The sequence below is a fragment of the Ovis canadensis genome, chromosome 10 (genome assembly GCF_042477335.2).
Source record: "Ovis canadensis isolate MfBH-ARS-UI-01 breed Bighorn chromosome 10, ARS-UI_OviCan_v2, whole genome shotgun sequence".
Classification (NCBI taxonomy): Eukaryota; Metazoa; Chordata; class Mammalia; order Artiodactyla; family Bovidae; genus Ovis; species Ovis canadensis.
Window position 1 is genome coordinate 20,753,477 of NC_091254.1, and position 72,089 is coordinate 20,825,565.

The following is a 72,089-nucleotide window of genomic DNA, read 5'->3' on the forward strand; positions in this document are numbered from 1 at the left end:
ACTCCTGGAATCAATTTCATTTTAAAGTGATGATAGATCAAAACTACTTCTCATTGTAATGAAATCATTGTGTAGCAAACAGCATTTGAAAAGCTAGGCTACTAAGATCTTTTATCTACTTTTTCCCCATCCAAACACAAAGAAATTCTCATAAAAAGTGCATAACTGCAGTTTTTGCTTCTCTGATAATGAAGCTTACTATTTCAAAACTACATAGGATCATAGATAGTAAGTGATTCCTTCAATATTGCTCTTTGTTGGTTTCCAAAAGCAATATAACATATATCTAATGGCTCAGAATTGGGTCTGATTCCCCAATCAGACCTTTCTCTGCTTGCTCTGGAACACTGGAGTGCTGATGACTACAGGCAAATTGTCAAGCCCTCCAAGTCAGTTAAGTATTGGGGCAAATAAAGAGGGGCATCGTAAAACCCGGAGGGCTGGAGAGAGAATGGAAAAGCTTAGATTTTTCATTCTTTCTCTCTCCCTTTTCCTCTCTATCTCTCTCTTCCCACTTCTTCTGTTTCTCTATTGGGCACATATCCAGTAGTAAATTGAATTTTCTGCCAGTGCCCTTTTTTCTCTGGTCTCAAATAACACTGCTTCCTCCAGCCCTAAGAATTTTTTTTTGTTTCTTTCCATTGACATTTCCTAGGCTAATTCATCACATACAGTTTGAATTTTCAGGTCCTTGATCAATTATGTAACTGATTCCCTGCATGAAATTCCTGAGGCTTAAATGCTTAAGTGTATTTCCAATTTCTTGGTTGTTCCCTGACTGATACATGCAGTACTTAAAAATAAGCTCTTATAAGGAAGATCTTTATTATAGTTCATATAGCATTCAGTCAATACATACTTTTTTTCATAAAACCTCAAAATCTCAGAGTTGCAATGAGTCTTAAAACTCAGACATTATGACAGTAAACCTAAATATAGTTCTTAACAAAGTTTCTCCAGTTTTTCTCAGATATAGACAGGCATTTCACCTATTACCTTAAAAAAATTTTAAAAAAAACCTTTCTTCATGTGAAATTGAAATCTGACCTATTTGGCTTGTATACATTACTCTATGTGGTTAACAGCCTACATATTTCATTGTATAAACCTATTTTCCTTATATGAAAAACTGAGAAAACATTGCTTGAGAGTTTTTGCTGAAAAACTTAAAGGAGATGAGGAGTGTTAAAATACCTGATGACTCTGAGAAATATTGATTCTCTCCCCCCTTTCTTTCTCTAATTCACATTCTCCACCTTTTAACATCATAGATTATTGGATATTTGAAGGATATCCCTCAAGTTTCTATTATCAAGTTTTAGCACTATTCAAACATTCCCCATAGAATATACAGTCTTTTTCTTTCAGATCACTGTTCATTAATTTCTCATATAGCAATACCTGTTTGTTACAATAACTCTCAAATGGCAACACCTGGAATTCAAGTAATTTTCTGTATAGCCAGAACAGTCTCCATGGACATGTTGCAGTACATGGGCTGTAAAGAATTGGACATGACTGAGCAACTGAACTGAACTGAACTGAACATAGCCATAACAGAGAAAAGTAAAGTGTGCTTATCAATTCACTCATTTCTAGGAATAAAGACAATGTACAGTAGCATGCAGGACAATGTAAAGAAAAAAATATTTTGTCCTTAACACTAAGATATCACTGATTATTAAGCATATGTGATTTCAGGTGTGCTAAAATGTAAAATGTCAGTTTTCATTCCAATCCCAAAGAAAGGCAATGCAAAGAATGCTCAAACTACCACAAGATTGCACTCATCTCACATGCTAGTAAAGTGATGCTCAACATTCATCAAGCCAGGCTTCAGTAATTCATGAACTATCAACTTCCAGATGTTCAAGCTGGTTTTAGTAAAGGCAGAGGAACCAGAGATCAAATTGTCAGCATCCACTGGGTCATTGAAGAAGCAAGAGAGTTTCAAAAAAAACATCTATTTCTGCTTTATTGACTATGACAAAGCCTTTGACTGCATGGATCACAATAAACTGTGAAAAATTCTGAAAGAGATGGGAATACCAGACCACCTGACCTGTCTCTTGAGAAACCTATGACACCACCCTTATGGCAGAAAGTGAAGAGGAACTAGAAAGTCTCTTGATGAAAGCGAAAGAGGAGAGTGAAAAAGTTAGCTTAAAGCTCAACATTCCTAAAACGAAGATCATGGCATCCGGTCCCATCACTTCATGACAAATAGATGGGAAAACAGTGGAAAGAGTGCCAGACTTTATTTTTCGGAGGCTCCAAAATCACTGCAAATGGAGATTCAGCCATGAAAATAAAAGACACTTACTCCTTGGAAGGAAACTTATGACCAACCTAGATAGCATATTAAAAAGCAGAGACATTACTTTGCCAACAAAGATCTGTCTAGTCAAGGCTACGATTTTTCCAGTGGTCATGTATGGATGTGAGTTGGACTGTGAAGAAAGCTGAGCACCGAAGAACTGATGCTTTTGAACTACGGTGTTGGAGAAGACTCTTGAGAGTCCCTTGGACTGCAAGGAGATCCAACCAGTCCATCCTAAAGGAGATCAGTCCTGGGTGTTCATTGGAAGTACTGATGCTAAAGCTGAAACTCCAATACTTTGGCCACCTCATGCAAAGAGTTGACTCACTGGAAAGGCCTTGATGATGGGAGGGATTTGGGACTGGAGGAGAAGGGGATGACAGAGGATGAGATGGCTGGATGGCGTCACCAACTCAATGGGCATGAGTTTGAGTAGACTCGGGGAATTGGTAATGAACAGGGAGGCCTGGCGTGCTGTGATTCATGGAGTCGCAAAGAGTTGGACACGACTGAGAGACTGAACTGACTGACTGACTGAAAACATAACAACAGCAACAAAAAAGACCAATATTGTTGTAGGATATCGTCAAATTTAAGATTCACCCTGGTGGGGGGGCGAAAAAAAGATTTACTCTGATTTCATAGATGGCAAAATATGAAAACAGGGCTAATTCTGTCTTGGCACAGGTTGTTTCATGGTTTATATCTGAAGTCTTAGTATCAGTGTTAGTCGCTCAGTCGTTTTCGACTCTTTGCACCCCATGGACTGTATCCCACCAGACTCTTCTGTTTATAGGATCCTTTAGGCAAGAATAGTGGAGTGGGTTGTCATTCCTCTTGAGCTGCAGGAAGACCATCTGAAGCCTTATACGCTAGTAATGCTATGATCTCTGTCTGGTGTCTGCAGGGGCCAGATTAGATATTTATGTATTTATTAGGTTGTGCTGCGTGGCTTATGGAATCATAATTCCTCAACTAGGACCTGAATCTATGCCCTCGGCAGTGAAATCTAGGAGTCCTAACTACCTGATGGGCAGGGATTCCTCAGATTAGCAATTTAAATTGAGTGACATGGATTACCACTAAGCTTTCTTTCTTTCTGATGGTAGAAGTGTCTTGTGTGCAAAACATTTTAAAGACAGTCGTATACTGGTGGATGAAATATGTCACTTGCCATATCATTAAACAAAGGGTGTGCTGATCATCAAGCTGTCAGCATCAACAGCCATCCTTGGCAGTGCACCCTCAGAGGATTCAGGATAGAGAAAAACAGCATACTGGCCCTCAGTGATTAAGGCACATATCAAAGAAATGATTTTAATGTGTTCAGCTTCTTGTATCTTTACATACATAGAAAAGTGCTACATTCATTATTTTGAGATGTCTGGTTTTCTGTAATTAGCGGTAATTTGTTAACAGTTGACACTGATTTTTTTTGTTTGTTTGTTTGAACTCTTATATCCTAGCTCCTCCTTACTTCTTCAGAACAGTCCTCAGAGATACTCCCAGGCTTAAGTTCTCAGCAAATACACTGAGTAAAATATAATTCTCAACTTTTGAGTCATGTGTTTCTTTTCAGTAGACACTTTGAATATAGGTCTCACCTTTATTGTAGGTATATATCAATGATCCTAAATAATATAAAGACAGAAAACTCCTCCTCACTAAGGCAGACCTCTGCCTCACCACTCCCTCCCATTAGAATTCCACTGCTGCCTAGAATACTGTTTCATTTCTATTTTCTTAATTTGTTACTTTTGTGAACTGCCAGGACACAAGAACTTGGAGATAAGATATCTATTTGTTGACACTTCTTGAGAGAATGATCCCAACTTGCTGCAAAGATCTAATACAGTATTCTTCATACACACACACATTTGGAATTCTCATGGTATCCATTATAATAGGATTTGCCCTATATTAGAACATATTCTGTGAATGTATTCTCTACTATAAATGGTGAACACCTATTTATGACTTTGAAATTGCTTTTTCTCTCATGCCCATCTCTTACTCTCCCTCTTTGGGAGCTAAATATCTGCAACAAGGGCCTTCCTGATGGCTCAATGGTAAATAATCCACTTGCAATGCAAGAGATGTGGGTTTAATCCTTGAGTCCGGAAGACCCCCTGGAGGAGGCAATGGTAACACACTCCAGTATTCTTGCCTGGAAAATCCCATGGGCAGAAGAGCCTTGTTGGCTATAATTCATGGGATCACAAATGTCAGACGTGACTGAGCACACATACACTGCACTGTTCACTGCTATCTGCAACAACTTCAAAGGACACATTTGAAGATATTGTGCCACTGCATAGTACATACAATAGATTTATAACATATATTTTGAAATATTTTAGAGTAGAGAAAATAGAAAATTTCCTTGAGGACATAAATATACTTACTGAATCTAGAATGAAAATGTATAATTTTCTACAAAATGCACAATTTCTATAGTTGGTGAATTTAAGAAATAGTTGAGTATATATTTTGGGTTTAGACTTAAGATTAATCTATTATAAAGTGAAGTAAAGTAAAGTAGCTCAGTCGTGTCCAACTATTTGTGACCCCATGGACTACCAGGCTCCTCCCTCCTTGGGATTCTCCAGGCAAGAGTACTGGAGTGGGTTGCCATTTAAGAAAAATCTCTAGCTATTCTATGAATAACTTAAATAACTCATTTAAAATATTTACAATTTTAGAGCATTATAATAACTAAAAAGCAAATTTAAATTATCATTATTACACAAAAGATAGTGATACAAGGGATTCTATGAATGCACACAAAGCCACATTCTACTTTGGTTAAAGGAAACTAGTATCCTTGGTAAGAAAAGAAACATCATCCTATTTATTTATTTAGACTCCATCTCTAGTGTTAAAACATTAGGCAATTATTTTAGGTTAAATAATCCAAAATGATATATAAAAGTAACACAAGCAAATATATTACAGCTAAGTAAACAAACATTTTCTATATACAGTGCAATTTTTTCCTTGTGAAATTGCTTAGTTATGCAAAGATTTTATTTTATTTTATTTTTTTAATTTAGAGAGACTAGGAAGACACCATACTGGAAATAAGGTGATTTCACGGGATAATTTGGCCAGAAACCTTGTGAGATTATATGTAGTTGCTGGCTCATCCTCAACTCTTTGAGGAGAGCTCTCTCTCTATCTCTGTTTATGCATATGTTTAGAGGAATCATGCTTCTTTGAGTGTGGGAGTATGCTCTATCAATATATTACAAAGTACAAAAAAGACAGCACAGAGGTTCTAAAGAGACGTTAATCACAAGAAACATATAGAAAGCTAGAAAAGTAGTTTAGACCTCACATCAAAGAGCCCTTCTACCTGTGTGTGTATCAATTCACTTCAGTCATGTCTGTCTCTTTGCGGGCCTATGGGCTGTGGCCCAACAGGCTCCTCTGTCCGTGGGATTCTCTAGGTAATAATACCAGAAATGGGTTGCCATTTCCTTCTTCCTTCCACCCCAGGGATTGAACCCACATCCCCTACATTGTCCGGTGGGTTCTTTAGTACCACCTGGGAAACCCCAAAGAGACTTTGCAACAAATAAAACCATTCACATTCTAATAATTGTATTTTTATATTTCTCAGGAACCTCCATACTGTTTTCCATGGTGGCTCCACCAACTTGTAACCCCAAGAACATTGTGGAAGGGTTTTCTATTCTCCATATCATCAACAACTTTTATTATTTGTGGACTTTTTGATGACAGTCATTCTGACAGGTGTGAGGTAAGATCTCATTGTTGTTTTGATTTTCATTTCTCTGATGATTAGCAATGGTGAATATGTTTTTATTTGCCTGTTGACCATCTGTATATCTTATCTGAAAAAGTTTCAGGTCTTCTGCCCATTTTTTAATAGAAAACTGTGTATATATCTTTGTTGTTGGTATTGAGTTGCATGACCTGTTTACATATTTGAAATATTAACCTTTTATCCATCTTATAATTTATAAATATTTTCTCCCTTTCAGTTGTTTATATTTACATTTTGCCCATGGTATCCTTAGCTGTGCAAAACCTTTTAAGCTTAATTAAATCCAACGTGTTTCTTTTCTCTATTCCTTCTTTTGCTTAAGGAGACTAATACAAAAAGCTATTCTTATAATTTATATCAAAGAGTTTTCTGCCTATTTCTTTTTCCACTTTTATGATTTCAGGTTTCACATTTAGATCTTTAATGCATTATTAGTTTATTTTTGTAGGTGGTGTGAGAAAATATTCTAATGCCATTCTTCAACATGAAGCTGTCCAGAGATCTCACTAGAACTTATTTAAAAAATTGTATTTTCTACAGTGTATATTTTTGCCTCATTAGTTATAAAGCTGAACACTGAAGAATTGATGTTTTTGAACTGTGGTGATGGAGAAGAGTCTTGAGAGTCCCTTGGACTGCAAGGAGATCCAACCAGTCCATCCTAAATGAAAGCAGTCCTGGGTGTTCTTTGGAAGGACTGATGCTGAAGCTGAGACTCCAATAATTTGGTCACCTCATGCAAAGAGTTGACTCATTGGAAAAGACCTTGATGCTGGGAGGTATTGGGGGCAGGAGGAGAAGCGGATGATAGAGGATGAAATGGCTGGATGGCATTACCCACTCGATGGACATGAGTTTGGGTAAATTCTGGGAGTTGGTGATGGACAGGTAGGCCTGGTGTGCTACAATTCATGGGGTCGCAAAGAGTTGTACACAACTGAACAACTGAACTGAACTGAGTTATAGATTAATTGAAGACAAGTGTGTTTTATTTCCAAGCTGTTTTACATTAATTGATATGTCTGCTTTCCTGCCAGTGTTAATAGATATACATTTTAAGAAAGCAAAAACACTAATTTCATAGAAGCATTATTTACAGTAGCCAATATATAGAAGCAACCTAAGTGACCATCAATAGATGAATGGATACAGGAGGTGTGTTATATATATTCAATGGAATATTACTTAGCCATAAAAAGGAATGGAAACTGCTATTTACAATAATATGGGTGGACCTAGAGAGGATGAAATAGTGAAATAAGACCAAGAGGAAGACAAATACTCTCTACTACCACTTTTATGTGGAATCTAAAAAAAAAAACAAAAAACAGAAATGAATGTATATTACAAAAGGTAAACTGACTCACTGATATAGAGAACAAACTAGGATTGTCAGTTGGAAGAAAGAAAGGAAAAGGGATGAGGTAGGGATATAGGATTAACAAGTACAAACTATTATGTGTAAAATAAATAAACAATAAAGATATATTATATAGCACAGAGTGTAATAACCATGAATGGAGAATAATATATAAAAATATCAAATCACTATGCTGTACATGTGAAACTAGTATAATACTGCAAATCAATTATATTTCAATTTTGAAAAAATAAATCCACATTATACTAATTGCATATGGAGTTTTCTATAAGTGCTCACTGAGATAGACTTTAGGTTGCCAGATATTTGTTAGGGAATGTGGTTTATGAAGGGAAAGAGAAAGAAGTAAGTTAGACAAATCGAGAAGCTGAACTAATATTCCACGGAACAAAACTTCAGTTGTCCCAGTAAGAAATTTTGGAGGAAGTACTTTCCATCAGAATTATACCACATTGGGAATAAATTAATCTGCTTTTATACCCACTGTGTTCAGTCATAGGATATGGGTTCTATCTGGAAGGGTATGACAGGGCATTTGAGGCAAATCCTGAAGCAACATGCAGACAGAGGCTGTCTGCTTGATGGTGCTCCCTGGAAGAGAATGTTAAGTCTTTGCTTGAAGGAGGATCATGGCAGCTCATCTCTTTTTCTGCCATAATTTGGGACATTTTTGGAGCTTCACTCTTTTTCATTTGGGTTACTTTTTAGCAAGAAATTGGCAAAGACTGTATGTACCCTAGCATAGGCTAAGTGAAAAAAAAAAAAAAAAAGAGTATATGGTAACCATATTTGTTTTAGAAACCACAAGTAAGAGAAGATACCACTTTAATATAGTTTTCCTAATGTAAAGCAAAAATATAGGCATGGTTTATTTCCTTGCTGCCATTTATTTATATTTGTTTGTTTAGGAAATGATGCCTTACAGTTAAATTTTATTTTAGGAGCTGAGCTTCATTTCTTTTTGCTTGTTTGTTTTGTGTTGTTTTGTTTTTAGTTTATTAAAAAAGCAAGCATCTCTTAATTTCATGCTGCAGTCACCATCTTCAGTAATTTTGGACCCAAAGAAATAAAGTTTATCATTGTTTCCGTTTTTACCCATTTATTTGCCATGAAGTGATGGGACTAGATGCCATATTAGTTTATTGAATGTTGAGTTTTAAGCCAGCTTTTTCTCTCTTCTCTTTCATCTTCATCAAGAGGCACTTAAATACATAAGTAAACATGTATCATACTATAATTTTATATATATATATATATACATATATATATAGCAAAAGAGGTAGATGTATGTACCTAATGAACAATTTGCTAATTTCTTTTATGCTTTAGTTTTTTACTTAAAGTTAAATTGGGTTTTACAATTCTTTTCTATAAAATAGATGTAAAATATCCAATGTTTCTTTTTATTATTTCTTTTTTCTAATTTTAAATTTATTTATTTTTTAAATTGAAGGTTCATTGATTTACAGAATTTTGCTGTTTTCCATTAAACCTCAGCATGAGTCAGCCATAGGTATACATATGTCCCCTCCCTCTTGAACTTCTCTCCCATGTCCCTCCCCCATCCCACCCCTCTAGGTTGATACAGAGCCCCTGTTTGAGTCTCCTGAGACATACAGCAAATTCCCGTTGGTTATCTATGTTACATATGGTAATGTAAACTTCCATGTTACTCTCTAAATACATCTCAGCCTCTCCTCCCCTCTCCCTGTGTCCATAAGTTTATTCTCTATGTCTCTTCCACCATTGCTGCCCTGGAAAATAAATTCTTTAGTACCATCTTTCTAGATTGCATATATATGTGTTAGAATATAGTATTTATCTTTCTCTTTCTGACTTACTTCATTCTGTATAATAGGTTATAGGTTCATCTAACTCATTAGAATTGAGTCAAATGCATTCATTTTTATGACTGAAGAATATTCCATTGCTCATATTTGTCACAACTTCTTTATCCATTCATCTATTAATGGACATCTAGGTTGCTTCCATGTTCTTGCTATTGTAAATAGTGCTGCAAGAGCACTGGGGTACATGGTTTTTTTTTTTTTTTTTTCAATTTTGTTTTCCTTAGGGTATATGTCTAAGAGTGGGATCGGTGGGTCATATGGTGGCTTTATACCTAGTTTTTAAGGAATCTCCATACCATCTTCCATAGTGGCTGTATCAGTTTACATTCCCGACAACAATGCAAGAGTTATCCCTTTTCTCCACACCCTCTCCAACATTTATTATTTGTAGACTTTTCGATGATGATCATTCTGACCAGCATGAGGTAATATCTCATAGTTTTGAATTTGCATTTCTCTAATAATGAGTGATGTCAAGCATCTTTTCATGTTCTTGTTAGCCATCTGTATGTCTTATTCGGAGAAATGTCTGTTTAGATCTTTTTCCCACTTTTTGTTTGGGTTGTTTGTTTTTCTGGTATTGATCTGTATGAACTGCTTGTATATTTTGGAAATTAATCCTTTGTCATTTTTTTCATTTGATATTGTTTTCTCCCACTCTGAGGGTTGTATTTTAACCTTGCTTATAGTTTCCTTTGCTGCGGAAAATTTTTTAAGTTTAATCAGGTCCCACTGTTTATTTTTGTTTTTTATGTCCATTACTCTAGGAGATGGGTCATGGACCGCCTTGCTTTGATTTGTGGCATCAAGTGTTCTTCTGTTTTCTTCTAAGAGTGTTATAGTTACTGGTCTTACATTTAGGTCTCTAACCCATTTTGAGTTTATCTGGTGTTAGGTAGTGTTCTAATTCCATTCTTTTACATGAAGCTGTCCAATTTCCCCAGCACCATTTATCGAAGAGGGTGTCTTTGCCCCATTGTATATTCTTATCTCCTTTGTCAAAAATAAGGTACCCATATGTTGGAGATTACAAGTGAAATGACATAAAACAAGGCACACATAAAAGACAGACGACACGCAACTCCGGCCGGAGGAACAGAACTGGGCAAAAAACTAATTGCCGTTTATTATAAAAGCCAAAACTAATTGCCATTTATTATAAAAGCCCCCTAGGCAGAATTCCAGACTGCATGAATAAGCCTTTTCAGGTGCATACATGTTATCGTATAGCAAAGGGGAGTAAAATCCCTGTCTACTGCAGAGTCTGCCCATAGCCCTCATCTCCTTCTTATCTCAAGAAGGGAATGCTCCCTCATTTGCAAGGGACCATTAAACTCAAGGCTGTGTCCAGACTCTTTGGCAGAACGCCTCATTTGCTAGGATGCTCAGCCCGAGCAGAGAGACCCGTTTGCAGGCACATCTCTGCTACCCTATTAACCCTTCATCTCCCCCTTTTTTATTTGCTTTTATAAATTGTAGCATGGTCTGGATCTTCTGTGCTTCATGCTTTAGTTGTTTCCCTTTCCACCATCTCCGGAAGACTAGAAAAGCAGCACAACATAAAAGTAATATAAACACAGTGTTCCCAAAAGTAGTCCCAATTAGTGAGGATACATGCCCTAATGGATTTAAGTTATTCATTCCCTCTTGAAGACTTTTCAGCAAATCAGACCCCGTAATGTCAGGTAAAGTCCTGCTAAAAGTAGACAAAATTTGTCGTTCCAGGTCCATAATCTCCGTAGTGAGATTTTGATGCCCAGTCAAGGATCGTTTTACTTTGTCCCATCCTTCACTCATGTTAAATGGTACAGGTGTTATACAAAACTGAGAAGAATTCCAATCACATTTCAATACACTTCATGTAGATAAAACAGCCAATTGATCTCCAAGCCAGGAAATGGTGTGTTGGGCATCCAAATCTTGCTGTTGTTGCCATAACAAATGAGAGTCTTTATGCCAGTCCCAAATAAAATCAGCTGTTTGAATTCCTCGGTGTAACACAAGACCTGCCACTGCTGCTGTTGCAGATACTGATGCAACTGCTAGAATCAAAGCAATGACCACACCAAGCATATGTCGAATTCGGTGTAGCAAAGTCTGTACAGCGGGTACTAGATGAGAAACAGCAAAATAATCTGACAACAGCAGAGTCAGATTTATAGGTAACCATACTTCTGTCCGAGCCTTAACAATTACTAGTGAGAAATTGGAATTGTAGGCTCGTCTTTCAAATTCTTCCCACCAAGACTGATTTACACATTGAGTTAGATTACAATAGTCACATGACACAGACCCCACAGTATCATTCCAGGTCCAATTCCTATATAAAAATGCAAAAGGATATTTTACACATGCCATTGCAGAATAAGATTTATTAACATGTAAATTAACATGGAATGGACCCAAAGAGTCACCACTGTCCAAAGTATAGTTTCTTGACCAGATAGTGAGATTACCAGAAACCGCCCATAGTTTCCAAATATCTCCTTGAATGTGCGGATATCCTTGCAATTGTAATTGAGGAGGGACAAGTGCAAATTGCTGCCATTTAACTGTTTCATTACCATTGCCCATCAAAGTGCTATTTGCACAATGCCACCTAAAAGATTTATTTGACCATTTTTCTAAAAATTGCTCATGATCTGGACTCCAATCTACAATGATGGCCCCAGAATAATTCATAACTTTAAAGGGTCAATGATCTCGGCAACATTCCCACTCCAAAGATTCTAGAGAAGGAACAAAAAAGTTAACAGGACATAGCGACATGTGTTTGCCATTATGAATATCTATCAGTTCTGTCGAGGTGCTAAATCCCCTGGTAGAAACAAGCACTGTAAAAGTAGCAAAATGGTAATTATTATACTTTACCCCCCATGTATTATAAGAATGATGAGAATGTTCCTTGGTGGACAGACAAAAGGGGTGTCCCCCTATACATAAAGGAATACCTTCCACTGCAATGGTCAAATTACTAATATTATATTGTTTATGAAGAGATAGTTGTTCTATTCCCCCGCAAGCTGGCGGGGGAAAGAAGGCAGTCTCATTAGTACATACCTACACTTCTGGTTCCCCCTAGGAAACTGCTCTTACTAATGGGGGATTAGGTATATATGCCCAATATGTATGATTACTTGCTGATACACCAATTACCTGACATGTCACAACCGCCATCATGGCAAGCAAAAGATTGGTAGGATTCAGAGGTTGCCCTGCCTTCATTAATGACTTCTCTGCTTCCTGGGTCAACCTCTTCATTTGACCCCATGTAGGAGGTGTTGATTCCCTTGTATGGGAAGTAAGGCTTCTCTGCATAGTAAGCTGTTTGAATTTTTGAACAAGGGGGTCAGCCATTGCTGATTTTGATCAATCTTGCTGGGGTCCAAAACCTGTAATTATCAACAGAAATGAAAGCATACCCTCATCCCAAATATATTAATGATGCTGGGATCCAAACTTTCTCTTTATCTTTATACCAAATAGGCATATTCGAGATCTTCTTATCCTCTTCTTTCCCTTGAAAATGCAACTCTGCTGCTGATAGATTTCCCTTGCTCCAAACACTCAAAAAATTTAGGGTAAGTAAGGTTTTGTTCAGAATGTCTTTAGGTTTCATAAATCTCTCTTGTTCCCCCTTTTTTATTTTTTCAAGATAATCACACAAGGTACGATTAGCTCTTTCAATGATAGCTTGCCCTCGACTATTATAAGGAATACCAAAAGTATGAGTTATATGGTATTGAGATAAAAAGTGAGCTAATTTTGTGGATTGGTAAGCAGGTGCATTATCAGTTTTCAATTCAATTGGTAATCCCGTAACTGCAGAACAAGATAACAAATGAGTAGTAACAGCGTCAGCCTTTTCAGAATGTAATGCAATGGCCCATTGAAAATGTGTGCAAGTATCTATAGTATGATGCACACATTTTTGTTGTCCGAAGGAAGAAATGTAAATTATATCCATTTGCCATATCTAATTTGCTTGTAGTCCTCTTATGTTGACACCTGGTGGGGTAAATGGCAAAGCAAAGGGTGCACATATGGAATAAGAATGAGCAATATTTTGAGATTGTTTTCGAGTAATAGCATGAGATTTTTGTAACCCTTTGGAGTTGGTATGTTGTAAGAGATGTTCTTGTTTTGCTGCTTCTATAGGATAAAGTAAGGCATCAATTGTAGCATTTCCGGATGATAAGGGTCCAGGAAGGGCAGAATGTGCATGGATGTGAGTAAAGAAAATTAACTCTGAACACTGCAAGAGCAATTGTTGTACTTGGTAAAACAATTTATCAGTAGCTGTTTTAAGAGTCAATGGAAGGGAGATGTGGGGAAGCTGTAGGCAAGAGAGAACAGCATATCGAGAATCTGTAACAATGTTAATAGGAAGTTGGGGAAAATCTTGCAAAACTAAATAGATAGCTCACAATTCAGCGGGCTGTACAGAAGAAAATGAGTGGGGGAGAACCTTGGAATTTTCCAGGGTCCAATATCCAGCAGTATTTTTATTTGCATCTTTAAAAATAGTGGGTCCCTTAACTCGAACATCTAAAATTGGGGAATGAGATATCATAGTGTTAGTCTGGAGAAAATCAATCAATTTAGATGATGGATAATGATTAGAAAACGAACCAGGATATGAGGCAAGAGAAATTTGCCAGTTTTCATTAAATTGTAAACATCGAGATATTTGAGCAGTTGTTAACTGAGTAACAATCTGGTGTGGTTCACATCCTGATAATTGTAAAATACGATGGAGACCCTTCTGTATAAGGACGGCTAATTTATCCATATATACAGTCAATTTTTTGGAAAAACTGTTAGGTAAGAAAACCCATTCTATTAATCCTTTTTCTTGAGCAATTACACCAGATAGGGAATAAGGGATATGAAATATTATAAAAGAAATAGGTTGAGATGCATGTAAGTAAGTCAAAAAGCTGTCATTTAGTCGTTGCTCAACAAATTGAAGTTCCTGTAAAGCCAATGGGGTTAAGGTCCAGGGGCTATCCAGAGCTGTGTCTCCTTCTAAAGTAGAAAACAAATGTCGTAATTAATAAGTAGGAATCCTGAGTACTGGGTGTAGCCAATTAATATCTCCCAATAACTTTTGATAATCATTTAAGGTTTTGAGATGGTCTCTAATTTGCAACTTTTGGGGCCTAATTCTATGTTGTTGCAATATTGTCCCTAAATATGAAATAGGAAAGTCCTTTTGAATTTTTTCCAGGGCTATTTGCAAATTGTATAGTCTTAAAGCCTCCTGTACTTTTAAAAAGAATTCATCACCTTCAGCAATACTAGGAGCTGCCAATAGGAGATCATCCATATAATGATAAAAAATATAATTGGAGTATTCTTGATGGAGGGATTGTAAAGAGCAAGCTACGAATTCTTGGCATAAGGTAGGACTATTTATCATTCCTTGTGGTAAGACTGTCCATTGATAATGCTTAACAGACTGAGCATGATTAAGAACAGGAACTGTAAAAGCAAATTTATCTCTATCTTGCAATTGTAGGGGAATGGTGAAAAAACAGTCTTTAAGATCTAGCACCATTAAGGACCAATTCTGAGGAATAAGAGCTGGAGAGGGGAGTCCCAATTGCAAGGCTCCCATAGGTTCAATACATTTATTAACTTCTCGTAAATCAGTTAATATTCTCCATTTTCCAGATTTCTTTTTTATAAAAAAAAAAACAAAAACAGGAGAATTCCAGGGTGAGGTAGACGGCTCTATATGACCAAGTTGGAGTTGTTCTTGTACTAATTGTTCTAACGCCTCGAGCTTCATTTGTGGTAATGGCCACTGCTCAACCCATTTAGGAGTATTAGTTAACCATTTTAATGGGAGTGCTCGAAGAATTTGAGCAGTGGCTACTAATTTTCCAATGGAATGGTTACAGAAGCCCCCAAAGGAGAGAGAAGATCTCTTCCCCATATATTAATAGGTATATTTACAATATAAAAGGTAACAAACACTGATCTTCCATTATGGAGCTGACATTGTAAGGCATGGGTACTCTTCCAGACATCTGCAATGGAGCCCAATCCCGTCAGCATTAAAGGGCTTTTTCCTTTTTCCCAATCTTGGGGCCACTGTTGAGAAGAAATGACTGAAACATCCACCCCTGTGTCTGTTAGTCCCTCAAAATTGTTTCCCTGTATAATCAAGGAGAAAACAGGGCGGGAACCTTTGATAAACATTTCCCAAAATACATGTTGCCCAGTACTTCCAAATGCTCCTCTTTGTTCATTAGGAAGAGCCAAAAAGGGGTGATAAGGTAGGAGAAGTATTTGAGCAATACGTTCCCCAGTTAATAATGAAAGTGTGGTAGAAGTAGAGACCATAATTAAAATTTCCCCAACATAGTCAGTCTATTACCCCAGGAATTATGGTTAAGCCTCTCAAAGCCGTGCTGCTACAGCCTAATATAAAGCCAAAAGTGCCTTTAGGCAGTGGTCCAAATACATTTGTTTTTAATTTATAAATGTCTCCCCCTGGTGACAAAAGAACATTATCAGCTAGTGGCAAATCAGCAGCAGCACTCCCTGAAGTAGCAGACCATAAGTCTGAAATCATCATCTGAGGTCCTTTTAATGGGGCATCGACTCGTAACAGTTGTTGGGAGGGAATAGGGTTGGGGCAGACGGGATGGGAGGAGGGCATGGAGTAGAAGTCCCCGGTATTGTTCCTGGGCCCCAAGGACTTAGGCCCGCAGGATAGTTTTCTGGTATCGGGTTGCCCATTTTGTCTGTTTTAGATCTGCATTCATTAGTCCAATGAAACCCCTTCCCGCACCAACAGCAAAGTCCAGGAGGAGTCTTATTCTTCCCAACAAGAGATCTGTCTTTAGGAATTGCACCTTGATCAGCTTTTAATTTCTGACACTCTCTTTTCATATGACCAGGTTTTCCACAATAAAAGCAGTTACCTCCCTTTGGTGGTCTCATAACTTTGGCCAAGGCTGTAGCAAAGACATTAGCCTGATGCTCAGTCCCTCCTATTACCGAGCAGGCTCTGATATATTCAGCTATAGATGCACCCTGTCCCTTTAAAGATCCCAGTAGACGCTTGCATTCAGGATTTGCATTTTCAAATGCTAAAGTTTGTAATAATATCTCTGAAATCTCATCCCTCCCTACAGCCTGTTCCACAGCTACCCTTAATCTTGCTAGAAAATCAGTATATGGCTCATTGGGGCCTTGCATTGTTTTAACAAAGGAGGGCTGGGCATGGCCAGTAGGCACCACACGGCGCCATGTTCGTAAAAAGACCTGGTGGACTTGTTGTAAGTCCTGATCAGAGTATTGAGCTTGTTCTCTTAAAGCCTGATAATGGCCCTCTCCCATTAGCTTGTCCTTGAGAGGACCAGGGGGATTCTGTCCCTCATTAATCCGAGCCTACTTTCTAGCTTCTTCTTCCCAACAGCTACGAAGTTGCAACCTTTGAGAGCCCTCCAAGACAGCTTGGGCAATAGATTCCCAATCTAATGGAATGATTAATTTGCCTTTTCCCAAAGATTCCAGCATAGCCAAAACAAAGGGAGATTGAGGACCATACTGCACTACTGCAGCTTTAAGATCTTTAAAAAATTTATATTCCAAAGGAGCATATTGAACATTTATCACATTGCCATCCTGCTGTCTCTGGATGGGAAACAATTATGGAGGATTGATAAACCCACCAGGGGGAGCAGACAAGTCATCATCATGAAGCATAGACAAAGGAAAGGAGAACCGAAAATGTTCCCTGCCCACATTGGGCCGATTAACTGCAGTGAGGAAAAGGGAAGCACAAGGAAGAGCAGAGGGTGTAGATTTTTTCTCCTCCTTACGGGATTTCCATCATTCCTGGAATAGATGGGTAATTTCTTTAATCTCTTTGCCCTCCTCTGACAAAACAAAAGAAGCCTCCGAATCTGATTCTGAACTGTCAGATATTTCACTATTTACAGGAGGAGGCTCATTTGTATCCTTGCCTTCAGGCGATGCAGAAGCCCCACCAACGTCTGACACATCCTCATAAATTATTTCTCCCCTCCTTGAAGCATTAGATTTACCTTCATTATCAGTAGAGAGCAAGGTCAAAGCTTGTGTTATAGCACTACATAAAGTCCATAACTTCAAAGGGATCACATTACCCTTCTGATGTTGCTTTCTCAATTCCTTTTGAATTATTTTCCATTCCTTAAAGTTTAACTGTAACTTAGTTTGATATTGAAACCAATGACAATATTGCTCCACCAAGCGAAAGAGCTCACTCAACCGATGAGTCGACGCTTTAACGCCTATGGAGTGGAGAAGTCCTTGGACTAACTCTATGTATTGTGCCCATAATGATGATGAGGAATTCCCCATGATTTTTTTAAAAGCTCCCCTCTTGCTAGGGTGAGGAATTCCCCATGATTTTCCCGAAAGTTCCCCTGCTATGGATTTAAAATCCCCCCGGGGTTACTCACCCTTTCAGTTTCACTCGAGCCTCACGTTGGGCGCCAGATGTTGGAGATTACAAGTGAAAAGACATAAAACAACACACACGCACACAAAAGACAGACGACATGCAACTCCAGCTGGAGGAACAGAACTGGGCAAAAAACTAATTGCCATTTATTATAAAAGCCCCCTAGGCAGAATTCCAGACTGCATGAATAAACGTTTTCAGCACAGCACAGGTGCATACATGTTATTGTATAGCAAAGGGGAGTAAAGTCCCTGTCTACTGCAGAGTCTGCCCAAAGCCCTCATCTCCTTCTTATCTCAAGAAGGGAATGCTCCCTTGTTTGCAAGGGACCATTAAACTCAAGGCTGTGTCCAGACTCTTTGGCAGAATGCCTCGTTTGCAAGGACGCTCAGCCAGAGCAGAGAGACCTGTTTGCAGGCACATCTCTGCTACCCTATTAACCCTTCAACCATAGGTGAGTAGGTTTATTTCTGAGATTTTTATCTTGTTCCATTGGTGTATATTTCTGTTTCTGTGTCAATACTTCTAGCCTGAAGTCAAGAAAATTGATTCCTCCAGTTATAATCTTCTTTCTCAAGACTGCTTTGGCTATTCTGGATCTTTTGTGTTTTCATATGAATTGTGAAATTTTTTGTTCTAGTTCCTTGAAAAAAGCCATTGATGACTGGATAGAGATTGCATTAAATTTGTAGATTGCATTGGGTAGCATAGTCATTTTCAAAATATTGATTCTTCCAACCAGGAACATGGACTATCTCTCCATCTGTTTATATTATCTTTAATTTCTTTCACCAGTTTCTTATAATTTTCCATATATAGGTCTTTTGTCTCCTTAGGTAGGCTTATTCCTAGATATATTATTGTTTCTGTTGCAGTGGTGATGGGATTGGTTCCTTAATTTCTCTTTCTGATTATTCATTGTTACTATATATGAATATAAGTGATTTCTGTGTATTGATTTTGTACTCTGTAGCTTCAGTAAATTCACTGATTAGCTCTAGTAATTTTCTGATAGTATCTTTTTGGTTTCCTAAGTATAATATCGTGTCATCTGCAAACAGTGAGAGCTTCAGTTCTTTTCTGATCTGGATTACCTTTTTTATTTTTTTTTTCCTTCTCTATGCTATAGATAGGACTTCAAAAACTATGTTGAATAATATTGGTGAGAGAGGACACCCTTGTCTTGTTCCTGATCTTAAAGGGAGTTCTTTCAGTTTTTCACTATTGAGAATGCTTGCTGTGGGCTTATCATATATGGTCTTTACTACATTGAGGCAGGTTCCTTTTATGCCCATATTTTGAAAAATTTTAATCACCAATATTTGCTGAATTTTGTCAAAGGCTTTTTCTGCATCTATTGAGATTACATTATGGTTTTTATCTTTGAATTAGTTAATATGGTGTACCACATTGATTGACTTGCCTGTATTGAAGAGTCCTTGCATCCCTGAAATAAACCCGACTTTATCATGGTGTATGAGCTTTTTAACATGTTGTTGAATTCTGTTTGCTAAAATTTTGCTGAGGGTTTTTGCATCTATGTTCATCAGAGATATTGGCCTGTAGTTTTCCTTTTTGTGTGTGTGTGTGTGTTTTTTTTTTTTTTTTCTGGGTTTGGTATTAGGGTGATGCTGATCTGAGTGAGTTGGAAGTGTTCCTTTCTCTGAAAATTTTAAAAAGAATTTTAAAAGGATAGCTACTAGCTCTTCTCTAAATGTTTGATAGAATTCATCTGTGAAGCCATTTGGCCACCTGTGAAGCTGCGACATTGCCCTGGGCTTTTGTTTTCTGGGAGATTTTTGGTCACAGTTTCAATTTCAGTGCTTGTAGTTGGATTGTTCATAATTTATATTTCTTCCTGGCTCAGTCTTGGAAGACTGAACATTTTTAAGAATCTGATCATTTGTTCCAGATTATCCATTTTATTGCCATATGGTTAGTTACCCTTAATAGTCTTTTGCTGCTGCTGCTACTGCTGCTGCAAAAGTTGCCTCAGTCATGTCCAACTCAGTACGACCCCATAGACGGAAGCCCACCAAGCTCCCCTGTCCCTGGAATTCTACAGGCAAGAACACTGGAGTGGATTGCCATTTCCTCCTCCAATGCATGAAAGTGAAAAGTGAAAGTGAAGCCGCTCAGTCATGTCCGACCCTTAGTGACCCCATGAACTGCAGCCTACCAGGCTCCTCCATCCATGGGAGTTTCCAGGCAAGAGTACTGGAGTGGGTTGCCATTTCCTTCTCCAATAGTAGTCTTATAATCCTTTGTATTTCTGCATTGTCTGTTGTAACCTTTACATTTTCATTTCTAATTTTATTGATTTGATTCTTCTCTTTTGTTCTTGATGAGTCTGGCTAAAGGTTTGTCAGTTTTGTTTATCTTCTCAAAGAACCAGCTTTTAGTTTTATTAATCATTACTATTGTTTCTTTCATTTATTTTTCATTTATTTCTTTCTGATCTTTATAATTTCTTTCCTTCTGCTAATTTGTTGTTGTTGCCCTTCTTTTTTTTTTTACAGTTGTTTTACATGTAAAGCTAAGTTGTTTATTTGATTTTTTTTTCCATTTATTGAGGTAGGATTGTATTGCTATAAACTTCCTTCTTAGAACTGCTTTTGCTGTGTCACATAGGTTTTGAGTTGGCATGTTTTCATTGTCAATTGTTTCCAGGAATTTTTTTTTTGTTTCCCTTTTGATTTCTTCAGTAAGTTTTTCATTATTTGGAAACGTATTGTTTAGTCTCCATGTATTTGTGTTTTTACAGATTTTTTTTTCTTGTAATTGATATATAGTCTCAATAGCATTGTCTTCAGAAAAGATGTTTGATGTGATTTCAATTTTCTTAAATTTACTGAATTTTAATTTGTGATCCAAGATGTGGTCTATCCTGGAGAATGTTTCATGTGCACTTGAGAAAAAGGTGTATTCTTCTGCATTTGGACAAAATGTCCTCAAGGTATCATTGAGATCCATCTCATCTAATGTATCATTTAAGACTTGTGTTTCTTTATTGATTTTCTGTTTTGATGATTTGTCTGTTTGTGTAAGTGGGGTATTAAAATCTCCTATTATCATTGTGTTACTGTCAATTTCTCCTTTTATGTTTGTTAGTGTTTGTCTTATGTATTGAGGTGCTCCTATGATGATTGGATAGATATTAACAATTGTTATGTCTTCCTTTTGGATTGATCCTTTGATCTTTATGTAGTGTTCTTCCTTATCTCTTGTAATATTCTTTATTTTCAGGTCTATTTCGTCAGATACGAGGATTGCTCCTCAGCTTTTGAATGGATGCTTTTGCACTGTGGTGATGGAGAAGACTTTTGAGAGTCCTTTGGACAGCACAAAGATCAAACCAGTCAATGTTAAAGGAAATCAACTCTGAATATTCACTGGAAAGACTGACACTCAAGCCAAAGCTCCAATAATTTAGCCATCTGATTCGAAGAGCCAACTTATTGGAAAAGACTATGAAGGAGGGAAAGATTGAGGGTAGGAGGAGAAGGGGGCAACAGAGGATGAGATAGTTGGATAGCATCATTGACTCTCTGGACATGAGTCTGAGCAAACTCTGGGAAGTGTTGACAGACAGGGATGCCTGGCATACTCCATCCATTGGGTTGCAAAGAGTCAGACATGACTGAATGATTTAACAACAACATCAATACATGATCAGGTGAACTCAGGATCAACTACAAGTTCAGATAGGAACATTTTACTTTTAAAAAACAGATTTCTCCCCTTGATCATCTCCAAATACACTATATTTGGATTATTTTATTCAAAAAAGTATGAGAACTATTGTAATCTTCTGTGTCCTTTTTCATCAAGTTCTGATCAGCTGCCCAATGTATTTGGCATGTTGCTTTAGGGGTTTTCTTTTTAAGAAGATCTTGATTTAACTCATTTTATTCTTTCAAATAGATTTTTAAATTTATTTCGCTCAATAATGATGGATTATTGTATCTTAGATGAAAATGGATAGTGAATGAAAAAACCAATGAAAACACATTAAATATTTGTTTAATGAGAGAAAGAAGAGACACAAAAGAAAAGATAAACAGGAACATGAAAACAACAGCAATTAAGATTACTCAATTCTAAGAATAATGCTTATTTTGTTTAGAGAGCAAGGTAAATTTAGCCAATCCAATAAATAATACATGAAAACATGATAAATAATGCACACCTATTATAAGACTAGTGGTCTAAATGTTCCTTTCAGATAGAGCACATATTATAAGATACCTTATACTTCTAGATAGTTCTTACATATTCTTTAATAATATTTTTGGATTCAAATGAAATAAGTCTCCTGAGGATCACTGTCTTGTGTCTAAGATAAATTTCTTCTCCTTCAGTTGAAATGTGAAAACTGCCACTTAATACACTCTTTCCCAATCATATTTGTCTGTCCCTTTGACTTTCTTCTTGACCAGTGACTAATGGTCGCTACTCTGGGAATATGCCATAAAGGGAAACTTAGTATTTTGCAGTGAGCAATTTCCCTTAGTAAAACATTACTTGTCACCTTGGAAATACAGCTCACCAACTTCATCCTAGCTCCCAGAAATTTTTATTTTCTTTTTAACCTCATAGCAGTTCACATTTTTACTGTGATTTCTGATAGCATTTCCAGAAATTAATGTGGCTAAAGTTTTGAGTATGGGTTTGTTAATGGGTGTGTGTGTGTAAATTTTGACAACACACAATTCAAAGTTTAATGACTTATGAGGTAAGTTTTTAATTATATTTAACTATCCACCAATAATTTATAATTTATGAATGGATTGTGATTGTTCTCTGGCATTCTTTGTAATACCTGATTTTTCTACTTTATCTAGGAACAATTTTCTCAAAAAAAATTTTTTTTTTCTGCAAGTGACCACCTGTCTGGTGTCTATGTATGTGTAATGATATTTGATAAAAAATATTTTAGTTCTTACTATTAAACATACTGGAGCTTCTCAGGTAGTTCTGTGGTAAATAATTCACCTACCAATGCGAAAGATGCAAGAGACTCAGATTTGATCCCTTGGTCAGAAATAGCCCCTGGATAAATAAATGGCAATTCACCCCAGAATTCTTTCCTGAGAAATCCCATGGACAGAGGAGCCATGGGATCACAAAAGAATTAGACATCCCTTGCCAACTAAATGACAGCAATTAAAGATACTTAGACACAGAAAGACTTGTTTTTTTTTCTTTTTTTTTTAAATTATTATTTATGTTTTCCTCTATGTAAGAAAAGAAATTCTAAATTTCTGATCCAGATTTAACTACTGCTATATCATGAATAATACACTCATCTAGTTCCCCAGTATCCTCCATGTTCTTAAATGCATGGTCACTTTGCAGTCTTTATCTTCCTTGATCTTTCAGCAGCATTTTACATAGTTGAGAATTCCCTCCTTTCAATATGTTGTTTAAAATGGGTATCTTCTAGTTTTATTTCTATCTCGTGATACTTTCTTCTCACGACCTGTGACAAGTTCTTTTTCTTATAAATTTATTAATGTAAAAGCAGCTTTAGGGCTTCAACTCTTTAAAGCTTTATTCTCTGTCTTTACTCACTGCTTTGTAATGTGTTCCAGACTATGGCTTTAAATGGAATTTATATACCCATTTCTCTCCTCCGGCATCTGTGCAGTATTGTATAATGGTATACATGAAGGCAGAGATAAATCTGCCTATATTGTTATAATGTTATAAATTTATTAAGGCTGTAAAGTGCTAAATAAAATATACTCTAATGGCATAGTTTGATGTATATACCAAAAATGTGGATAACTAAAATTAAGTTTGGAAACTTTGTAGTGATTTATTGTAGCAAAACAGAGATTTGGGGTATGGCCCCTAGCTTATAGCACACCATCTGTTTTCCCATGACAAGCTCCTTCCCTTGCTACTCACTTGGTCATGTCTGACTCATTGCAACCCCATGGACCCCATTAACTTAGCCCTCCAGGCTCCTCTGTCCATAGAATTCTCCAAGCAAGAATACTGGAGATCTTCCCAGCCCAGGGATCAAACCTAAGGCTCCTTAACTGCAGACAGATTCTTTACAATCTGATTCACCAAGGAAGCCCAAAAAAGGCCTTACAAACACGTATTAAGATAACCCTGAGAAAAATACACACTCCATCTGTTTTTGTTTTTTTTTTGTTTGTTTTTTTTGCAAAGAATCATCACTTCGTTATACTCTGGAGATTGGGCTTAGGAAAAGACCTATGCAGGTCTTTGGGACAATTTCACAGAGTATTGTGGCATCCTAAATACTTGAACTGGAGTTAGAGTGAATGGCCTGTAAGGATTCCAGATGTCTATATGTCATTGACTACACAAACTACATACACTAAGCGTAGCTGAATAGTCAGGCAAGGAAACTTAGGACCTTCTAAATCTTGAAACCCAGGACAGAAGCCACTTTTGCATGCCCACACTTTTGGATTGCATATCTAACTAATTGGTTTATGTTTGTAGCTGGGTGCCCAACACTCAACTCAAACCCCAAAGTCTCCAAAGTCTCCTCTCATTTCTGGGATAGTAAGTCAGAGTCCTAAAAATGGCCTGCAAAACACTAAATAGCTTGGTTCCCATAAACCTCTCTGGCTTATATGGCTTTTCTTTCTCCTAACTTATTCACTTCTGTGCAGACAGATATTGACACTTCTAAATGAATGCATCAGGCATGTTCTTGTTATAGTATTATTGTTCTACATGCTAATTATGCCTCAGTAGTTTAGTATTCCTTTAAAAATATGATAAACACACAAAATAAGAAAAAAAAACTCAAAATACTAAAAATCTGAAAGTAATGAGCAGAATCATATATTTTTTAAAAATGACCCAAAATTTTGTTTATTATATAGGAATTTTAATTCTGATTAGTGTATTTGAGGAACTTGTGGACAAAGTGATAAAATTCAAGAAAATTTCAGCTATTTTAGTAAGAAAAAGGGGATATTTTCAAAAAGCAAGAGTTAGAATTAAAAGAAAAACATATTATTGAATATTTTAAATAATTTGATGCAATATAAGAATGGGTACAGCTGAGAAAAACAATTATTGAACTGAAAGGCCCGTAAGAATTGTTCAAACCAAAATGCAGCCTTGAAAAGAGAGTGAAAAAACCCTGAGGCACACTATACAAGAGCTGGGCTCCCCAGGTGGCTCAGTGGATAAAGAATCCACCTGCTATGCAGGAGACACAGGTAATGTGGCTTGGATCCCTGGGCTGGGAAGATACCTTGAAGGAGAGCGTGGTCACCCATTTCAGTATTCTTCCTGGGAAATCCAATGGAGAGGAGACAGTCAGGCTAAGCTTGCACTCATGCACGTACATTCAAGAGTTATTGTGTGTGCATACTAAGTCACTTCAGTCATGTCTGACTCTGTAACCCCATAGATTGCAGTCCAAGATCCCCTGTTCATAGGGATTCTCCAGGCAAGAACACTGGCGTGGGTTGTCAAGCCCTCCTCCAGAAAAGAGTTATTGGGTAATGTTAAATGATACAGAACATATGTAATTGAAAGTTTGAGAAGGATAAGAGATAGAGAAGATGGGACAAAATTTTATTTTTAAAAAAAAGAGAAGAATGTTTCAGAATTATTGAAAGAAGAAAAATACATAGCCAAAAGTTCTGAGATTTCCAAATACAACAAAACATACACTCAGGCATATCCCAGTCAAAATTAAGTTTGAAACGCTGAACTGTTATTTTAAAGTTTCTCATTTGACTTTGGACTTAAATGAATTAGTTATTCTGATTATTTCGAATGTTTTTATTGGCCAAGAAAGGTAAAATGAACATGCACATTAAAATTACAACCATTATCTTTCAATTAACTACTAAGAAAAATTTGAATGCAAATTACAGTGCAATAATTTTGCACACAATCTTCTAATAAATTATTTCTATTATCCACAATGCTAACAGAATATAAATAAGTTCACAAGAAAGACACAGCCGCATTTACCAAAATGTTATTTTTAGTTATGAAATTTTTTGAACAATTTACATGTGGTTCAATTATTTGATGAGAACTTTGAGATGCAATTCTTATAGCCTATTCTATAAATCTCAATTATTTTCAGCTATCTTATCAACTAGTAAAAGAGAAAACCTCATGCCAGATAAAGTTAAAATCAAAACATAATCTCTATATTGAATATCTTTCAGAAGAGTATATGTCATTCATTTTTCTTTCAATATGCAGTTATTGGTAGATGACATAACATTGACACTGAGTGCTTTCAAATTATCTACCATATTTAGGTCTTCTATACCAACATGATGGACAGTATAATATTAAATACTTTTTCAAAACAAAATTAAACACCAAAGTAGCAGTTTTATGTCAATGTACACTTCTAAATATGACAATTTTCATCTTTTCAGTGTCTACTGACAATGAATGTTCACAGATCCTGTCACAGAAAATGACCTCCACATCTCAGTTTTTCATAGCAGTAAAGACATGAAAGCAAGAAATTCAAATCAGGACTAGATAATAAGGAAAATTAAATCATTAGGTCAATCAATTTTATGGTAGAGATATGTTTTCCTCTACCACTTTCAGTAAAATTACGTCTTGAATGTGAATATTGATGCTTAAAAGATAATTAAAATATTAAGCTTATAAAAGTAAATGACAATAATTGTGGGCAAGTTTTGAGTGATTTTATTAAAATATTAAATATTTTGAAACAACTAACTATATATAAAATGGATATACTTAAAATTTCTGATAAAATATTGATATTCATTTTATAAGTGGATTGCTTATGACAATATTTTAAGCATCCAGATACAAAAGCCAATTTGTTTAGTGCCCAAGCCAGATTCTATTTAGTTGTAATTTAACCTTTCAGCAGTGGCCACAGGACTGCAAAAGGTCAATTTTCATTCCAATCCCTAAGAAAGGCAATGCAAAAAAAATGCTCAAACTACCGCACAGTTGCACTCATCTCACATGCTAGTAAAGTAATGCTCAAAATTCTCCAAGCCAGACTTCAGCAATACGTGAACCGTGAACTCCCTGATGTTTAAGCTGGTTTTAGAAAAGGCAGAGGAACCAGAGATCAAATTGCCAACATCCACTGGATCATGGAAAAAGCAAGAGAGTTCCAGAAAAACATCTATTTCTGCTTTATTGACTATGCCAAAGCCTTTGACTGTGTGGATCACAATCAACTGTGGAAATTCTGAAAGAGATGGGAATACCAGACCACCTAATCTGCCTGTTAAGAAATCTGTATGCAGGTCAGGAAGCAACGGTTAGAACTGGACATGGAACAACAGACGAGTTCTAAATAGGAAAAGGAGTACGTCAAGGCTGTATATTGTCATCCTGCTTATTTAACTTATATGCAGAATACATCACGAGAGACACTGGACTGGAAGAAACACAAGCTGGAATCAAGATTGCAGGGAGAAATATCAATAACCTCAGATATACAGATGACACCACCCTTATGGCAGAAAGTGAGGAGGAACTAAAAAGCCTCTTGATGAAACTGAAAGAGGAGAGCGAAAAAGTTTGCTTAAAGCTCAACATTCAGAAAACGAAGATCATGGCATCTAGTTCCATCACTTCATGGGAAATAGAAGGGGAAACTGTGAAAACAGTGTCAGACGTTATTTTTTTGGGCTCCAAAACCACTGCAGATGGTGACTGCATCCATGAAATTAAAAGATGCTTTTTCCTTGGAAGAAAAGTTATGACCGACCTAGATAGTACATTCAAAAACAGAGACATTACTTTGCCGACTAAAGTCCATCTAGTCAAGGCTATGGTTTTTCCTGTGGTCATGTATGGATGTGAGAGTTGGACTGTGAAGAAGGCTGAGGGCCGAAGAATGATACTTTTGAACTGTGGTGTTCGAGAAGACTCTTGAGAGTCCCTTGGACTGAAAGGATATCCAACCAGTCCATTCTGAAGGAGATCAACCCTGGAATTTCTTTGGAAGGAATGATGTTAAAGCTGAAGCTCCAGTACTTTGGCCACATCATGCGAAGAGTTGACTCATTGGAAAAGACTCTGATGCTTGGAGGGTTTGGGGCCAGGAGGAGAAGGGGACAACTGAGGATGAGATGGCTGGATGGCATCACGGACTCGAAGGACATGAGTCTGTGTGAACTCCGGGAGATGGTGATAGACAGGGAGGCCTGGCGTGCTGCAATTCATGGGGTGGCAAAGAGTTGGACACGACTGAGCGACTGAACTGGACTGAACCTTTTTGTAAAATCTCTATTACTATTTCCATCAAACAGTGTTAGTCATTCAGTCATGTCCAACAGTTTTTGACCCCTTGCACTCTAGGCTAACCAGGCTACTCTATCCATGGAATTCTTCAGGCAAGAATACAGGAGTGGGTTGCCATTTCCTTCTGCAGTTTCCTTCTCAAACTTAATAAGTGATTAAATACTCCTGAACTAGCAAAAAAAATAACTCCTCTAACCAGCGAGTGTTTAATTTACAACTAAAAGACAGCTTAACTTATGGAATCATAACAATCATAGTTTTATTTATAATTCACATTTTACTCTGAAATAAGTTTTTTTGACAATGAAAAATCACAAATTAAAAACTATATAATGGATTAATTTGAAGAACATAATTATCACTGAGTTCATCCTATTTATTATCTTCATAAGAAAAACAAGAAATGCTCTGGTTGTCATTCAAGATGTTGAATTTAATCTCAATGTGTACATAAGCAAATATTTCTTCCTTCAAATAATAACACATTTTACATTTTTAGCACATTCTTTCCTACTGAAAGGAACAATATATATCAAAGATATCATTACTGACATACAGAATTAGATTAATATTAAGAGCAAGGCTATGGTTAATTGATAGAGGATCTAGGTATTCAAACTGAAATTATTACACTCAGTTGAGTTACTTGTGATATTTTGATCAATGGCATAGTTTTATTCTTTGAGTGAGAATATTTCAGTTTTCTCCCTGGTCTTAAGGCATGACTCTTACCCTAGATTGTGTCTGTTATTTTTAAAGTATGAATTATCATCAGACTCAGTGAAGTGTTTGAAATGCTCATCAGGGTCTCTAAGATGGCTGGTCTGAAACACAATGTCTCCCAGAATAGCATAACTCTGTTGCTTCTTTCCATTCTTAGCTCCTTTCCTCAGGAGTCCTGAAGTACATCATAGGCCTCAGCTGATGATACATTGACACATGGAAAGTTTCACTCACATTTCTGAGCCTCCCTTCTCCTACACAGCCACCCTGATTCCCTGCCCAGCAAATTATAGCCAAGTAAACAGCCCTGAATATAACCTTGCCCCTCTCACTCAGTGAGAATAACTTATGCCTCATTCCTGTATTGTTAGTGAAAAGTACTCCAGGATTAAAGCTGAGTAAACTGTAAAGGTAAATTAGTGTGTTTTATCTTCTCAAAAACACTTAACACAATATATGCTTTTTTTTTTTTATGCTGGAAGGTAAGTCTCAACTTTTATTCATGTGGCAGAAAAGGAATCAAAATTATCTTCTATATTATCTTTGAGTAATATATATTATGCTAGTTTTGCTAAAATATTAAAATATGTATGATAATATTTATATCAACTGCACTGGGTATTTAATACCATCATTAATATGAATATACTGTTCATACTGTTCAAAGGTTCTTAAGCTAAGTATACTGAAGTGGTGAGCGGTCAAACAGGAGATGGCAAGAGTGAATATCAACATTTTGGGAATCAGCAAACTAAAATGGACTGGAATGGGTGAATTTAACCCAGATGACCATTATAACGATTACTGTGAGCAAGAATCCCTTAGAAGAAATGTAGTAGCTATCATAGTCAACAAAAGAGTCCAAAATGCAGTACTTGAATGCAATCTCAAAAATGACAGAATAATCTCTGTTCATTTCCAAGGCAAACCATTCAATATTATGGTAATCAAAGTCTATGCCCCGAACAGTAAAGCTGAAGAAGCTGAAGTTGAATGATTCTATGAAGAACTACAAGACCTTCTAGAACTATGATGAAAAAAGATGCCCGTTTCATTACAGGGGACTGGAATGCAAAAGTACAAATTCAAGAAACACCTGGAGTAACAGGCAAATTTGGCCTTGGAGTACAGAATGAAGCAGGACAAAGGCTAATAGAATTTTGCCAAGAGAATGCACTGATCATAGCAAACACCCTCTTCCAACAACACAAGAGAAGACTCTACACATGGACATCACCAGAGGGTCATTCCCGAAATCAGATTGATTATATTCTCTGCAGCCAAAGATGGAGAAGCTCTACACAGTCAACAAAAACAAGACCAGGAGCTGACTGTGGCTCAGATCATGAACTCCTTATTGCCAAATTCAGACTTAAATTGAAAAAAGTGGGGAAAACTTTTAGACCATTCATGTATGACCTAAATTAAATCCCTTATGATTATTCAGTGGAAGTGGCAAATGGATTCAAGAGATTAGATCTGATAGACAAAGTGCCTGAAGAACTATAGACAGAGGTTCATAACATTGTACAGGAGGCAGGGATCAAGACCATCCCCAAGTAAAATAAATCCAAAAAGGCAAAATGGTTGTCTGAAAAAGCTTTACAAGTAGCTGAGAAAAAAGGGGATGGTAATGGCAAAGGAGAAAATGAAAAGATATACCCATTTGAATGCAGAGTTCCAAAGAAATGCAAGGAGAGATAAGAAAGCTTTCCTCAGTGATTAGTGCAAAGAACTAGAGGAAAACAATAGAATTGGAAAGACTAGAGATCTCTTCAAGAAAATTAGAGATACCAAAGGAACATTTCATGCAAAATGGGCTCTATAAAGGACTGAAATTGTATTAAACTGACATAAGCAAAGATATTAAGAAAAGGTGGCAAGAATACACAGAAAAGCTCTACAAAGAAGCTCTTCATGACCCAGATAACCACGATGGTGTGATCACTCACCTAGAGCCAGAGATCCTGGAATGCAAAGTCAAGTTGGCCTTAGGAAGCATCATTATGAACAAAGCTAGTCAAAATGATGGAATTAATGCTGAACTATCTCATATCCTTACAGTTGATGCTGTGAAAATGCTGCAATCAATATACCAGCAAATTTGGAAAACTCAGTTGTGACCACAGGACTGGACAAGTTCAGTTTTCATTCAAATCCCAAAGAAAGGCAATACCAAAGAATGCTCAAACTACCACACAATTGCACTCATCTCACATACTAGTAAAGTAATGCTCAAAATTCTCCATGCCAGGCTTCAACAGTATGTGAGTGGTGAACTTCCAGATATTGAAGCTGGATTTAGAAAAGGCAGAGGAACCAGAGATCAAATTGCCAACATCTGTTGCATTATCAAAAAAGCAAGAGAGTTCCAGAAAAACATCTATTTCTGCTTTATTGACTATGCCAAAGCCTTTGACTCTGTGGATCACAACAAACTGTACAAAATTATTAGAGTTGGAAATGCCAGACAATCTGAACTGTGTCTTGAGAAATCTATATGCAGGTCAGGTCAGGAAGCAACAGTTAAAACTGGACATGGAACAACAGACTGTTTTCAGTTCTGGAAAGGAGTGCATCAAAGCTGTATATTGTCACCCTGCTTATTAAAATTCTATGCAGAATGCATCATCAAAAAAGCTGGGCTGAAAGAAGCACAAGTTGGAAACAAGATTTCTGGGAGAAATATCAACGACCTCAGATATGAAGATGACACTACCCTTGTGGCAGAAAGTTAAGAAGTACTAAAGAGCCTCTTGATGAAAATGAAAAAGGAGAGTGAACAAGATGGCTTACATTAACATTCAGAAAACTAAGATCATGGCATCTGGTCCCATCATTTCATGGCAAATAGATGGGGAAACAATGGAAACAGTGACAGACTTTATTATTTTGGGTTCCAAAATCACTGCAGATGGTGAATGCAGCCTTGAAATTAAAAGACACTTGCTCCTTGGCAGAAAATCTATGACCAACCTAGACAGTATATTAAAAAGTAAGACATAACTTTGTCAACAAAGGTCTGTCTAGTCAAGGTTATGGTGTTTCCAGCAGTCATGTATGGAGGTGAGAGTTGGACTTTAAAGAAAGCTGAGCATCGAGTAATTGATGCTTTTGAACTGTGATGTTGGAGCAAGGGGATTCAACTAGTCCATCATAAAGGAAATCAATTCTGAATATTCATTCAAAGAACTGATGCTAAAGTTGAAACTCCAATACTTTGTCTATCTGATGCAAAGAACTGACTCATTTGAAAAGACCCTGATGTTGGTTAAGGTTGAGGGTGGGAGGAGAAGCGGATGACAGAGGATGAGATGGTTGGATGGCATCACCGACTCAATGGATATGAGTTTGAGTAAGCTCTGGGAGTTGGTGATGGACAGGGAAGCCTGGCTTGCTGCAGTCCATGGGGTTGCAAAGAGTCAGACATGACTGAGCAACTGAACTGAACTGATCTGAATATGTATATAGACAACTATATGTTTTTAGAGTTTGCATGATATAAAAATTGAAAATTGTCCAAATTATTAAATTAATTCCTTGAATTTTGAGATAAATATACTTTCCTGTAGTTTGTATTAATATTAAGGACACCAAAAGAATTTTTATATAAATACAACTGTCTCAATCTTTGTGTAGGTTTTAAAATAAAAGTAATATCTCTAAAGGATACCTGAACTCCACTCATTAAATTTCACTATCTTGAATAACTGTTTTAATTATTTGACTTTTAGTTACATCATGTTTCAATAGAAATTATATTATTTTATTTTGATCATATAGAAATTTACTAAGGAAAACAAAACTGTATCTTGTAGAGAATTTGAGTGCCTAGTTATTATCAAAGCAGTGCTTACACACCACGCTTTTCAAAATGCAAACTAAAAACAAAAACAAAATGCAAACTTAAAATTTGAGCAAACAGCGTACAAGGGAGTTTAAGAGACAGAGGACATTATATATATATATGTATATGATTTCTATTGCTGAATGTCAGAAACCAACACTTTAAAGCAGTTACTCTCCAGTTTAACAAAAAATGAACAAATGAATAATTTTAAATTCAGATCATGAAATTTTACCTAAAGGAGCCCATATATAAGAGAGTAGATATACTTTGATTGCTAAACATAATAATAAAATGTTTATCTATTCATTTAACTGTGCCAAGAAATGAATTACATGCCAAAATGTCACTGACTACTGAGAAAAATTTCCTACTGATAGGTAAAACTTTCTGGTGATATCATGGTTTGAGAAAAGATATAAATATATAATAAATATTTATATTAAGATATATTTATATTAAAACATTTTTTAAAAATTGAATATTATTTAATTAGAAATTTCTTAAGATTTTGTTTTTCTATATGATTTGTTTGAGATTTTTTAATTAATTTTTAAAATTGAAGTATAATTGCTTTACAAAATTTTGTTTTATGTAAAACCTCAATATGAATCACCCATAGGTATACATATATCTCAACACTTTTGAACCTCCCTCCTAACTCCCTTCCCATCCCACCTCTCTAGGATGATACAGAGGCCCTGATTGAACTTCTTGAGACATACAGTAAATTCCCAGTCATTATCTCTTTTTATATATGATAATGTAGGTTTCCATGTTACTCTCTCCATACATCTACCCTCCTCCCCTCTCCCCATGTCCATAAGTCTATTCTCTGTGTCTCTTTCTCCATTACTGCCCTGTAAATCAATTCTTCAGTACCATTTTTCTAGATTCCTTATATATGCACTAAAGAAAGAAAGAAGGTGAAGTCACTCTATTGTGTCTGAATCTTTGTGACCCCATGGACTGTAGACTCCCAGGGTCCTCTGTCCATGGGGATTATCCAGGCAAGAATACTGGGGTAGGTTATCATTTCCTTCTCCGACATATGCATTAGTATATGATATTTATCTTTCTCTTTCTGACTTACTCTCCTATGTATAATAGGCTCTAGGTTCATCTACCTCATTACAACTGATTCAAATACATTCCTATTTATGGCTGAATAATATTCCGTCATGGCATCTGGTCCCATCACTTCATAGGAAATAGATGGGGAAACAGTGGCAATCGTGTCAGACTTTACTTTGGTGGGCTCCAAAACCACTGCAGATGGTGATTGTAGCCATGAAATTAAAAGACGATTACTCCTTGGAAGAAAAGTTATGACCAACCTAGATAGCATATTCAAAAGCAGAGACACCACTTTGCCAACAAAGGTCCATCTAGTCAAGGCTATAGTTTTTCCAGTGGTCATGTATGGATGTGAGGGTTGGACTGTGAAGAAAGCTGAGCACCAAAGAATTGATGCTTTTGAAGTGTGGTGTTGGAGAAGACTCTTGAGAGTCCCTTGGACTGCAAGGAGATCCAACTAGTCTGTTCTAAAAGAGATCAGCCCTGGGTGTTCTGTGGAAGGAATGATGTTAAAGCTGAAGCTCCAGTACTTTGGCCACCTCATGCAAAGAGTTGACTCATTGGAAAAGACTCTGATGCTGGGAGGGATTGAGGGCAGGAGGAAAAGGGGACGACAGAGGATGCGATGACTTGATGGCATCACCGACTCAATGGACATGAGTTTGTGTGAACTCTGGGAGTTGGTGATGGCCTGGAAGGCCTGGCATGCTGCAATTCATGGGATCTCAAAGAGTCGGACACAACTGGGAAACTGAACTGAACTGTACTGAACTGAATATTCCACTGTGTGTATGTACCACAGCTTCTTCATCCATTCATCTGTCGATGGACATCTAGGTTGCTTCCATGTTCTAGGTATTGTAAAAGTGTTGCAACGAACAACTAGATACATGTGTCTTTTGCAATTTTGGATTCCTCAGGGTATATCCAAGGAGTGGAATTGCTGGGTCATATGGTGGTTTTATTTCTAGCAAACAAAACCTTTTTAAGGAATTGCCATACTGTCTTCCATAGTGGCTGTATCAATTTACATTCCCACCAACAGTACTAGAGTATTCCCTCACCTCCACACACTCTCCAGCGTTTATTGTTTGTGGACATTTTGATGATGGCCATTCTGACTGGTGTGAACTGGTATATCTCGTAGTATTTTTGATTTGCATTTCTCTAATAATGAGTGATGTCAAGTATCTTTTCATGTTTTTGTTAGCCATCTGTATGTCTTCTTTGGAGAAATGTCTGTTTAGGTCTTTTTCTCACCTTTTGATTGTGTTGTTTGCTTTTCTGGTATTGAGTAGTATGAGCTGTTTGTATATTTTGGAAGTTAATTCTTTGTCAGTTGTTTTATTTGAATTATTTCCTTCCATTTCTGAGGGTCATCTTTTCACCTTGCTTTTAGTTTCCTTTGCTGTGCAAAAGCTTTTAAGTTTAAGAGGTCCCAATTGCTTAATTTTGTTTTTATTTCTATTACTCTAAGAGGTGGGTCATAAAAGATCTTGGTTTGATTTACATCGTCAAGTGTTCTGCATATATTTTCATTTAAGAGGTTTACAATTTCTGGCTTTATATTTAGGTATTTAATTTATTTTGAATTTATCTTTGTGTATAGTATTAGGAAATGTTCTAATTACATTCTTTAACATGAAGCTGTCCAATTTCCCAGCACCATTATTGAAGAGGTTGTCTTTGCCTCATTATATATTACTGTCTCCTTTGTCAAAATAAGATATCCATAGGTGCATGGATTATTTCTGGGCCTTCTATCTTTTTCCACTAGTATGTATTTCTCTTTTTGTGCCATTACTAAACTATCTTGATGACTGTAGCTTTGTAGTACAATTTGAAGTCATATACATGGTTGACTCCTCCAGTTCCATTCTTCTTTCTGAAGACTGCTTTGGCTGTTTGGGATCTTTTTTGGATCCACATAAATTGTGAATTTTTTTGACTTAGTTCTGTGAAAAGTGCCGTTGGTAATTTGAGAGTAACCACATTGAAACTGTAGATTGCATTTGGTACTATAGACATTTTCACAATATTGATTCTCCCTATCTAGGAAGATGGAATATCTTTCTATCTGTTTATATCATCTTTGATTTCTTTCATCAGTTCAGTTTAGTCCCTCAGTCATGTCCGACTGTTTGTGACCCTATGGACTGCAGCACGATAAGATTCCCTGTCCATTGCCAACTCCCGAAATTTTCTCAAATTCATGTCCATTGAGTCCGTGATGCCATCAAACAATCTGATCCTCTGTCTTCCCTTTCTCCTGCTGAATTCAATCTTTCCCAGTGTAACAGTCTTTTCCAATGAGTCAGTTCTTTACATCAGGTTGCCAGAGTATTGGAGTTTCAGCTTCACAATCAGTCCTTCCAATGAATATTCAGGATTGGTTTCTTCTATGATTCACTAGTTGGATCACCTTGAAGACTAAGGGACTCTCAAGAGTCTTCTCCAACACCACCATTTAAAAGCATCAATACTAAGGGCTCATCATTCTTTATTGTCCAAATATCATATTCATACATGACTACTGGAAAAAACCGCTTTGACTAGATGGACCTTTGTTGGTCCTGGCTTTTTAATATGCTGTCTAGGTTGGTCACAGGTTTTCTTCCAAGAAGTAAGTTGTTGTTGGTGGTGTTTTAATTTCATGGTGTAGCCACCATCTACAGTGATTTTGGAGCCCCCCAAATAAAGTTTATTACTGTTTCCATTCTTTCCCTATCTATTTGCCCTGAAGTGATGGTACCGAATGTCATGATTTTAGTTTTCTGAATGTCAAGTTGTCTCCTCTTTCACTTTCATCAGAGGCTCTTTAGTTTTGTTTTTGTTTTTTCACTTTCTGCCATAAGAGTGTCATCTACATAACTGAGGTTATTGACATTTCTCCAAGCAATCTTGATTAAAACTTGTGCTTCATCCACCCCGGCGATTCACATGATCTACTCTGCTATAAGTTGAATAAACAAGGAGACAATATGCAGCCTTTATGTATGCCTTTCCTGATTTGGAACCAGTCTGTTGTTACATGTCCAGTTCTAACTATTGCTTCCTGACCTGCATACAGAGTTCTCAGGAGGCAGGACAGGTTTTCTGGTATTCCATCTCTTGAAGAATTTTCCACAGTTTGTTATGATACACACAGTCACATGGTCTGGGGTAGTCAATAAAGCAGAAGTAGATTTTTTACTGGAACTCTCTTGCTTTTTTGATGATCCAACAGATATTGGCAGTTTGATCTCTGGTTCCTCTGCCTTTTCTAAGTCTAGCTTCAACATCAGGAAACACTCGTTCATGCACTGCTGAAGCCTGGTTTGGGGAATTTTGAGTATTAGTTTGCTAGTGTGTGAGACAAGTGTAATTGTGCAGTAGTTTCAACATTCTTTCACATTGCCATTTTGGGGATTGGAATGAAAACTTACCTTTTCTGGTCCTGTGGCCACTGCTGAGTTTTCCAAATTTGCTGGCATATTCAGTGCATTATATTTTAGGATTTTAAATAGCTCAACTAGAATTCCACTAGCTTTCTTCTTACTGATGCTTCCTAAGGGTCGCTTGACTTAGCATTCCAATATGTCTCGATCAGAGGAGTGATCACAACATCTTAGTTATCTGGTTCATGAAGATCTTTTCTGTATACCTCTTCTGTGTATTCTTGCCACATCTTTTTAATATTTTCTGCTTAGGTCCATACAATTTCTGTCCTTTATTGTGCTTATCTTTGCATGAAATGTTCCATGCTATCTCTAATTCTTTTCAAGAGATATCTAGTTTTGCCCTTTCTATTGTTTTCCTCTATTTCTTTGAGAAAGTCTTTCTTATCTCTCCTTGCTATTCTTTGGAACTCTGCATTCATATGGGTGAATCTTTCCTTTTTTATTGGCCTTTAGCTTCTCTCCTTTTCTCAGCTATTTGTAAGAACCCTCAGACATCCAGTTTTCCTTTTTATAAATCTTTCTTGGGGATTATCTTTATCACTGCCTCCTGTACAATGTTAAGAACCTTTGTAATATTTCTTCAGTAACTCTGTCTATCAGATCTATTCCCTTGAATCTATTTGTCATTTCCACTGTATAATTTTAAAGGATTTAATTTAGATCATACCTCAATGGTCTAGTGGTTTTCCCTACTTTCTTCAATATAAGTCTGATTTTGGCAATAAGGAGTTCATGATCTGAGTCACAGTCAGCTCCTAGTCTTGTTTTTGCTGACTGTATAGAGCTTCTCCATCTTTGGCTGTAAAGAACATAATAAATCCGATTTTGGTATTGACCATCTATTGATGTCCATGTGTGGAGTATTATCTTGTGTTATTGGAGGAGGATATTTGTTACAACAAGTGCATTCTCCTCACAATAAACTGGAAATTTCTGAAAGAAATGGGAATACTAGACCACCTGACCTGCCTCTTGAGAAATCTGTATGCAGGTCAGGAAGCAACAATTAAACAGGACTTGGAACAACAGACTGGTTCCAAATAGGAAAAGGAATATGTCAAAGCAGTATAATGTCACCCTGATTATTTACCTTATATGCAGAGTACATCATGAGAAGTGCTGGGCTGGAAGAAGCACCCACTGTAATAAAGATTGCTGGGAGAAATATCAATAACCTCAGATATGAAGATTACACCATCCTTGTGGCAGAAAGCAAAGAATTAAAGAGCCTCTTGATGGAAGTGAAAGAGGAGAGTGAAAAAGTAGACTTAAAGCTCAACTTTCAGAAAACTAAGATCATACATCCAGGCCCATCACTTCATGTTGAATAGAGAGTGAAACAGTAGAAACAGTGGCAGATTTTATTTTGGGGGGTTCCAAAATCACCTCAGATGGTGCCTGCAGCCATGAAATTAAAAGAAGCTTACTTCTGGGAAGAAAAGTTATGACCAACCTAGACAACATTAAAAAGCAGAGACATTACTTTACCAACATAGGTTCGTCTAGTTAAGGCTATGATTTTTCCAGTAGTCATGTATGGATGTGAGATTTTGACTATAAAAAAGTGCAGTGCCACAGAATTGATGCTTTTTAACTGTGGTGTTGGAGAAGACTCTTGAGAGTCTTTTGGACTGCAAGGAGATCTAACCAGTCTATCCTAAAGGAAATAAGTCTTGACTATTCATTGGAAGGATTGATGTTGAAGCTGAAACTCCAATATCTTGGCCACATGATGAAAAGAGCTGACTCATTTGAAAAGATCCTGATGCTAGGAAAGATTGAAGGTGGGAGGAGAAGGGGATGACAGATGATTAGACGGTTGGATGGCATCACCAACTCAATGGACATGAGTTTGAGTAAACTCTGGGAGTTAGTGATGGACAGGGAAGCCTGGCATGCTGCAGTCCCTGTGGTCACAAGGAGTTGGACGTGACTGAGTGACTGAACTGAACTGAGCTGTGCATTCTCCTGGCAAAACTTTGTTAGCCTTTGACTTGCTTCTTTTTGTACTCCAATGCCAAGGTTGCATGTTACTCCTGGTATCTCTTGACTTCCTTCTTTTGCCTTCCCATCCCCTATAATGAAAAGGACATCTTTTGGGGGTTTTAGTTCTAGAAGGTCTTTTAGGTATCCCTAGAAGTGCTCAACTTCAGCTTCTTCAGCATTACTTGTTGGTGCATAGACTTGGATTACTGTTATATTGAATGTTTTGCCTTTGGAAACAAACAGAGATTATTCTGTTTTATTTGAGCTTGCATCCAAGTACTGCATTTTGAACTCTTGTTTATCATGATGGCTACTCCATTTCTTCTAAGGGATTCTTGCCCATAGTAGTAGATATAAACATCATCTGATTTAAATTCATCCATTCCAGTCCATTTTATTTCATTGATTGCTAAATTGTCAATGTTCACACTTGCCATCTCCTATTTGCCCACTTCCAATTTGCCTTGATTCATGGACCTAACAATCCAGGTTCTGATGTAATATTGCTCTTTACAGCATCGGATTTTACTTGCATCATCAGTCACATCCATACCTGGGTTTGTTTTTGCTTTGGCTCCCTCTCTTCATTCTTTCTGTATTTATTTTTTCATTGATCTCTCATAGCAAATTGGGCACCTACTGATCTGAGAAGTTCATCTTTCAGTGTACTATCTTTTCACCTTTTCATACTATTAATGGGGTTCTCAAGGTAAAAATTCTGGAGTGGTTTGCTTTTCCTTTCTCCAGTGGACCACGTTTTGTTAGAACTCTTCTCAGTGACTTGTCCATCTTGAGTGGGCCTACACAGCATGGTTCATAGTTTCATAGAGTTAGACAAGGCTGTGCTCCATGTTATCAGTTTGGTTAGTTATCTGTGACTGTTGTTTTCGTTCTGTCTGCCCTCTGATGGATGAAGATTAGAGGCTTATGGAAGCTTCCTGATGGGAGAGACTGATTGAGGGAAAACTGGATCTTGTTTTGATGGGTGGAACATGTTCAGTAAATCTTTAATTCATTTTTCTCTTGATTGGGCAGTGCTGTGTTCCCTCCCTGTTGTTTGACCTGAGATCAAACTATGGTGGACATAATGAAGATAATGGCCATCTCCTTCAAAAAGTCCCATGCATGCACTGTCGCACTCAGTGCCCCTGACCCTGAATAGGGCATCATTGACCCATGCCTCCACTGGAGACTTCTGGACCCCCTTGGGCAATTCTGGGTTAGCCTCTTGTAGAGTCAATACTCCTTTCTCCTGGGTTCTGTGGACAAAATGTTCTGTTTGTGCCCTCCAAGTGTCTGTTTCCCCAGTCCTGTGTAAGTTCTGGCAGCTCTATGGTGGGTTAATGGTGACTTCCTCCAAGACGGCTTATGTCATACCCAGGTTTGCTGCACTCAGAGCCCCTGCCCTTGTGGTAGGCCACTGCTGACTTGAATCTTCTTTCATCAGTGTCTTAAAATTTTCTCTGTACAGTTCTTCTATCTCCTTAGGTAACTTTATTCCTCAATATTTTATTGTTTTTGCTGCAATGGTGAATGAGATTGATTACTTAATTTCTCTTTTTGATTTTTCATTGTTAGTATACAGAAATGCAAGTGATTTTGGTGTATTGATTCTTTATTCTGCAACTTAGCTAAATTCACATATTAGCACTAACACTTTTCTGATACTGTCTTTAGGGTTTTCTATGTACAATATCATGTCATCTTCAAACAGTGAGAGATTTGCTTCTTTTTTTCCGATTTCTTTTTCTTCTCTGATTGTGGTAGCTAGTTCAGTTCAGTTCATTTCAGTTCATTTGCTCAGTCATGTTTGATTCTTTGTGACCCCATGAACGGCAGCACACCAGGCCTCCCTGTCCATCACCAACACCCGGAGGCTACTCAAACTCATATCCATCGAGTCGATGACACCATCCAGCCATCTCATCCTGCATCATTCCTTTCTACTCCTGCCCTTAATCCCTCCCAGTATCAGAGTCTTTTCCAATGAGTCAACTCTTTGCATGAGGTGGCCGAAGTACTGGAGTTTCAGCTTTAGCATCAGTCCTTCCAATGAACACCTAGGACTGATTTCCTTGAGAATGGACTGGCTGGATCTCCTTGCAGTCCAAGGGACTCTCAAGAGTCTTCTCCAACACCGCAGTTCAAAAGCATCAATCCTTTGGTGCTCAGCCTTCTTCACAGTCCAACTCTCACATCCATACATGACCACTGGAAAAACCATAGCCTTGACTAGACGGACCTTAGTCAGCAAATAATGTCTCTGCTTTTTAATATGTTATCTAGGTTGGTCATAACTTTCCTTCCAAGGAGTAAGCATCTTTTAATTTCATGGCATCATCTGCAATAGTTTTGGAGCCCAAAAAAATAAAGTCTGACACTGCTTCCATTGTTCCCCTCTTCCATTGTTCCCCTCTTCCATTGTTCCTATGAAGTGATGGGACCAGATGCATGATCTTAGTTTTCTGAATGTTGAGCTTTAAGCCAACTTTTTCACTCTCCTCTTTCACTTTCATCAAGAGGCTTTTTAGTTCCTCTTCACTTTCTGCCATAAAGGCGGTATCATCTGCATATCTGCTGTAGCTAAGACTTCCATAACTATCCTGAATAATAGTGGTGAAAGTGTAAACCCTTGTTTTATTCCTGATTTTAGTGGGAATGCTTTCAGTTTTTCACCATTGAGAATAATGTTAGCTGTAGGTTTATCACATATGGCCTTTACTATGTTGAGGTAGCTTTCTTCCATGCTCATTTTTTGAAGAGTTTTAACTATAAGTGGTTGCTGAGTTTTGTCAAAGGCTTTCTGCATCTGTTGAGATTACATTATGGCTTTTATTTTTCAATCTGTTAGTATGGTGTATCACATTGATTGATTTGAAAATATTGCAGAATCCTTGCATCCCTGGAATAAACCCAACTTGATCATGCTGCATGAGCTTTCTGATGCATTGCTGAATTCTGTTTGCTAAAATTTTGTTTAGGTTTTACATATATATTCATCAGTGATATTGACCTATGTTGAGGTCCTTTAATGAACCGGAACCTTTAATGAACTCTGGTGGTCCAGAGTTGATGATAAGAAAGTGAAAGAGAGAAAGAAGCTAGTATGTCCTGGTTTATGTAGAGAACCAATAAAACTCTAGGACAGGGCTTGCACTGCTCACAAAGGCTCAGGGCACCCTCTCCATGGGGTCTTGTGAGCCCGGGCAGGAGAATGAGCTTGGCGGGTTTCCAAGCTCCAGATAATTAGCCAGAGGGAGGGGAAAAGAGAGAGGAAGGGAGAGAGAGAGAAAGAAAGAAAGAGAGAAAGAAAGAGAGAAAGATATGGGGACCCAAGCTCTGATGTAGCAAGGGTGTTTTAATGATCTTTCTGCAAGTATATAAAGGCTGTTTTACAAGGAATTTCTTTTGACAATGATAAAGATCAGAAAACCAAAATGTACAGCAACCATTACCAAGGTATTAACAATGGTCATAAGGTCAGGAGACAATCCATATCTCACGAAAGAGGGACAAAACTAAGCAGTTTTGTCATAAGGAGAATGTTTACTGAAGGAGATTCACGCATGTCTCATCCTGTGACCTTAGTCATGAGATCAGCATGCTGTTTCACTCGTTCTCGTTGCCAGGAACTGATAAGGAACAGAGGATTTATGAGAAATAGAAAACAGCATGCAGGGATCCTCCTGTTAAATGTTCCCTGACAATTCCCCCTTATTTATTATATGTAAAAAAGGTCTTGATTAATTGTTTGTTTGGTTTTAACAATTTTTATATAAAGGCAATAATAAACAACAAATATAATTGTAACAAAAGGAAGGGGAACACAAGATTGTATGAAATATGATCGATTATAATGAAAGAAATAGCTACTCTGACTACGAATGATTTCTGTGAAATGTCCAGTCTAAGTTTTAAGGTTTTTGGTGTTTGAAGCATGTTTTTAGATTTCTCATTGTTTAGGCCCAATATGTTTATTGAGAATAATTCAAGGACAAGGAATTTTCATTTCACCATCAAGCCAGCCAAGAAGTCTTTTGTTATGGTAATATTTTATCATAGTATTAGTAACTTATTATGTTACTTGAGTAGTCTAGTCATACATAGTACTGTTAATATCATCTGAGCAGTTAGATAACCACATACCATGGTATCTCCGATCGATAATGGTGTGATTAGCCAGAAGCATTAATTTTTCTGATTTTGGAAATCTTGATTTTAGATTTTAGTCTCTTTTGATATCTTGTTCGTGTCTAACTGTCTACCTATTTTTTTTCTCAGGCATCTGGGAACCCAGTCTTACGGGGAAAAGGGTGATGACCACTCTGGCTCCTTTAGGCTGTACAGGGGCATTGTGGGATTTTGGATTTTCTTTGTCTCTTCTCTGTCAGAGTGCATTAACAGAGGAAGATGAGAGTCCATGGAGTGATAAGGTGACTTATTTTAGCATTGTCCAAGTGTTGTTCAGGGAATATTTTTGTCATACTACCATTTAGAGATTTGTTGTACTTTGGAAGAAACAAACTTAACAAGAAAGTTAAAGGTACATGGCCCAAAGATTAATAGAAGTAGAAACGCTGTTTAGGGGCTACCAGGAGAACTAGGAATAGACATTGGTTCATGATATTAGTGTTTCTTTAGGTATGAGAAGATGCAAGAATTTGGGATCATACAATCTTTACTTGAAAATGTCTGTCTGAAGGTCGTTTTTGTTGTTGTTGTTTGTTTGTTTGTTTTCCAGAGCATTGAGTGTCTTATTTCTGATTTTCACCCTGAACTCCTTCCAGGGTGTGTTGAAGGTCAGCAGCTTGTAGTGGTCATGATGTTATCTTTGTAGAGGCAGCTGGCAAGTACCAACTTCTAGTCAGCAGGATCCTTTTATAGCCATGTATTTGACCATGTTTGGGGGGCATTTTATGGCCAGTGTCTCACGGTGTTGGGAAGGCTCATTTCCAGGTCTAGGGAAGATTTCGTTGATAGGCCACTCAGTGTGTTGTTATTGCACTAGACCTTGTAAGTAGCAAAAGTCTCTGGACCACTCTCTTACCAGCCTCTCGGTTCAGGAAAACATTTTTTCTTGTTTTTTCTTTCCATATCTAGAGTTACATTATTACAATCATTGATCTCATATGGAACTGCATATCAGCATTATATCACAGGCTCAGTCACACATTTGTTAATGTAAAAATTTTTTTTGAAACAAGTGACATGGAAAATAATATAGCTATAGCTAGTAGTTATTAGTAAAGTCATAAATCTTAAGAAATTTGTTTCATGTATAAAACTCTCTTTTACTTGTAAAAAACCTTTTTTACACTTTTTGTATTCATCACTTTATTTGTCTATTCATAGAATAGTCATCTATAAGCTGTAGTTATTTTTTTCTCTTAATAAAATGTAATTTTATTTTTATATCTTTTTACTGAAAATATGTATATTATTTCTTTTCAGAACCCATGAACTGTTGTTTATCTGATTTATAAATTAACCATAGCAATATTATCTAGAGACAAAGATATACATTGAGACATACATATATATCTAGACAGAGAGAGATCTTATAGTTTTCTGTTTTAAGATTTAAAAGGTCTCTTTGCCCCTTCTCTCTCTCTCTTTTTTTTTTTTTTTGGCTTGAAGTTGTACTAATCTGTCTAAGGTTGACATCTTAGACAAAATGGGTTGTCTCTTTCCATAACATGATAAGAGTTAATTACAATCTTTTGCCTAAGCATGTTTCTGTTATATCAAGGTTGGAGCTGTTGGGTCATGAAGTCCCAAGGGAAAATAAAGAGAAGGGAGTACAAATAATTTTAGAGGTAAATCCAGTCTGATGTAAGTAAGAAACTATTTTTGTAATTTATTTTGCACTAAATAAAGTTCCTTTTGTGTCTCTTGAGAAAGTGAATGAGGACTATTTAAATTAGGATCTCCTTTCACTAATTTTTTTAAGGTCTGTCAAGAGATGTCATTTGTTAGACTTCTTTTTTATAACAAAAATAGGTGAATTTCAAGGAGAGTGAGGAAGTCTAGTAAAGGAGAGACTTTTGGATTTGTGCCTGCTGGCAGAGGAGGAGCATTTGGCGCAGCCAGGATAGGATTGGTAGGAACATTTTGAAATATTTTATGTTGTTCTAATTGGGCCTTTTGTAAAGTTTCGTCATTTAATTCATGTTCATGTTTTGTCTATTGTTGAATATTGGGAGGGTTAGAATTACCTTGAAATGGCAGAATTACAGCTTTATTGAGAGCCCATAGGGGCCAGAAATCAACTGGATTTTTTTTTTCTCTCTTTGGTGAATGGTTCAACATTTTCTTTGACCCAGTGCCAAATTTATAAATCAAAACTGTCTTTATCAGGGAACCAGGAATTATATCAACCACTATTTGAAGGCAAGCTTCTATTTTTTGGCATGAAACCAAAAGTCCCTGAGTTTTAAACAAATGGTGAAGTAAAGCAGAGAAATCATGGGGCTTTCTAGACGTTTGACCTGTGTCTTAGTACTTACCCACCTCAGTAGGTCCCGAATCACTCCATCCAAAATGTCATGTATACCAGGTCCCTGTTTGGGCGCCATTTGTTGGGGTCCTTTAATGGACAAGAACCGGGTGGTCCAGAGTCGACAATAAGAAAGTGAAAAAGAGAAAGAAGTTAATAGTCCCTGGGTTATGCAGAGAAACAATAAAACCCTAGAACAGGGCTACACAACTCATGAAGGCTCAGGGTGCCCTCTGGATAGGGTCTTGCAAGCCTGGGCAGGAGAATTAGCTTGGTGGGTTTTCATGCTCCAGAGAATTAGCCAGAGGGAGGGAGAGAGAGAGAAAGAAAGAAAGACAGACTTGATGACCCAAGCTCTGTTGGAACAAGGGTGTTTTAATGTTCTTTCTGTGAGTATATATAGGCTGTTGTACAAGGAATTTCTTTCGACAATGGTAAAGATCAAAAAACCAAACGTACAACAACCATTACCAAGGGAACAAGGTATTAACAATGGTCATAAGGTCAGGAGACAATCCGCATCTCAAGAAAGAGGGTCAAGACTAAGCAGTTTTGTCATAAAGAGAATGTTTACTGAAGGAGATTCATGCATGTCTCATCCTATGACCTTAATCCTGGGATCAGCATACCGTGTCACTCTTTCCTGTTGCCAGGAACCGATAAGGAACAAAAAACTTATGAAAAATATAAAACAACGTGCAGGATTCCTCCTGTTAAATGTTCCCTGACAGACCTGCAATTTTCTTTTTTGTTGTCTCTTTCTGGTTTTGGTATTAGGGTGATGGTGACTTTGTAGAATCAGTTTGGAAGAGCTCTTTGTTATGCAATTTTTGAGAGAGTTTTAGAAGGATAGGCATTAGTTCTTCTCTAAATATTGGATAGAATTCTCCTGTGAAGCCATAAGGCCCTGGGTTTTTGTTTTATTGGAGATTTTTTTTTTAATCACATTTTCAACTTCAGTGCTTGTAATTGGGTTGTTCATAGCTTCTATTTTTTCCTGGTACAGTCTAAGAAGATTGAACTTTTCTAAAAATATCTCCATTTATTTCAGGTTATCCATTTTATTGTCATATAGTTGTTCATAATAGTCTCATATAATCCTTTGTATTTCTACACTGTGTGTTGTATTGTAACCTCTCCTTTTTCTTTTCTAGTTTTGTTGATTTGATTCTTCTCTCTTTTTTTCTTAATGAGTCCAGCTAAAGGTTTGTTAATTTTATCTTCTAAAAGAACCAGTGTTTGTTTTATTAATCTTGACTGTTTCTTTCATTTCATTTTCGATTATTTCTGTCTGATCTTTATGATTTCTTTCCTTCTGCTAATTTTTGTTGTTGTTCTTCTTCTTTTTCTAGTTGTCTTAGTTGTAAAGTTAAATTTTCTATTTGATGCTTTTCTTATTTCTTGAGGTAGGATTTTATTGCTATAAACTACCCTATTAGAACTACTTTTGATGCATCCCATAGATTTTGAGTTGTTGTGTTTTCATTGTCATTTGTTTCTAGAAATTTTTGGATTTCCCTTTAGATTTCTTCAGTAACCAGTAGGGTATATAGAAATGTATTTCTTAATCTCCATGTATTTGTTTTTTTTTACAGTTTTTTGCTTGTAATTGATATCTAGTTTCATAATGTTTGATCAGAGAAGATGCTTGATACAATTTCATTTTCTTAAATTTACTGAGGTTTGATTTGTGACCCAAGTTGTGGTCTAGCATGGAGCATGTTCCATATGCACTTGAGAAGAATGTGTACTCTTCTGCATTTGGATGGAAAGTCCTGAAGATATCAATGGGATCCATCTTGTCTAATATATCATTTAAGACTTGCGTTTCCTTATTAACTTTCTATTTTGATTATCTGTCCATTGGTGTGAGTGGGGTGTTAAAGTCTCCTACCATTATTGTGTTACTATCAATTTCTCCTTTTATGTTTGTTAATGTTTGTCTTATGTATCGAAGTGCTCCTTTGTTGGGGGCATAGACATGTACAACTATGTCTTCCTCTTGGATTGATAATTTGATCATTATATAGTATCCTTCCTATCTCTTGTAATATTCTTTAATTTAAGGTCTATTTTGTCGGATATGAGGATTTCTACTCCAGCTTTCTTTTGCTTCCCATTTGCATGGAATATATTTCTCCATCATCTCACCTTCAGTATATATGTATCTTTAAGTCTGAATTGTGTTTCTTGCAAACAGCAAGAAAGGTATGGGTCTTGTTTTTGTATCCATTGAGCCAGTTGGTGTCTTTGGATTGGTGCCTTCAATCAGTTTGCATTTAAAGTGATTATTGATATATATATTCCTGTTGTCATTTTCTTAATTTTGGGGTTTGATTTTGTAGATCGTTTTCTTCTCATGTATTTTTTGACTATATAATTCCCCTTAACATTTGTTGTAAAGCTAGTTTGGTGGTACTGAATTCTCTTACTTCTGCTTGTCTGAAAAGCTTTTGAATTTCTCATCAATTTTGAATGAGATCCTTGCTGGATACAGTAATCTTGGTTGTAGATTTTTCCCTTTCAGTACTTTAAATATACCCTGCTATTCTCTTCTGGTCTACAAAGTTTCTGCTGAAAGATCAGCTGTTAAAATCATAAACATATATGCACCCAACATATGAGCACCAGAATATATAAGGCACATGCTAGCAAGTATGAAAGGGGAAATTAGCAATAACACAATAAAAGTAGGAGACTTTAATACCCTACTCACACCTATGGATAGATCAACAAAACAGAAAATTAACCAGGAAATGCAAACTTTAAATGATACAATAGTCCAGTTAGACCTAATTAATATCTATAGAACATTTCAACCAAAACAAATAAATTTAACCTTTATCTCAAGTGCACATGGAACCTTCTCCAGGATAGATCTCATCCTGGGCCATAAATCTAGCTTTTGTAAATTCAAAAAAATTTAAATAATTCCAATCATCTTTTCTGACAACAATGTAGTAAGATCAGATGTCAATTACAGGAGAAAAACAATTTAAAATTCTAACATATGGAGGCTGAACAACACACTGCTGAATAACCAACAAATCACAGAAGAAATCAAAAAAGAAATCAAAATATGCATAGAAACGAATGAAATGAAAACACAACAACCCCAAACCTCTAGGACACTGTAAAAGCAGTGCTAAAGGGAAGGTTGATAGCAATACAGGCTTACTTCAAGAAACAAGAGAAAAGTCAGATAAATAACCTAACTCTACACCTAAAGGAATTAGGAAAGGAATAAATGAAGAACCCCAGGGATAGGAGAAGGAATGAAATCTTAAAAACTAGGGCAGAAGAGAATGCAAAATAAACAAAAGAGACCATAGCAAAATCAACAAAGTTAAAAGCTGGTTCTTTGAGAAGATAAATAAAATGGACAAACCATGAGCCAGACTCATCAGGAAACAAAGGGAGAAGAAACAAATCAACAGAACTAGTAATGAAAATGGAAAAATCACAATGGACAACCCAGAAATACAAAGGATCATATGAGACTACTATCAGCAAATATATGCCAATAAAAATGGGCAACTTGGAAGAAATGGACAAATTCTTAGAAAAGTACAACTTTCCAAAACTGAACCAGGAAGAAAGAGAATATCTTAACAGATCCATCAGAAGCGCAGAAATTGAAACTATAATAAAAAAATCTTCCAGCAAACAAAAGTCCAGGACCAAGCTGCTTCACAGCTGAATTCTACCAAAAATTTAGAGAAGAGCTAACACCTATCCTACTCAAACTCTTCGAGAAAACTGCAGAGGAAGGTAAACTTCCAAATTCATTCTATGAGGAAACCATCACCCTATTACCAAAACCAGACAAAGATGCCACAAAAAAGAAAACTACAGACCAATATCACTGCTGAACATAGATGCAAAATCCATAACAAAATTCTAGCAAACAGAATCCAGCAATATATCAAAAAGATCATACATCATGACCAAGTGGGCTTTATCCCAGGGATGCATGGATTCTTCAATATCCACAAATCAAATAACATAATACAACATTAACAATTTGAAAGATAAAAACTGTATGGTTATCTAAATAGATGCAGAAAAAGCCTTTGGCAAAATTCAACATCCGTTTATGATAAAAACTCTCCAGAAAGCAGGAATAGAAGGAATATACCTCAACATAATGAAAGCCATATATTACAAACCCACAGCAAACATTATCCTCAATGGCGAAAAATTGAAAGTATTTACCCTAAAGTCAGGAAAAAGACAAGGGTGCCCATTCTCACCACTACTATTCAAAATAATTTTGGAAGTTTTGGCCACAGCAATCAGAGCAGAAAAAGAAATTAAAGAAATCCAGATTGGAAAAGAAGTAAAACTTTCACTATTCACAGATGACGTGATCCTCTAAATATAAAACCGTAAAGACTCCACCTGAAAATTACTAGAGCTGATCAATGAATATAGTAAAGTTGCAGGATATAAAATCAACACGCAGAAACCCCTTGCATTCCTATATGCTAACAATGAGAAAACAGAGACATTAAGGAAATAATTCCATTCACCATTGCAACAAAAAGAATAAAATACTTAGGAATATATCTACCTGAAGAAACAAAAGTCCTATGTATAGAAAACTATAAAACACTGATAAAAGAAATCAAACAGGACACAAATAGATGAGGAAATATACCATGTTCATGGATTGGAAGAATAAATATAGTGAAGATGAGTATACTACCCAAAGCAATGTATAGAGCCAATGCAATCCCTATTAAGATACCAGTGGTATTTTTCACAGAGCTAGAACAAATAATTTCACAATTTGTATGGAAATATGAAAAACTTCAAATAGCCAAAGCAATCTTGAGAAAGAAGGATGGAACTGGAGGAATCAACCTGCCTGACTTCAGGCTCTACTACAAAGCTGCAGTCATCAAGACAGTATGCTACTGGCACAAAGACAGAAATATAGATCAATGGATCAAAATAGAAATCCCAGAGATAAATCCACACGTCTATGGGCACCTTATCTTTGACAAAGGAGACAAGAATATATAATGGAGTAAAGACAATCTTTTTAACAAGTGGTGCTGGGAAAACTGCTCAATCGCTTGTAAAAGAATGAAACTAGAACACTTTTTAACATCATACACTAAGATAAAAATGGATTAAAGATCTAAACATAAGACCAGTAACTATAAACTCCTAGAGAAAAACAGGAAAAACACTCTCCAACATAAATTACAGCAGGATCCTCTATGACCCACCTCCCAGAGTAATGGAAATAAAAGCAAAAATAAACAAATGGGACCTAATTAAACTTAAAAGCCTTTGTGCAAAGAAGGAAACTATAAGCAAGGTGAAAAGACAGCCTTCTGAATGGGAGAAAATAATAGCAAATGAAGCAACTGACAAACAACTAATCTCAAAAATATATAAGCAACTTATGCAACTCAATTCCAGAAAAATAAACGACCCAATCTAAAAATGGGCCAAAGAACTAAAGAGACATTTCTTCAAACAAGACATACAGATGGCTAACAAACATATGAAAAGATGCTCAACATCACTCATTATCAGAGAAATGTAAATCAAAACCAAAATGAGGTACCATTTCATGCCAGTCAGAATGGCTGCTATCCAAAAGTCTACAAGCAATAAATGCTGGAGAGAGTGTGGAGAAGAGGGAACCCTCTTTACACTGTTGGTGGGAATGCAAACTAGCACAGCCACTATGGGGAACAGTGTGGAAATTCCTTAAAAAACCTGGAAATAGAACTGCCATATGACCCAGCAGTCACACTGCTGGGCATACACACCGAGGAAATCAGAATTAAAAGAGACATGTGTACCCCCAATGTTCATCACAGCACTGTTTATAATAGGCAGGACATGGAAACAACCTAGATGTGCATCAGCAGATGAATGGATAAGAAAACTGTGGTACATATACACAGGGGAATATTACTCAGCCATTGAAAAGAATACATTTGAATCAGTCCTAATGAGGTGGATGAAACTGTAGCCAATTATACAGAGTAAAGTAAGCCAGAAAGAAAAACACCAATACAGTATACTAACACATATATATGGAATTTAGAAATATAGTAAAGATAACCCTATATGCGAGACAGCAAGATGTATAGAGTTTTTTGGACTCTGTGACAGAGGGTGAGAGTGGGATGATTTGGGAGAATGGCATTGAAACATGCATATTATCATATTAAAACAGATTGCCAATGTAGGTTTGATGCATGGGACAGGGTGCTTGGCGCTGGTGCACTGGATGACCCAGAGGGATGGGATGGGGAGTGAGGTGGAAGGGGGGTTCAGGATGGGGAAAACATGCACACCTGTGGCTGATTTATGTCAGTATATGGCAAAACCACTACAATATTGTAAAGCAATTAGCCTCCAATTAAAATGAATATATATATATTTTAAAATCAGCTGTTAAGTGTATGGTGTTTCCCTTGGTGTTACTTGTTGCTTCTTCCTTGCTATGTTTAATATTCTTCCTTTGTGTTTAGTCTTTGTTAGTTTGATTAGTTCTGTGTCTTGGTGTGTTTCTCCTTGGGTTTATCCTGTATGGGACTCTGCACCACTTAGAGTTGACTGTTTCTTTTCCCTTGTTGGGGAAATTTTCAACTATAATCATTTCAAAAATTTTCTCATACACTTTCTTTTTCTCTTCTTCTGATGCCCCTATAATTTGAATATTGGTGCGTTTTATATTGTCCTAGAGGTCTCTGAGACTATCTTCAGTTCTTCTCGGTATTTTTAGTTTATTCTGCTCTTCAGAAGTTATTTCCACCATTTTACTTTCCAGGTCACTGATTCCTTCTTAGGCTTCAGATATTCTGGTATTGATTCCTTCTAGAGTATTTTTAATTTCAGTAATTGTGTTTGTCTCTGTAAATTTATTCTTTAGTTCTTCCTAGCCTTTGTTAATTGATTCTTGCATTTCTCCATTCTGTCTTCGAGGTTTTTGTTTTTCTTTACTGTCATTATTCTAAATATTTTTCGGGTTGTTTGCCTATTTCCCTTTCATTTATTTAAACTTCTGTGTTTCTAGTTTGTTCCTTCATTTCTGTAGCATTTCTCTGCCTCTTCGTTATTATTATTTTTTTAAATTTGTTGTTTTGAGGTCTCCTTTTCCCAAGTTTCAAGGTTGAATTATTTTTCATTTTGGTTTCTGCCTGTCTAAGGTTGGTCCAGTGGTTTGTGTAAGGTTCATATAAGGTGAGAGTTGTGTTGAGTTTTGTTTTGCTTGTTTGTTTGTATTGTTTTTTCTCTGATATGCAAGGATGAATGAGGTGGTTATCCTGCCTACTAATGATTTGGTTTGTACTTTTGTTTTGCTGTTTGTTTAGAACAGTCTTCTTTTACAGGGTGCTACTGGTGGTTGGATGAGGCCAGATATTGTAATCAAGTGATTTCCTTTGTGTGAGTTCTCTCTATTTGATACTCTGTAAAGTTACTTCTCTGGTAGTCTAGAGTCTTGGAGTCAGTGCTCCAACTCTAAAGGCTCAGGGCTTAATCTCTGGTCAGTAATGTAGATTCCATGAGAGGCTTGTTATGGCATTAAGTGAAATTAAAACAAATACTCCAAAATGAGAAACCAAAGATGAACCCCAGACAAATGACAGTTGAAAAATCAGGCAAATAACAATAAAATAATGGAATGTGCACATATACATATACACCCATAAGCAAAATTGAAACAGTCCAACAACAATAAAATACAATAGATTGACTGGCAAACAAAGGAAATCAAAAATTATATCTACCAGTTAAGAATAAAATTAAATAAAGCACAGACTGAAAAACAAGACTAAATCAAAGCTCAGTTCAGTCCAGTTCAGTCGCTCAGTAGTGTCTGACTCTTTGTGACCCCATGAATAGCAGCATGCCAGGCCTCCCTGTCCATCACCATCTCCCGAAGTCCACTCAGACTCATGTCCATCGAGTCCGTGATTCCATCCAGCCATCTCATCCTGGGTCGTCCCCTTCTCCTCCTGCCCCCAATCCCTCCCAGCATCAGAGTCTTTTCCAATGAGTCAACTAGAAATCAAAGTGCCAAGAGGGAAATAGGGCAATGAAAACAGAACTAACAAATGTTGAGAGGAAAAGAAAGAATGAAAGAATAGGTATGCAAAGGTAAATAGAGGTAGATGAAGATTTATATACATTAAAAATTAACTGCAAGGTGAAAAGAGCAGTAGGAAAAGCAAACAAAGGAATAAATGTAGGAAAACACTAATAATAGATTTTAAAAATTAAAAAAGAAAGAAAAAGGGAAGAAGAGCAAAAAAGGAAAAAAGAAAAAGTAAAACTCCACAGAACTGCAAAAGCCCAACATAGAGGCAGAAGTTTATAATAACAATGAAAAGTTGACTGAAAAAAATAACTCAAAAGCTTAATTAATTTCATAGTGTCAATAAAATAAACAACTGCAATGTCAGTGGGGGAGGAAGAAAAGTAAAAAATTTTAAAAAATGGAAAAGAATCTACAGAACAAGTCTAAACATAAGAATAATCAGTGTTTTTTTGTTGTTGTTGTTTGTTTGTTTGTTTTTGTTTTGTTTTGTTTTGTTTTTCAGTCTCTGCTGTCAGATTCCTTTCCCTCACAGCCCACCTCACCTCCCTAGGATGCCCTCCAACAATGTACTTGTCTCTGACCCACTGTGTGGGCAGCTCAGATTCAAATCTGGTCTTACTCCTGTGTGTTCTTGTGTCCAATTTCCACATCTACTAGAACTAGCGTGTTTTCTTTTATGGGAACTCTCAATGTCTTTTTATACATTTCATAGACACAGAGTGTGCCTAGTTGATGGTGTGAATTTAATCTGCAGCTTGTACAGCTGGTGGGAAGGATTTAGGTCTTCTTGCATAGCCACACTGCCCCTGGGTTTCAACTGTGGTTTTATTTCTGCATGTGGGTTGTCAACTGGGATTTGTTCCTGAGGCTGCCCTGGAGGACTTGGATTTGCCCCATTGAGGGCCAAGTGTGGAGGTGGTGAAACTGCTTGGGTCACAGGGGTTCTGGCAGCACCAAGTACTCAGGGGAGTTGACAGATAGGGCAAGAGGAAATATAGTGCTCTAGAAGGGTATGGGAACCAATATTGGCAAATACACTCCAGTATTCTTGCCTGGAGAACCCTCAGACAGAAAAGCCTGGCAAGCCATAGTCCAGAGAGTCACAAAGAGTTGAACACAACTGAAGCGACCCTGTGTGCATAGACACAAGAGTTTTGTTTGCCTGTTGCAGCTCTGCCAATGTGAGATTTGAGCATGAAGGTAGTGCAGCTGCTTGGGTTGTGGGGACCCTGGTGGTGCCAACTGTGCAGGGACATGGACTGCTTCCACTGCAGTAGTTATGGCCACATCAGAGTCTTTGTTTGAGGCTCTCATAGCTGGTGATCAGAAGGCATCTTTGGCCAGTCTTTCTCTATAGCTCCACCATTCCAGACACTTACAGGACTTCCCTCCCTGGGGTACTCCTCTGTTGTTCAGTGCATCAGGCACATAGAGGGGCCCCCTTGGCTGGAGACCTACTCTGTAGATCAATCCATCAGTCAGTTAAAGGAACACCCTCAGTGGGGCCCTACTCTGTAGTTCAGTTCATCAGGCTTTTGATGGGCCAGTCTCTCGACTGTTCCACTGCTGATGCTGGCATGTGGAGAGAGAGAAGCTATGGTGATGGCTCCACCCACTATGCGTGACTCAGCAGTATTGTCTTGCTTCCATGGCTGCCTGGTTTTCCTCCACCAGCTTTTCCTATTATGACTGCTTCCCTCACATCCCCTTGGTCCATCTCTCCAGAGTCAACAGCAACACTCACTCTAGGATTGCTCCACAATCCCTAAACTCCAGATCATAGCCATTGCACTTTCTAGGGGACCTGAGTCCCTCTCCAGCTTATGTATGGCTGTGGCAAGGACTGGCTGATTCTCATCCCATTTAGGGTGCCATAGATCAGCTGTTTCACTCTCAGCCTTAAACGTTTCTCCTCTGACTCAGACAACTGCCCCAATGTGGGGATTGGACCCCTGCTTCAGGGGCAGGTACAGTCCTACTAACACTGCTGTTCCCCCCCTCCTCCCCTAGTTCCTTTCTCCTAATGAATTCTATATATTCTTTTTGTTGGTTAGGTACTCCTGTTCACTCTCAGCTGGTGTTCCACATGTACTTCTGTGTCTGAAGGTGTACTCCTGATGTACCAATGGAGAGATATGTACCCCAGTTTGAGATTTTTTTTTTAAAGTCAACTTCATTCAAGTTTGCTTCCATATTTCCATAAAATGCATTCATGTTACACTTAGTTTAATTTTTTAAAATAATCTGAGTGGTGGTGGTTTAAAAAAAAAAATCTATTCTACTCATACAACCACAAATACAACAAAGATGTGGAAAATTTCCAACAGATCAAAAGTTCTTTTGTCCTATTCAGCCCTTGGCAATCACTATTTTCCTTTCAGTTATTATATATAAATGTGTGTGTGTGTGTGTGTGTGTATATATATAAATTGTTATATTGATAACAATAATGTATGGGTCGTTGATATTTCTCCCAACAATCTTGATTTCAGTTTGTAATTCATGCAGCCTGGCATCCCACATGATGTGTTCTGCATATAAGTCCAATAAACAGAATAACAATAAACAGCATTGTCCTCCTCCTTTCTCAATCTTGAACAACTCAGTTCTTCCATACAGGTTTCTAACTGTTGCTTCTTGAATCGCATACAGGTTTCTCAGGAGACGGTTAAGATGGTCTATTATCCCCATCTCTTTGAAAGCTTTCCGTGGTTTGTTAATTCACATAGTCAAAGGCTTTAGCATAGTAAATGAAACAGAGATAGATGTTTTTCCTGGAATTTCCTCGATTTCTCTATGACCCAGTAAATGTTGGAAATTTGATCTCTGGTTTCTCTGCCTTTTCTAAAACCAGCTTGAACACCTGAGAGTTCCCGGTTCATGTCATGAAGTCTAGCTTGAAGGATTTTGAGCATAACCTAACTAACATGGGCAATGAGTGCAATTGTCTGTTGTTTTGAATATTCCTGAGTACTACCCTTCTTGGGAGTTGAGATCAGGATTGACCTTTACCAGTCCTGTGGCCACTGCTGAGTTTTCCAAATATGCTGATATACTGAGTGCTGCACTTTAACAGCGTCATCTGTTGAGATTTCAAATATTTCAGCTGGGATTAAATAATGTCCACTAACTTTGTTCATAGTAATGCTTGTTAAGGGTCAATTGACTTCACACTTCAGAATGTCTGGCTCTGAGTGAGAGACAGCACCATCATGGTTATCTGAATCACTAATATCTTTTTTGTACTGTTCTATGCATTCCCGCCACCTCTTCTTGATCTCTTCTCTTCTATTAAAGTGAAAGTGAAAGTTGCTTAGTCATATCCGACTTTTTGCAACCCCATGGATCCATGGGATTCTCCAGGCCAGAATACTGAAGTATTTAGCCCTTCCCTTCTCCAGGGAATCTTTCCAAACCAGGGACTGAACCCAGGTCTTCTGCATTGCAGGAAGATTCTTTACCAGCTGAGCCACAAAGTAAGCCCTGTTTCTATTAGGTCTTTACCATTTCTGTCTTCTATTGTCCCCATCTTGGGATGAAATGTTCCTTTGATATTTCCAATTTTCTTGAAGAGATCTCTATTCTTACCCTTTCTGGTGTTTTCCTCTATTTCTTTGCACTGTTCATTGAAGAAGGCCTTCTTGTCTCACCTTGGTATTCTCTGGAACTCTGCATTTAGTTGGGTGTATCTTTCCCTTTTTCTCTTGCTTTTCACTTCTCTTCTTTCCTCAGCTATTTGTATAGCATCCTCAGACAACCACTTTTTTTTCTTGCATTTCTTTTTTTGTTTGTTTGTTTTTCTCCTTTGAAATGGTTTTGTTTGCTACCTCCTATACAATATTACAGACCTCTGTCCATAGTTCTCCAGGCACTCTCTTTACTAGATCTAATCTCTTGAACCTATTCATCACCTCTACTGAATATTCATAGGGGATTTGATTTAAGTCATATCTGACTGGCCTAGTTGTTTCTTGCACTTTAGTTTAGGCCTGAATTTTGTTACTCCAAGGCCAAATTTGTCTGTTACTTCAGGTAACTCATCTTCCTACTTTTGCATCCCAATATCCTATAGTGAATAAGATTTTTTTTTTTCTTTTGGTGTTCATTCTAGGAGGTCTTCTTTGTCTTTGTAGAACTAACTTCAACTTCTTCATCATCGGTGGTTGGGGCATATAATTGGATTAGTGTTGCTGAATGGTTTGCCTTGGAAATGAACCAAGATCACTCTGTCCTTTTTGAGTTTGCACCCAAGAACTGCATTTTGGACTCTTGTTGACTCTAAGGGCTACTTCTCATAAGGAATTCTTGCCCATAGTAGTAGATATAATGGTCATCTGAATTAAATTCACTCATTCTCATCCATTTAATCCACTGATTGCTAAACTGTCAATGTTCACACTTGCCATCTTCTGCTTGACCACATACAATTTACCTTGATTCATGCACCTAACATTCAAGGTTCATATGCAATACTGTTCTTTACAGCACCAGGTTTTACTTTTATCACCAGACACATCCACAACTGAGCATCGTTTCTGCTTTGATCCACCTGCTTAATTCTTTCTGGAGCTATTAGTAGTTGCTCTCTCCTCTTCCTCAAATAGCATATTGCACATGTACCAACTTGGAGCGTTCATCTTTTAGTGTCATACCTTTTTCCTTTTAATACAGTTCATGGGGTTCTCACAACTAGTGTTCTGGAGTGGGTTGTCATTTCCTCCTCCAGTGGACCACATTTTGTCAGAAGTTTCCACTATGACCTGTCCATTTTGGGTGGCCCTAGATGGCCATATGTATTCTTCTATATTCTTGAATGTATAATTATTCAGTATTTTTTAGTGAGTTATATTGCATTATCCAACATACATAATGTATACAATGTAATGGCAATGACTCCAGTATTCTTGCCTGGAAAATTCCATGGACAGAGGAGCCTGGCAGGCTACAGTCCATGGGATAAAAAAGAGTCAGACACGACTGACATCACTTATTATACATTATATATATATATATATATATATATATATATATATATATATATATACATAACATCATATATATATATAACATCATATATATATACACACATATATATGTGTGTGTATATATATATATATAAACAACCTTGTCTTAAAATGTCATCAACTCCAAGTCCAGAACTAGCTTCCTAAAACCAGAGTTATACATTGAACTATCTATTTTATAACAGGACTTGGAGATCTAACAGAAATCTCAAACTCAGTCAGTTGAAAATTGAACTCATATCCCTACCTCTTTCTCCAGCCAGAGAACTGTATTCTTGCTATCACTCAATTTAAAATACTTTCCTCAACCTTGCCCCCTAAAATTCTTCAGGAAATCTGTCTTTAATTATGAAAGTGTATCTAGAGGCACAGCACTTACCACCATTTCTCCAATTAGCAGATTGCCCTTTGTTTTCATCATCTGTCTTTCAAATTACTGTAGTAGCCCCCAAATTAGTTAATCTATTCAGATTCCATCACTTCTTCTACTGATACACTCTGTACAACAGCTAGGCTGATCCTTTTAAAACCTAAGTCCATCTATGTCCATCTTATAAGCAAACTCTTTCAAAGGCTCATTATTTCACTCTGAACACAAACCAGGTCTTCAGAGTGGTTCAAAAGTCTATGTATGATCTGGAACCCGTCTCGTTTACAGCTTACTGTCATTTCTTCTTTAATCCCATTTTTTTTTTTTCCTGTTTTACTCTAACCATCTTGACTGGTATACGATTCCTAGAAAATGTTAAATGAATTCTCATCTTTAGTACCTTCATATAGTCTCTCCTCTACTTGGAATAGTCTTTAGTCACATGACTAATATCCTTATTTCCTTTCTTCAAACGTTAGCTTTTTAAATGGCTTACCTTGATGGCTGCTTTATGTTACAACACTCCAATGCATTCCATTTCCTCTTAAAGTATTCTAATTTTTCATTGCATTTATAATCCAGTAATATAATGCAAACTGTACTATTAAATTTGCTGAACTTTGCCGAAAACTTGAGTATAAGTACAATGAAGGCAAAGCTCATTGTTTTGATTTCCAATGTATTCCAGATGCCAATATTAGTGTCTAGCACAATATTGAAAACATAATATTCAAACTGACCGAATAAACATAAATACACTAAGTACTGATCTGTGGCTATTTTACAATGAATATAATTTATACAAAAACATTTCAACACTATATTGCATTTTTATTTTGTGTGATTTTTGCTTTAGGATTATTAAATATAGTTTGCAAACAGAATATATCTAAAAACAATTACTCCTCCTAACAACAAACTCTTTTAAATGTACAGATAAAAAGTTAACACAACTTTAAAAATTTCTTTACTAGCCAAGCTACCAGCTAAGCCCAAAATATTAAAATTAAGTTTTAAACAAAGAAATATATCTAAAAACAATTGTTGCTTCTAATGACATCCTCTTTTAAATGTATAGATAAAGTTAACACCACTTTAGAAATGCTTTAGAAATAAATATAAGACTTTAATGTGCTTTATGTGTTAGAATCTTTATTATACAGTTTAACATATTTAATCTGTCATAAAATATTTTTATGTATATAATAAATGTAATATGTATATTATAACCAATATATCATCTAGTTTCTTGAATCTGAGTTCATTTAACATGAGAATTAAAACACAGATTTGCCTGATTAAGTGGTCCAATCAGCAAAGTCTGTGAATATAATATATTTATATGTTTACAAGTATAAGTCAATTATTTTATAATATAATATATACTTACTCCTTGGAAGAAAAGTTATGACCAACCCAGATAGTATATTCAAAAACAGAGACATCACTATGCCGACTAAGGTCCGTCTAATCAAGGCTATGGTTTTTCCTGTGGTCATGTATGGATGTGAGAGTTGGACTGTGAAGAAGGCTGAGTGCCGAAGAATTGATGCTTTTGAACTGTGGTGTTGGAGCCAACTCTTGAGAGTCCCTTGGACTGCAAGGAGTTCCAACGAGTCCATCCTAGAGATCAGTCTTGAATATTCATTGGAAAGACTGATACTGAAGCTGAAACTCCAGTACTTTGGCCACCTCATGCAAAGAGTTGACTCATTGGAAAAGACTCTGATGCTGGAAGGGATTGGGGGCAGGAGGAGAAGGGGACCACCGAGGATGAGATGGCTGGATGGAATCACGGACTCGATGCACATGGGTCTGGGTGAAGTCTGGGAGATGATGACGGACATGGAGGCCTGGCGTGCTGTGGTTCATGGGGTCGCAAAGAGTCGGGCATGACTGAGCAACTGAACTGAACTGAAAATAAAAGTAAATGTACACTAATGACTTTTCAATAGAAATGAAGTATAATAAATTAATAATAACAACATAAGAGAAAATGTTACATTGTGCATGTTTATGTAAAATATTAGAAATTGATTCAAATAAATGTTTAAGTATTTTTATAGAGCATTCAATTGGTTTCTATGGTATTTTATATATGCAAAATGTACTTTAAAAATCTGTTACTTTTCACACTTATGCAGATACTGTATACATTTTAATATTGAAATATTTATGGTATTCCAAAGAAAGGCAATGCCAAAGAATGCTCAAGTTCAGTTCATTTCAGTCACTCAGTCGTGTCCGACTCTTTGCGACACCATGAATTGCAGCACACCAGTCCTCCCTGTCCATCACCAACTCCCGGAGTTTACCCAAACTCATGTCCATCCAGTGGGTGATGCCATCCAGCCATCTCATCCTCCGTTGTCCCCTTCTCCTCCTGCCCTCAAACCCTCCCAGCATCAGAGTCTTTTCCAATGAGTCAACTCTTCGCATGAGGTGGCCAAAGTACTGGAGTTTCAGCTTTAGCATCACTCCTTCCAAAGAAATCCCAGGGCTGATCTTCAGAATGGATTGGTTGGATCTCCTTGCAGTCCAAAGGACTCTCAAGAGCTGGCTCCAACACCACAGTTCAAAAGCATCAATTCTTCAGCACTCAGCTTTCTTCACATTCTAACTCTCACATCCATACATGACCACAGGAAAAACCATAGCCTAGACTAGACGGACCTTAGTCGGCAAAGTAATGTCTCTGCTTTTCAATATGCTGTCTAGGTTGGTCATAACTTTTCTTCCAAGGAGTAAGCATCTTTTAATTTCATGGCTGAAGTCACCATCTGCAGTGATTTTGGAGCCCCCCAAAATAAAGTCTGACACTGTTTCCACTCGTTCCCCATCTATTTCCCATGAAGTGATGGGACCAGATGCCATGATCTTCGTTTCTGAATGTTGAACTTTAAGCCAACATTTTCACTCTCCTCTTTCACTCTCATCAAGAGACTTTTAAATTCTCTTCACTTTCTGCCATAAGGGTGGTGTCATCTGCATATCTGAGATTATTGATATTTCTCCCAGCAATCTTGATTCCAGCTTGTGTTTCTTCCAGCTCAGGGTTGCTCATGATGTACTCTGCATATAAGGTAAATAAAGCAAGGTGACAATATACAGCCTTGACAAACTCCTTTTCCTATTTGCAACCAGTCTGTTATTCCATATCCAGTTCTAACTGTTGCTTCCTGAACTGTATATAGGTTTCTCAAGAGGCAGGTCAGGTAGTCTGGTATTCCCATCTCTTTCAGAATTTTCCACAGTATTGTGATCCACACAGTCAAAGGTTTTGGCATAGTCAATAAAGCAGAAATAGATGTTTTTCTGGAACTCTCTTGCTTTTTCCATGATCCAGCAGATGTTGGCAATTTGATCTCTGGTTCCTCTGCCTTTTCTAAAACCAACTTTAACATCTGAAATTTCGCAGTTCATATACTGTTGAAGCCTGGCTTGGAGAATTTTGAGCATTACTTTACTAGTGTGTGAGATGAGTGCAATTGTGTGGTAGTTAGAGCATTGTTTGGGATTACCTTTCTTTGGGATTGGAATAAAAACTGAACTTTTCCAGTCTTGTGGCCAATGGTGAGCTTTCCCATTTTGCTGGCATGTTGAGTGCAGCACTTTAACAGCATCATCTTTTAGGAACTGAATTAGCTCAACTGGAATTCCATCACCTCCGCTAGCTTTGTTCGTAGTGATGTTTTCTAAGGCCCACTTGAATTCACATTCCAGGATGTCTGGCTCCAGGTGAGTGATCACACCATCGTTATTATCTTGGTCATGAAGATCTTTTTTGTACAGTACTTCTGTGTATTCTCGCTACCTCTTCTTAATATCTCTGCTTCTGTTAGGTCCATATCATTTCTGTCCTTTATCATGCCCATCTTTGCATGAAATATTCTTTTGATATCTCTAATTTTCTTGAAGGGATCTCTAGTCTTTCCCATTATATTGTTTTCCTCTATCTCTTTGCATTGATCACTGAGGAAGGCTTTCTTCTCTCTTCTTGCTATTCTTTGGAACTCTGTATTCAGATGCTTATATCTTTCCTTTTCTCCTTTGCTTTTCACTTCTCTTCTTTTCACAGTTATTTGTAAGGCCTCCCTAGACAGCTATTTCACCTTTTTGCATTTCTTTTCCATGGGGATGGTCTTGATCCCTGTCTCCTGTACAATGTCATGAACCTCAGTCCATAGTTACTCAGGCACTCTATCAGATCTAATCACTTAAGTCTATTTCTCGCTTCCACTGTATAATCATAAGGGATGTGCTGTAGGTCATACCTGAATGGTCTAGTGGTTTTCCCTACTGTCTTCAATTAACATCTGAATTTGATAATAAGGAGTTCATGATCTGAGCCACAGTCAACTCCCAGCCTTGTTTTTGCTGACTATATAGAGTGTCTCCATCTTTGGCTGCAAAGAATGTAATCAATCTGATATCTGTCTTGACCATCTGGTGATGTCCATGTGTAGAATCTTTCTCTTGTGTTGTTGGAAGAGGGTGTTTGCTATGACCTGTTCCTTCTGTTGGCAAAATTCTATTAGCCTTTGCCCTGCTTCATTCTGTATTCCAAGGCCAAATTTGCCAGTTACTCCAGGTGTTTCTTGACTTCTTACTTTTGCATTCCAGTCCCCTATAATGAAAAGGACATGTTTCTTTGGATGTTATTTCTAGAAGTTCTTGTAGGTCATCATAAAACCATTCAACTTCAGCTTCTTCAGCGTTACTGGTCCGGGCATAGACTTGGATTACTGTGATATTGAATGGTTGCCTTGGAAACGAACTGAGATCGTTCTGTTGTTTTTTAGATTGCATCCAAGTACTGCATTCTAGACTCTTTTGTTGACCATGATGGCTACTCCATTTCTTCTAAGGGATTCCTGCCCACAGTAGTAGATGGTCTTTTGAGTTAAATTCAGACATTCCAGGCCATTTTAGTTTGCTGATTCCTAAAATATTGACGTTCACTCAAGAGGCTTTTTAGTTCCTCTTCACTTTCTGCCATAAGGGTGGTGTCATCTGCATATCTGAGGTTATTGATATTTCTCCCGGCAATCTTGATTCCAGCTTGTGTTTCCTCCAGTCCAGATTTCTCATGATGTACTCTGCACATAAGTTAAATAAGCAGGGTGAAAATATAAAGCCTTGACGCACTCCTTTTCCTATTTGGAATCTTTCTGTTGTTCCATGTCCAGTTCTAACTGTTGCTTCCTGACCTGCATACAGATTTCTCAAGAGGCAGGTCAGGTGGTCTGGTATTCCCATCTCATTCAGAATTTTCCACAGTTTATTGTGATCTACACAGTTAAAGGCTTTGGCATAGTGGAATGCAAAAGTAGGAAGTCAAGAAACACCTGGAGTAACAGGCAAATTTGGCCTTGGAATGCAGAATGAAGCAAGGCAAAGACTAATAGAGGTTTGCCAAGAAAATGCACTGGTTATAGCAAAAACCCTCTTCAACAACACAAGAGAAGACTCTACACATGGATATCACCAGATGGTCAACACCAAAATCAGATTGATGATATTCTGTGCAGCCAAAGATGGAGAAGCTCTATACAGTCAGCAGAAACTAGACCGGAAGCTGGCTGTGACTCATATCATGAACTCCTTATTGCCAAATTCAGACTCAAATTGAAGAAAGTATTGAAAATCGCTAGACCATTAAGTATGACCTAAATCAAATCCCTTATGATTATACAGTGGAAGTGAGAAATAGATTTGAGGGTCTAGATCTAGACAGATAGAGTGCCTGATGAACTATGGAATGAGGTTCGTGACATTGTACAGGAGACAGGGATCAAGACCATCCCCATGGAAAAGAAATGCAAAAAAGCTGTCTGGGGAGGCCTTACAAATAGCTGTGAAAAGAAGAGAAGTGAAAAGCAAAGGATAAAAGGAAAGGTATAAGCATCTGAATACAGAGTTCTAAAGAATAGCAAGGAGAGAGAAGAAAGCCTTCTTCAGCAATCAATGCAAAGAAATAGAGGAAAAGAACAGAATGGGAAAGACTAGAGATCTCTTCAAGAAAATTAGAGCTACCAAGGGACCATTTCATGCAAAAATGGGCTCGATAAATGACAGAAATGGTATGGACCTAACAGAAGCAGAGATATTAAGAAGAGGTGGCAAAAATACACAGAACACATCTTTGCAGCCAAAGATGGAGAAGCTCTATACAGTCAGCAGAAACTAGACAGGAAGCTGACTATGACTCATATCATGAACTCCTTATTGCCAAATTCAGACTCAAATTGAAGAAAGTAGTGAAAACCGCTAGACCATTCAGGTATGACCTAAATCAAATCCCTTATGATTATACAGTGGAAGTGAGAAATAGATTTAAAGGCCTAGATCTGTACAAAAAAGATCTTCATGACCTGGATAATCACGATGGTGTGATCACTCATCTAGAGCCAGACATCCTGGAATGTGAAGTCAAGTGGGCCTTAGAAAGCATCAATATGAACAAAGCTAGTGGAGGTGACGGAATTCCAGTGGAGCTATTTCAAATCCTGAAAGATGATGCTGTGAAAGTGCTGCACTCAATATGCCAGTAAATATGGAAAACTCAGCAGTGGCCACAGGACTGGAAAATGTCAGTTTTCATTTCGATTCCAAAGAAAAGCAATGACAAAGAATGCTCAAACTATTGAACAATTGCACTCATCTCACACACTAGTAAAGTAATGCTCAAAATTCTCCAAGCCAGGCTTCAACAATGCGTGAACCGTGAACTTCCTGATGTTCAAGGTGGTTTTAGAAAAGGCAGAGGAACGAGAGATCAAATTACCAACATCTGCTGGATCATCGAAAAAACAAGAGAGTTCCAGAAAAACACAAAGACACTGACTAATCTAATTGCTCAAGGATAGTAAAGAAAAAAAATAGTAAAGCAACCAATGCTGGGTGGATGAGTGGGCAGTACATTATTCATAGGGAAAAAAAAAAGAGAGAGAGAGACAGAAAGAGAGACAAAAATATTCTGTCAGCATCAATGAACAGAAGATAGTGTGATTAAATTAATGAAAAGAGAATAATATAAAACAACATAAAGCAAAAAGGAAAGAACAGAAAACACTGCAACTCAAACTTCTATCCCTGGCAAACCTATCTTTCAAATATGTGGTCAAATGTTCAAAAACAAAGCAAAACAAAACAATCACAGCATAGTCAAATAATAACACAAAAAATGAGGTGAAATATATACATTTTTCAGACATACAAAGACTAAAACCATTCATCACCAGCAGGCACACTACATGAAATTTTAAAGGAACAGTCCTTCATGCAGAAAGGATATAATTCCAGAAACACATATAAATCTACACAAAAGCATGAATAACAGAAGATATGCAGCTGATTGTTATTAATAGTAAAATATGAGATATGAAAGATATCTTTGAATAAATGAAGCAACTTCAGTATTTCTTATAAAAGAATGCAATGTTATATATAGCTGAGTTCTTAGTTGTAGAGCAGAAATTAAACATAACATTGTAAATCAACTATGCTTCATTTATTTTTAGAAAAAATCACTTTTACAGAATTCAATAGTAAATGCAACTGTAAAAGGCAGAAATTTAAGTTACAGATTTACATAACTCTTCAAAATACACATATAAATAAAAACATGTATATAAAGAGGTCAGAGTGAAATATAAGAATATTCTTAAATAGTTGTATGAATATTTGTGATGTCCTTTATTTGAAAGTGATCTTTCATTTATAAGAGGTCTTATGATCACAAATATTCTAGTTCTTCACATATCTACCAGTAGAAATACATATTCATTTTAATAATGCAAAGAAAATTACACTGAAAGTTTCAATAATTTGTAAATTATCTACTGTTATAATCCAGTATTATTTATTTACCTGTGAGATGTCAAATATAATGGAGAAAATGTCAGCAGTTTTCATGGAAAAATCATTACGTTTTAATCATCAGGGTTCATACATTTGATTAACAGCTAAATTTATGAAATTACAACTAAATCATATTTTTGAAATGTGTAACCTTAAAATGATTTGTTAAATTTTTTGTAATGTAGAACTTTCTGATGGTGAAAAAGAAAATAGCAAATGTGGGTCTTTAAACATTTTCCAAATTATATATATTATCTGACTTAACTGTACTAAGGCAAAAAAATTATCTTTCCCCACTATATTGGTGAAAAATAGAAATTAAGTTAGCTTACTAGTGTTTACTATTGAGTTAATGCTGCCAAAAGTACAGAATAGAACAAAACAAAATTTAGAACCAAGAGATATTTTTCTCATTTAAAGTTAAGGAAACTCATGAACTTCTCAGTTACCTGATTCAGAGGTAGCAAATAAAGCATTGTGTTTTGTCTGCAGCATAAAATAAGACAATATTTCCCATATTCCGTTTCATTTATGTTATGTCCATCTTCCTGTGTTTCAGTCTCTGGAAGGTAAAAAATAAAATAAAATAAAACAAAACAAGACATATATACCCCTTCTTAAAACAAAATTTACCAGGACTAATCCTGTCTTCCAGTATTGGTCCGTTAGCTACTGATAGCAGAACTGAGGTTGAATCTGCATGTAAAACATCTACTCCACACCATCAAGTAAGTGAGAATTAAGTTGATGCCCAGAGGCTTAGATTTCATGGTTGATCTTTTGTTCTAGTTAGAATTATTTTCAAATACACAGATATTGTTCTTTGAAGTGGAGCACTTCCAAAGAGTAACTTAAAATGTGTGGTATCAATTTAGGAATTTGACGATAAGAATATTGACAGGAGATCCTGCTTAATCATTACAAAATATTTGGGAAGAAGCATTTCTGTGATAATTTAAAGGCATGCAATGTGTCTACCGATCTTCTGACTTTCTGGGAAGTGACTGGAAAACAGATTATTAGGCGTGGGTATGATTTGTTAACAGGTAGCTTAAGACATGATTAAATAAAAGAGATGATTTCAAGTAAGAAATTGTTGGTTTTCAAGCAGAAATAAAAAGGAATAAAATCTAGTCTTCAATGGGTTTAAAAAAGCCCCTTGCAAAAGTACAAAATACACACGGAAAGATTTAGCTTTGCAGGAAACATTTAAATTAAAGGTGAAGTTTTAAAACTCAACCCAGGCAGGAGCCGGCTATGTCCCCCTTTGCCTGCAAAGTAATGAGCTGTCCTTTTTTACTCTCCCTTCCCTCCAAAAAACAAACTACTCTTAATGGCTTCAAGACAATTTCTTCAAGTTGAGACAAAGAGGCATTTTAATGCATAAACAAAAAATTAAGTTAGGTTTAAGACGTATATTTGGGGGAGAACTTTGATTGCAACTATTGATGCAAAGAAATGATTGGAAGTTAGCAAGACCTGAGGCTTAAGGTATCAGATTGTATTTGAGTTTATGCTAAGTATTCCTCACCTGTGAAAGCATATTAAGCTTTCTGAGTGACTGTCCTGTGAATCCCAGTGTACTGTATGTATTGTGCATACTTCATTTCTCCATGAGCATTGAGTTTGCTTGCCCAGTAGAATATGAATGGACATGAATATGCCATACAGAAGCAAAAACTTTAAAAGTCATTGTACATTCCAATCAACTTTCTCGTTGTTCTGTTATGAAGATGCATTGTCTAAAATTGAAACTGCTCCAAAAGACTTGATCCAGAATGAAGAAACATGGATGATGAATGAAGAAAAGTGAAGCTGACCCAAAGTTTATTCATAGCCTGGAGCTAAACAGAGATGTTTCTGACTCATGTTCAAAATGTAATGTGACCAAAAAAAAAAAAAAAGAAAAAAAGAAATTGTTGATGTTAAAAGTCATTGATATTTTAAAGGCTGTTTTGTATCACAGCAAAATCAAGATAAAACAAATAACGTAAATTCTAAATTTTAGTAGATTTTCTTTTCAAAGACATAATCTCTCTCTTTCTCTTTTTTTTTCTTTCTGATCTCTAAAATAAAACACTACCCTTAAACTAGCATTGCAACAAGTGTATAGCCCTGAATGATACAAAGTCTCTATCACTTTCATCAATTCTAACAATTGTATTAGATTCTTCTGAAAAACAAAGAATATATTATGATTTATTTATTTAAGGAGATTCAGTATAAGAATAATTTTATGTGATAATGAAGAAGTCCACAATTTACCTCTAGCAAGCCCTTTGCCTGTCCTTACACAATGGTGTAATTAAATAGTGCTATAATTCAATCCTAGTTCAAAGCCTGGAGAACTAGGGGAAATATTGGTGAGTCAAGTTCCAGTCCAAGTCCAAAAGCTTGAGAACTGGGGGTGTTGATGGTTGGCGTGGGGGTAATATTGCAAGTCCTGGTCAGAGTCTGAAGACCCAAGAACAAGGAAAGCTGATATCAGATAGCAGAAGATGAATGTTGAAACATAGTGCAAATTTACTCTTCCTCTGCCTTTTTGTTGTATTCAGACCTAAAATGGATTAGATGATGCCATCCACATTGATGAGGGTAATTTTTTTCTATTCAGTCTCCCCATTTAAATGCTAATCTCTTTTGGAAAATCCTAAAATATATACAGAAATAATGTTTAGGTGCTCAGCTAACTGAGCACTTCTTGACTCAATAAAGCTGTTACTGAAAATTAACTCTCAGACCAAAGTAGCCTAATAAGCAAGGAAGATTCATCTAGAATGCAGGCAGAATAAGTGAACATTCTTTCAAAGAACAAACTCACAATCAAATTCAGGGATTCCTGTTATTGGCAAAGCAAATGACTGTTAAAATTCCTGTCAATGACAAATCAAATATCCCATTCTGTGTTTCTAATACCATTTGGGGGGGGTGGGTGTTATGGTAAAATTGGGGCTTCTCTGGTGGCTCAGTGGTAAAAGAATATTCTTGCAGTGCAGGAGCCACAGGAGACAAGGGTTCAGTCCCTGGGTATGAAAGATCTCCTGGAGAAGAGCATGGCAACCCACTCCAGTATTCTTGTCTGGAGAATCCCATGTACAGAGGAGCCTGGCAGGCTACAGTCCATAGGGTTGCAAAGAGTTGGACACAACTGAACAACTTAGCATACATGCACACGGTAAAATGGTTATTTTACCTCTTCTCTACCATTGCCTATTGAGTAGCAACCTATTTTATTCTTTAAAGTAAGCATTGATAAACTTTTAGTCAAGGTTAAATACTAAATATTTTAGGTTTGGGGGCCATAAAATCTCTGTCAGAACTATTCCATCCTACTCATACCTGTCGTTGTAGCATTGAAAGTGATCATAGTCAACATGTGAACAAATGAGTATAGCTGGGTTCTTATAAGACTTTATTTTTTTAAAAATAAAGCAGTCAGCTGGACCATAGGCCATATTTTGAAGACCTTTGCTTTGCAATAGTGGGCTATGGAAGTCATGTATAAGACTGATGGAAAGGACTGCACTTAATGTGGAAATACTAGACAAGCAGTGGGTGATGGAGCTTGGTATTGCTAGTGTATGATGGTCGGAGAGTGCTTTCCTTGTGGCTCAGTGGTAAAGAACCTATCTATCAACATGGGAGATGTGGGGTCAGTCCCTGATCTGGGAATATCCCCTGGAGAAGGAAATAGCAACCCACTTCTGTTATCATGTCTGGGAAATTCCATGGACAGAGAGCCTGGTAGGTTACATCCATGAGGTCGAAAGAGTCAAACACAACTTAGTGGCTGAAGAACAACAAGGAGGGTGGAGTGTGTTTTTTGAGAATGGAGAGTGACCAGAACAACAAAATATGGCAAAGATTGCTTCTATATCTATAACCCCACTTCTTTCATCTATATGAGGGTGTACAGTGGAGTTTCTTATTCTTATATATGGTCAAGAATTCAGTTACATGGCTTATTGTGATTTGAGAGTTATCAGTTTAGAGGTCAATGTTGTCTCAGATAATTTAGATTTATAAAATTTAATTTAAATTTAATAAAAAGATTTAATAAAAATGATTTCTATTCCTTATGTCTTGAACTGAATATTGTTCAGGTCAATATAATAGAATCAGTCTTGTTGAAGTATTTGAGTATGCATTTTATTGTCAAATATGTTCTTCAGGTAATTTTTGTGAACATTCTAGGTAACAGAAGTACATTGAGTAGGAAGATAAGGGTAATTGTGTAAAGGCCAGAAAACAGTTTTCCTCCATACCCATGTTTATTTTGGGCCAAAGAGTGATATTTGAGTGTATTGAAGCATACAGTGGTTCTATTCTTAGGAAAATTGCTTTTAGAATTGTATATTGCACAAATATACATCAAGTTTTAGAAAATTAAGACATTTCCAAATTCAGAGAAACAGCTCTTATTTCTAAGACAAATCTGATTCTGTATGGTTCTAAAATCCTTATCGTTTCTATAGTTCCCTAGTAAGATCATCATGAGATATTATGGCTAGATTTTATGTAAGAAAAAGTAAATAACACATAGTACATGTAAATCTAGAAAGAATTTGGGTAAGAAAAAAAAAAGTGAACTTCAAGCACTTTCTTCATGATGCTATTTTTTGAATAAGTAATCTCAGCATTTTGACTTAAGGTTTGGGAAATTCCAAAACTGTCTTGAATAATGTCAAAAGAGAATGATTTATATACTTGACATTCTGAGTAAAAACCTGTTTGACCAAAAGAAATAGACTCTAGACCACAGAGCTTTATTTACTTGTTTACTTGCTAACCTGTGCATTTTCCCAAACAAATATTTTTATATTTCAACCAAGCCTGTATAATGTAGTTGATTTGAGACTTAACTTCATTTTGCCCGAATCGATGTAACCTGAGCTTTTTAGAATAATACAGCTTGTCTGGAGGGCAACATCTCCAGAACTGGGCTTCAAGTTCAGACAATTGTTTGTAATTACATCTTTTTTACATAATTTAAAATGGAATGTTATTGTCAATAAAATACCTTAAAGGTACTTTAAAGATAAAATAACAGTTTAGTGTTTCTGAAGTATAAAATATTTGAAAAGTGAAGATGATTAATTATGCAAAATAAATTATTAT